Source organism: Notothenia rossii (assembly GCF_949606895.1).
Source record: "Notothenia rossii genome assembly, chromosome: 1".
NCBI classification, from domain to species: Eukaryota; Metazoa; Chordata; class Actinopteri; order Perciformes; family Nototheniidae; genus Notothenia; species Notothenia rossii.
Window position 1 is genome coordinate 61,425,970 of NC_136912.1, and position 72,089 is coordinate 61,498,058.

The 72,089-nt window shown below is 42.2% G+C and overlaps 1 protein-coding gene across 5 annotated transcripts; it reads right to left on the bottom strand.

Annotated features, from left to right (window-relative positions):
- Positions 1 to 18,440: 18,440 nt before the first annotated feature.
- LOC307035220 (uncharacterized protein) lies at positions 18,441 to 47,720 on the bottom strand. 5 transcript variants are annotated; one of them, XR_013807053.1, is made up of 6 exons: positions 26,749 to 26,910; positions 26,300 to 26,360; positions 24,933 to 25,541; positions 24,688 to 24,825; positions 23,810 to 23,933; positions 21,480 to 23,630 (listed from the first exon to the last, which is right to left on the bottom strand). XR_013807053.1 is itself a non-coding variant. In XM_079674298.1 (3 exons), exons 2-3 carry the CDS (start codon positions 24,740 to 24,742, stop codon positions 23,218 to 23,220), a joined length of 468 nt encoding a protein of 155 aa, XP_079530424.1. In that variant the 5' UTR covers positions 24,743 to 24,825; positions 24,933 to 26,270; the 3' UTR covers positions 21,480 to 23,217. The 5 variants fall into 5 exon arrangements, 1 of the variants encoding a protein (XP_079530424.1); XR_013807051.1 differs by lacking the exons at positions 26,300 to 26,360; positions 26,749 to 26,910 and adding an exon at positions 18,441 to 18,742 and having other exon boundaries at positions 22,911 to 23,630; positions 24,933 to 26,271; XR_013807052.1 differs by lacking the exons at positions 26,300 to 26,360; positions 26,749 to 26,910 and adding an exon at positions 47,520 to 47,720 and having other exon boundaries at positions 24,933 to 25,496.
- Positions 47,721 to 72,089: the final 24,369 nt, after the last annotated feature.

Below are 72,089 nucleotides of genomic sequence, written 5' to 3' on the forward strand. Positions count from 1 at the left end.
TAACTGACATTTGGAGAGCAGGGGCTGTTTGGAGTGTAAAGGATCAACAGAGATGTGTTTATGCTCTGCTGCCGCTGGGTGTGTGTGTGTGTGTGTGTGTGTGTGTGTGTGTGTGTGTGTGTGTGTGTGTGTGTGTGTGTGTGTGTGTGTGTGTGTGTGTGTGTGTGTGTGTGTGTGTGTGTGTGTGTGTGTGTGTTTGCCCGACCAAGGGCATACACTACTGCGGGCTGCTCAGCCAAAGGGCCCTGTAGGAATAGCTTGATAAGGGAGGCTTATTTACCATAATAATGCATCTCATCTCTGCACATCAAACACTCCTGCCTGGTCTGATAACCCGCTCTTTCATTTAGCACAACTGTTTGATCTAGCTGTGCTGCTGCTGTCCCAGGGCCATTGTCGCAAGCAGTACAACAGTTGGGTAATTGCTGTGGACTTTAGCAGTGTTTCACAAATAGAACAATTACGTAATGTCGGCGCACCTATTGCACGGAGCTCCACTGAATTGTGGGAAGCAGACGATAGATGTGTGTCAGAGAGACTTCAAATCACATCATTAAGGGGGCCCTACAATACTCATGTTCAGGTTCATATTTATATTGTGTGCCTCTGCTGTGACATGTCTCCATGCTTTAATGTTCAAAAAAGTTTATATTTTTCTCATTCTGCCTGCCCTCTTTTCACCCTCTGTCTGAAACCAGAGCCCAGTCTGCTCTGATTGGTTAGCTGGCCCAATCTGTTTTGATTAGCTAACTGCTTAGAGATTCCCCGCCCCTAAGCCTATCACGTGCAATTAGTTTGAGCGCTAGCCAATAGAAGCGCAAGTGTTACATAGTGATGTCACTATGGGCAGAAGTAAACAAAGGAGTCCAATGGAGGCGTTTCAGGGAGTGAGTGGGAGAGAAACTCCCTCTGGAGGGAACACAGGGATTTTAGTCTTTGCAGACCATTTACATGCACTAAAACCTATAAACACACTACATGAAAGGGAAAACCCAATATAATAGGGCCCCTTTAAAGGGTTGGTAGTCATATTTGTACGTCCATACCTTTTATTTGGAAGTTAGAGAACCTTCCGCAGGAATTGGACAGCGTTAGTTGCTAGTCATGTTACAGATTGTCATCTGATGCCGAAAGTAATTCACCTAGATATATCAACAGACCATTTGAAATGGGTGCTCAGTCTTCTCCAGAACTGTAGGTACCACTCAGAATAGCAAAGTCTCTATTTAGTATTCTTGGCTCAAAATGCTGTCGTTAACTGCTAAAGCTGAAGTTACATGTGAATGGGACTCACATGCAACAACTCAACACAACATTACAAAAGCAAAAGTGTTTACTAAAAAATAATCTCTTCAAGAGGAACATAAATAAATAAAGTTCAACTTTGTTCCATGCATTTTGAAGGATTCATTGAAAACACATATATTTATTAGGGCTGTCAGTCGATTAAAATAATTAATCGCGATTAATCGCAAATTAATCGCACATTTTTTATCTCTTCTAAATCTACCTTAGAGGGATATTTTTCAAATTTGTAATACTCTTATCAACATATGAGTGGACAAATATGCTTTATGCAAATGTTTGTTTATTATCATTCCATCAATGACAAATAGCATATGCTCCTGAATATTAAACATAACAACCTCTTAACATTAAAAATACCCTCCTCAATTCAACCTGTAACCTCTCTCATACAATACCATAGTGTGTGTGTGTGTGTGTGTGTGTGTGTGTGTGTGTGTGTGTGTGTGTGTGTGTGTGTGTGTGTGTGTGTGTGTGTGTTAAGGTGACCAGATTTTCCAAATTAAAACCGGGGACATTTTGAGTTTTGCGGTCAAAATCTCATTCTTCACTGTTAAAGAAAAAAGGGGGACAATTCTGGTTCAATGTAATTTAAACATTTTAACTGTTGGATACAAACAGGACGATAGCTCATATATGAGACTTCAAAGGTCTTTTATTTTGAAACTGTACATCAGATTGTCCAGATTCTCTCTGAGTGACTAGATGGGGTGTCCTGCTATCACCCTGAAGTGAAATAAGTCTTTGATACTGGATAGTTTTTGTTTTATTCTTATCTAAAAATAGAGGGATGATAGCTCGTATATGAGACTACAAAGGTCTTTTATATTGATTCTCTACATCAGATTGTCCTGATTCTCTCTGAGTGACTAGATGGGGTGTTCTGCTATCACCCTGGAGTGAAATAAGTCTTTGATAATTTGACAGTTTTTTATTTATCCTTGTATAAAAAAAGAAGGACGATCGCCCATACATGAGACTTCAAAAGTATTTTATTTTGAAACTCTAAATCAGAATTAGATGGGGTTTCCTGCTATCACCCTGAAGTGAAATAAGTCTTTGATTGACTTCGAATGACTCTTTGATTATGGACAGTTTCCATTAAATAATAATCAAAATATAGATGGACAATAGATCTACATTTGAGATTTTAAACAGCATACATTTTAAATTGTGCTTCAGAAAGTGATGTTATTTTAGGAGTGTTGCGAGATGGTGTCAACATCAATTGAAATTAGTCACCCAGTGGAAATGTTAGATATGTCTTCATAACTGTATCCTACATTTTACATTCAGTCAGTTATAATGTGGTAGTTATACGTAGTTTGTTTTAAATTATTATTGATCACATTATATAGGACATATTTCTTAATTTAAGCTCCAGTATATATGAATATGTTTGGTGTGTTTTTTAGGTATATTTGTTATTGACCGAGTAAACGCTTTTATTTTGAAGGCAGTTTTTACAGGCCTCTACCGTAAAGCATAGGATATTCGCGCACCGCAATACAACGTGGGGGCTGGCTTGACTGTGTTTTCCGAAGTGGGGGCTGGCTTGATCACAGTCTGTAGTGTTTACCCAGTGTTTCCTGACATGAAACGTTTTATTTCACCTTGCTATGTGTTTTTAACGTATATTACAAAACGGGGACATTTCCGGGGACAGTTTCAACCGGGGACAGGCCAATACAAACGGGGACTGTCCCCGGAAAACGGGGACGTCTGGTCACCCTAGTGTGTGTGTGTGTGTGTGTGTATGTGTGTGTGTGTGTGTGTGTGTGTGTGTGTGTGTGTGTGTGTGTGTGTGTGTGTGTGTGTGTGTGTGTGTGTGTGTGTGTGTGTGTGTGTGTGTGTGTGTGTGTGTGTGTGTGTGTGTGTGTGTGTGTGTGTGTGTGTGTGTGTGTGTGTGTGTGTGTGTGTGTGTGTGTGTGTGTGTGTGTGTGTGTGTGTGTGTGGAGAGACTGTGATGGATCGTTGGAGCTATGTGCAACTCAAGGCATATGCTCGAACGTGAGCTGCCTGGACGCTGCGATCATATTTGGCACACTATCCGAGCTGAGTGTGCTGACTTTTCGTACAATGTCCCACTGTCTGGCTACCTGCATAAAGTCAAGTGCTCGGCGCAGTTGTCGGCGAAATGTCGCTCCTCTGTTTTCATTGAAACAGCTAATATCCGTTAGCGCAGCTAGCTAGCACCAGATGCTAACAACAACAATACACGTAAGGTGTGCACGTTCTCTCTCGCTCGCTCGCGCCACACATACATACAGCCTCCCGGTCCTCCCGATGGCCAGTCGGTGCCTGCCGGTGAGCGTGGAAGTGTGGTCTGCCGCAAGCGGGCGGCAGGAGCGTGGCTGTCAGCATCAGCTTGTAGATGGTATTTTAAACTTGATGCGCTCTGAAATTACGGGGCGGCCGAGGACAAACAATACTCATGTGTTAATAGTGTTAAAATAATTAGTGGTGTTAATTTTTTTGCGTTATTAACGCATGTATTATTGGCTACCAATTATTAAATTGGTAGCCAATTTCCGGCCCTGCTGTCACTAAAAGCGCACAAGAGTTTGCAGTGAACTGCAGTACATTACAGCAAATTAAATATGGGGTTATATTTCAGACGGAAAGATACAAAAAAATGAAATTATTAACTTTAATCCCCTAGCCACTTATTAGATATCCAAATGTTGCTCTGCTTTGAGGCAGATGAGTCACACTTTCCCCCTTAACAAGCCATTTTAATTGTTCTGTTCCCGACAACACACTCAGCAAAAGCTTTGTTCATGGTCTGTGTTCAATTTAATTGGGATGTGCTGCGTCTCTACATCGTTTGAGTCGGTCCACTGGATGCTACCCTCAGGTAAGGCAATTATAATCAGCGCACTGTCTCTCTCTTTTGTTCAAGGCCCGGCATCTTCTCAAAGAGCTTCTTGTTCAGAAAAGCACACATCGGACATGATCGGAGCTCTGTTTACAAGTTTAATGATCAAACACTACTGGATTACAAATAACATCTGCTCATCGTGGTTACTTTAAATCTGACAATTGAGTCCCAACTCAACCAACATCATTGATCCTATTTTGGATTCACCCAGCTGCAGCTAAAGACAGAATGTGACTATGCTTTTTCATCCGTCAACAGATGTGTAAGACTTTAGAAAAAAACTTCCGGTGAGTCTTTAGTTGTAGTAAACTTATGCAAATGAAGGCTTTCTGAGAGCTATTATCACGTTGCATTTGATCGCGAAGGTGTATAAACACAGACATGCATTGTCTGAGTTAGAAATGAGTTACTGTCAACACAAGAGAATGAAGCAATTATTTTGTGTTTCGTCCTATGTCTACAGGCGATCAGCCGGCCATGATTGAACCAAACAAATGAAATCTGAGAGGATCTGATGCTGCTCTCTGCAGCCTGTCCGTCTGAATATCTTTGAGCTTAATGAGATCTGGCAGACGTTTTCTCTCTGGAAGCCAAGAAAGTTGGAAATGTCCATAATCGAAGCTAATTTAACAAATCTGACAGTATCTAACAGCAAACTGTTAGAAGCTGCATGTACAGACAGGAAGGATCCTTCATCACCTTGAGTAATGCAGAAAGGCAGCCGTTACTATCTAGGGGTTTCAGAAACATAACTGTAAAGTTAGCTATATATGTTGCAAAAAATGTTTTACATTTTGTTTCTTCAGTCTATTTTCTTAATCCTAAGGTTGTGGGAGCTGTGTGGTGAGTTTCCACAATGACTGGAGTAACGTTCCATGGCGAACTTGGACACATTAAATAAAGCATTTACTGGCCCCTAGTGGCCCTGTGTTCCTTCTGGTCTCTGTCCAGTGTAGAGGAACACTGGCACCATCAAAAAGCCATCACTGCATGTGCACATTGCAGACCACCTACAAGTACTACCTCTCTATGTTAAAACATTTTTTTATTTTTGATCTCAAAAAGTGATTAGTAAAATTAGATTTTACTCGGATTTCAGTTGGAGTTTTCCTCTAGGAGGACACCAAAATCCTCCCAGACGTTGGATTTCGCTCTTGAGGAAGTGTAGGAAAATGCTGTATTCTCCGCTAGAGAGCTTCACCTCAGCCATTCAGAATGTGGCGCGCTCAGAAGCAGATTGATGCGCTGCAGAGGTTATGATTATGCACGGTCCCGCGGGGGAGAGGTCTGAGGATTTAAACATTAAACTAAATTATTATTATTTAAATATATTTATTATGCAACACCCGCGACCCGACCCGCATCATCTTTGTTTTACCCAGAACCGAACCCGGAAAAAAGTGTTTGAAAAAATACCACCCGCGGTCAATCAAGAGGGTTAGATGTGTGTCAGCCATCTTGTTTTTCATTACCATAGGCATTTAACATATTCCTGTTTATGGATTGGACAAACCAAATAGAAAACAAGGGGTAATTAAGATACAAGATACAAGAAGACACTGACAAAAGGCACGCCTTTTGCTGAACCAGGAAGTAACCTCCCCCAATGACCAAGGAGAGACAAAGAACAAAGAAGCTAGAAATCTAATCAAAAAGCATTTTAATGGCTAAACCATCTACATTTTAGGATTTTCCAGAGAGGGTTATTTGTGAATATACGACCCTCCGGAGCATTTGCAGTCAACGGGAGCACTAGAGGTCGAAAACGTAATAATAGGTCATAATAAGCGCTTGAACAATCGACCTATTTGGTCGTATGAGTTGGAGGACTTGTTGCATAAAACACCTGTAATGTCACCATTTCTCTTAAGCATGACAGGGAAAATTAGTTTGGATGTAATCATTTCTGGCAAGATGTTCAGTGTGTTGATATGAACTTCTGTTCTGTTTTTGGAGATTTTTACAGAGCTGAAGTGAATAGTCCTGGCAATCACAAAAATATTGAAGAATGATATTGGAAAAAGAAAAAAACAGCAAAACTAAGCAAATACAACACTTTTGAAGATATAGAGCAGCAATATTATCACATCATTAAAGCTTCAATTTAAATAAAGTGAACGTTTACGCTCATTGGGTATGACATCAACTTTATAAAAGATGGCAAATTATAAGGATAAAGGCAAGCTTTTCGTCATATGGACATTATACTCCCTCTTTAGGTGTTCTATTGCCAGGCATCGCTTAACGTCTTCCACAGTCAACTATACACTCCTATTCTCCCATGAGACCAGATAAGACATGTACAGAATATCTCTATCAGCTCTGGCTCAGAAGTCACCCGAGAGGAAATGTCAAGGAAGACGTGGGGAAAAGATGGTAACGATGAATGAGACGCAGGCAGGCAGACAGAGAAAGAGATAAAGTCCCAGGAGAAGAAGGTAAAGAGAACATGTGTAGCGTGTGAGTGGGGGTTGATGAAAAGTGAAAGACGAGATGCATGATGTTGTCACTCTGGCTGATTTATGGGCTCAATCAGTTACGTCATACTGCAGTTCGACTGAAATGACATGTATGGTTCAGTCGGTCAATGTTACAGTGTTTTTCTATTATAATGTCATTTTGACATCATTTTATAGGCTGACCTGACTTGTAGAAAAAGCCTCTTCAAGCTAGTTTCACCTTTTAAGTGCCTAACCTTTAAGTTACCTTTTTTGGTACCACTTTACAATAAGACTACCCTTATAAAGGGTTTACGAATAGTTTGTAATTCATTTATTAATTAGGTTGTGAACACTTTATAAATCATTAATAAGCTTTTATAAGACATGAGATAAACAAGGCAGCTGTAACCGGTTGCTTGCCAAATAGTGAGCCCACATTTATCTGTACTGTTAAGCCTTATTAGAAATGGTAGTAACTCATTAATAAATGGTGATTTGTTTCATATTTTACAATAAAGCTCCCTTTTGGCAGTTATAAATGTTAGTAACTCATAAATAAATGGTCATAAGAGATGCAAAGAAACATCAAGATGGAAGGGGGGGAATCAACTCAGTGATCAACAGATACCAAGGATGCTTGCTGATGAAGAAGATGAAGTGAGCTTGGTAGCCAATATAAGACTTAGCAGTACAGATAAATGTGGGCTCACTATTTGGCAAGATGACTAAGCCTTACAGGACTGTCTCAGAAAATTAGAATATTGTGATAAAGTTCTTTATTTTCTGTAATGCAATTAAAAAAACAAAAATGTCATACATTCTGGATTCATTACAAATCAACTGAAATATTGCAAGCCTTTTATTATTTTAATATTGCTGATTATGGCATACAGCTTAAGAAAACTCAAATATCCTATCTCTAAATATTAGAATATCATGAAAAAGTATACTAGCAGGGTGTTCAACGAATCACTTGAATCGTCTAATTAACTCGAAACACCTGCAAGGGTTTCCTGAGCCTTGAAAAACACTCAGCTTGGTTCAGTAAACTAAATCACAAGTATGGGGAAGACTGCTGATCTGACTGCTGTCCAGAGGACCGTCATTGACACCCTCCATCAGGAGGGTAAGACACAAAAAGAAATTTCTCAAAGAGCAAGCTGTTCACAGAGTGCAGTTTCAAAGCACATCCACAAAAAGTCTGTTGGAAGGGGGAAATGTGGCAGGAAACGCTGCACAACCAAGAGAGATGACCGCAGCCTTAACAGCATTGTGAAGAAGAGTCGCTTCCAGAATTTGGGGGAGCTTCAAAGACAGTGGACTGAAGCTGGAGTCCAGGTATCAAAAGTCACTGTTCACAGACGTGTCCGGGAAATGGGCTACAATAGCCGTATTCCCATGGTCAAGCCACTTCTGAACTCAAGACAACGGAAGAGGCGTCTGACTTGGGCTAAGGAAAAGAAGCACTGGACAGTTGCACAGTGGTCCAAAGTCCTCTTTTCAGACGAAAGCAAGTTTTGTATTTCATTTGGAAGTCAAGGCGCCAGAGTCTGGAGAAAGGCTGGAGAGGAGCAAAATCCAAGTTGCTTGAAATCCAGTGTGAAGTTCCCACAGTCAGCGATGGTTTGGGGAGCCATGTCAGCTGCTGGTGTTGGTCCACTGTGTTTCATCAAGCCCAGAGTAAATGCAGCTGTGTACCAAGAGATTTTAGAGCACTACATGCTTCCGTCTGCTGAAAAGCTCTATGGAGATGAGGAATTCATTTTCCAGCATGATCTGGCACCTGCCCACAGTGCCAAAACCACCAGTAACTGGTGTACTGACCATGGCATTACTGTCCTCGATTGGCCTGCAAATTCCCCTGACCTGAACCCCATAGAGAATATGTGGGGTATTGTGAAGAAGAAGCTGAAAGACACCAGACCCAACAATGCTAATGAGCTAAAGGCCGCTATTGAAGCATCCTGGGCATCCATAACACCTCAGCAATGCCACAGGCTGATTGTCTCCATGCCACGCCGCATTGATGCAGTAATCCGTGCAAAAGGATTCCCAACCAAGTACTGAGTGCATTAATGGACATTTTCAAATGTTTGATTGTGTTTTGCTGTTATAAATCTTTTTTTTTTACTTGGTCTGAGGAACTATTCTAATTTTTTGAGATAGGATTTTTGAGTTTTCTTAAGCTGTATGCCATAATCAGCAATATTAAAATAATAAAAGGCTTGCAATATTTCAGTTGATTTGTAATGAATCCAGAATGTATGACATTTTTGTTTTTTTAATTGCATTACAGAAAATAAAGAACTTTATCACAATATTCTAATTTTCTGAGACAGTCCTGTATATCGTCTTCTTCATCAGCCAGCATCCTTGGTATCTGTTGTTCACTGAGTTGATTCTCGCTAAGTAGCCAATATAAGGCTTAGTCATCTTGCCAAATAGTGAGCCGGTGTTGACGTATGAAAACTATGTTAGAACTGGTTTATAAATGGTTCTTAATGATGAATAAAGTGTTTACAACCTAATTCATAACCTAATTATAAACCCTTTATGAATCCTTTATAAGGGTAGTCTTATTGTAAAGTAGTACCCCTTTTTTAGTACATCTGTGGTCAGAAATATGTCCAAGATATTCTGTAGAATATCCTACAATTTGAAACATAGTGTCCTTAAACCAACACAGTCTCACTCCCTGAACGTCCAGGAGCGACGCTTGGTCAGGGTCCTTTTAGCGTGCAGTTGTGGCGCTCCTAGGCTCCTTCAGTTTCATAAACAGACGCAAAGAGCTTTCAACCGATTGCAATGTATTCCCATCGGCGGGGGTATTTGATGCTTAGGGAAGCACCGCATCGGTCCATGTCAGCGGCAGTTAAAGACAATGTGAGCGTTCATTCCCATTGGATAACGGAGAATTTTACACCCAGAAGTAAGTATTCTCTTTACTGTCGATTGATTTTACAGTGATATCTGCACTACTCATCGACTCAAAAACACCAGATTATCCTTGTTAATCAAACAACATTGATTGGTTTAAATTGTGTACAATGCTTTTGTATTTTTCCCCTTCGATTCGGAGAAAAAAATATTTTTTGGGAAAAAAACTACCCATAATCCTCAGCTATCGTTCCACTTTGCTCGACAAACCCCGTGATTAGTCCTCAAGCTCTGTGATTCGTTGACCTCCAACTGCATTCCATATGAAAAAAACATTTCGTAAAAGATAGAATTATACTTTATTCAGCAGTGCTTGGTTTTTTCCATCGCTTTTGTGTTACAAATATCAAAACAATATATGTGTGGACACAAAATATATCCATCGTAAACTCAATCGGAAACAGCAGTATAACTTATTGTGTTAACACTGTAAACTTGACAGCTTTTTAACCATGTTTTTAACCCTTGTGTTGTGTTCGAAAGCTGTTAGCGTTCATGGTGTTCGCCGGTCAATTTTGACCCATGATTTATCTCAGTCCAAAACACAAAAAAAAAATTACTATCATCCAATTTTGTTTTAATTACATCATAACTAACTTATAATACATTCATAACTGTACAATCCTGTTGTAATGTAATCTTATGGCCCAAAACACATTACACCACATATTGCACACGTGAAGTTGAAACGTGAGTTCAGGTTCAAGTGTTAGCAGTGGCGGCTGGCCCATAGGGGCGCTAGGGGCGCCGCCCCCCCTCTTCCCACATGTTTGATTGTCATTAAAAATTAAAAATAAATACAAATATATATTTAAAAAATATATTTTATTTTTAATGAACAAGGTAAATATTATATAGTTGGTATCAGTACAATTTATAATCTACAATAAAATCTCGTTTAAAATAGTTTTACGATGTCTAAAGTTACTGGTAAGTCACATTTTTCCTGGCTGGCCGCAGCGTGTATCATTACCCTCTCTCGTCCGGGCGGTAGAAAGGAGCCCTCAGCCAGAGCAGCAGCAGCCAACAAGCTGACTGTTGCTATCTGTAAACTATGCCGACGAAACATAATTTCAGCCAATCAGCGTCGTCAGATCTGATGCTCAAAGGGCGCCCTGTCAGCGCCCTGGCCTGTGTGTCTGTGAGTTGTTTAGACTCGTATCCAAGGTGACGCTACAGTAGTTGTCTGCAGGTGGAGACTCCGGTGCTAGTGGATCGCCGGAGCTGTAGATTAACATTTACATGCTTATTGTAGTTGTAAGGGCAATGCCTGTGGCATATGTGTGGGCTGGACCTGTATTTTACAGGAAAAGGAGTGAGCGGAGGGTGGAGTTGTCGATTCTTGTTCAGTTTTCATCTTCGTAACCCTTTCAGACTTTGAGTTGCGCGCGCTGCTAAAGAGACGCGCTACCATGGAAACCAAACAATGGTGTAGCTGTATTAAAGTCCGAGTGGAAACAGTCGTGAGTAAATGTGATTTTGTCAGAAATCGGGAAAATCGGGAGGGTTGGCAAGTATCACACACACCCACCCACCCACCCACGCACACACACACACACACACACACACACACACACACACACACACACACACACACACACACACACACACACACACACACACACACACACACACACACACACACACACACACACACACACACACACACACACACACACACACACACACACACCCTGGCGATCGGACATATTCTTCATAAAACTAACCTCAATTTAAATAAAACGAGGCATGGAGAAGGTATCTCGTGCGAACGAGAAAGTAAAACCTGGCCACGTTTTATAAATGTTTCTCTCTATGAACCCTCCAGGGCTCCGTAGCATACAACTTGCAGGAATCATGTGTTTTATATTAAATAGCCAGTGGAAAAAACTGTTTTTTACTGGACTGAGGGCAGACTGGACGCTACAGTGACTCACTATTGCCTCTAGAGGAACAAGTGGTATTACAAGAAAGGTCGGGCCTGGGCTAGGGAGTTAGCATAATGTTTGTATTTAGTCTCCTGATTTTAAATGGGAATTAAATAATTTGAGTGTTCCCAAAGCCATAGCCCCACCAAAAATATTTTCCACAAGCCGCCACTGAGTGTTAGTGTACATATTCTTTGAGAAAGGTTGAGTTCCCATGGGGGGAGGGGGGCCAGAGGGAGGGCAGACCAGGTGCATGTTGCGAACAAATATTGTTAAAGTTGATGAAGGGGGTGGGGGATGGGTGTCTAAAGTCAAAGATGAATCTTGATTGGGCCAAATTTGACCTTGAGTCACCCAAAACAATTCTGCTGGGTCTCCCCAGCGCCATATAGATAGAAGAGTTACGACAACGGAACTCCAAAAACGGTTATCGTCACGTGGTTCATGTAGACGAGGATCTTTCCCTGGAAGTTCATGGCGGGCAATGTGAATGCATTGATAACAGGAGATAGAACTACGATTTTTGGTAATTATTAGTGAATAAAGGTTTTGATTTGCAATATGTATTCAACAAATCGATACGTGTATGTATTTACATCAATATGTTTTAAAAAATAAAATAGAATTTGCTAATATTAAGTGATAATATTAGGATTATTGTGAACAACTAGTTTACATGTTAGGCTAACAGTGCCTTGGTTAAAGAGCCTGTTGCTGTTTATTTATAGCTTTGAATGATTTAAAACCCATATTATCTTCTTAAACTTGTATGGTAGTCAGGAGCCTCACTTTCTAATGTTTATTGATATATTTAGAGGGAGGGGATCTAAAGGAATGCTTCAAAATTCAGATTAGATTCATTTCTACCATTTTCGTAAATTTCATGGTAGTTTCAGTAATCCCATGGTAATTGAGGACATAAGTTATCTAAATGACTAATGGCTAATGGCTTTCAGAAAGGACAGGAGACCGACAGGTGACTATCAAATGACTAGCAGCAGCAGCAGCAGCAGCATAATGATGATGATGTTAAATGTGTTGTTATATTTCACACAGGCTCCGCCCTCTACTGGACTCGATGGGTACTACTCTCTATCATGCTGTGCGTGCTTTCACCTACTGAGTTTATGTAAACGTAGCCGGCCAATCGGGGCGAGGCTACCTGAATGCGCGTGCAGGCCCACAGTATATAAGGCGGCTACACCCACCGCCCACTATCCTTTTTCTCTTCAGACGAGCTGACACGAAGAGTTAATACGAAAACGAAGATTGAAAATAAAGAAATGGACTCACCATTGCTAGAAGCTCGGCCATGGTCTGCCCGGGTTTGATCGCGGGCGCGGATCCACACCGGTTCTGCTTCGAGTGTCTGGGGGCCGACCACGCCATGGAAGGTGGTGGACATTCCCCGACCTGCAGTGCCTGTCGGGCGCTCCCGCGGCTCCGACGGCAGCATCGCCTGGACCATTTCCGGCAGGTGTAATATGTCGTTCCTGAGGACGATCTGGACCGAGGCGATGTAGAGGTGGTGGAGATGGACGAGGAGGACGAAGAGGTGCCTTTCGTCTTCGCGCTTCCGGCCAGCCATGCTGCCCCGCTTGTCGAGGAGGAAAAAGATAAGGAGGACTTCTCGCTGTCAGGCGGTTCTGGCAGCGTGGGGCCACCACGCCGATCCGTTCGTCAGGATTTCCCGCTGGTGATGGCCATGGCAGCGGAGCGTGCAGGCTTGACGGTTCCTCCTCCGCTACCACCCAGACCGGTGAGCCGACTCCGTCAGGGGTTTTATGGCCCGGTCCAGCCGGCCCAGCCGGCTTTTGTCTCACCCCTGCTGCCGGACGTATGGCAGTGTGTGGAGGCGACGTGGCGGCAACCTCTCAGGGCGAGAGCTTCGGTTGCCGGCATGACGGGGTTGCTAAGGCTAGAGGGCCAACTGGACTCAGTGTGTCCCGGTGTGCCCCCCTTAGATGAGAGCCTGGCGGCCCATCTACTTCCCCAGGCAGCTGGTTGGGCAGAGGGGAGAAGGCCCCTGCCCCCGCTGCCTCTTGACCGTGAAGCGTTGGAATATTTAGATAGGATATTCCGCCTCGGGGCACAGATGGCCGCGGCGGCCAACAACCTGGGCGTGTTGGGGGTATCACTGATTACCCTTCAACCAGAAACCTCCGCCCCCTCGTCTCAGGGCGACTCTGGCAATTATGCGGACCGCTGCATCGGACAGATTAATAATCTGGTGAATGGTGTGGCGGCTGCAGCTGGCCGTGTGATGTCCCTAGCCACAGTGGGGTCACGTCATGTGTGGTTGGGACTCACGGCATTGTCTAGGTCGGACCGTGACGATCTCCTGGGAGCCCCCATATCCACGGCAGGGCTCTTTGGGTCCGTTACCGCGGTAACACAGCGCTTTCGCCGCTTGGAGGAGGAAAGAGAGCAGCTCAGCCGGATGCTGCCGCTGGCTCTCCCTCAGCGGGGCGAGTGCGGGCCGACAGTGAGAAGGAGAGACAGGCGCAGGGCCTCGGCTCCCATAGCTTCCGTTTCCTCTCCTGCTCACCCGCCCAGCTCTGCACGGCGATTCCAGAGGGCTCCACGGAACCAAGCTGGGCGACCCCGGAGATATCCTGCCCCGGCCCCGCGTCAACAGAGGGCCGCGGGTTGGGGTGCGCCGCCCGCTCGGAGTCGACGGGCGGCGGGAGGTAGAGTCCCGGCGGAGAGGGCTCTCTCCACCCAGGACGCGAGGATGAATCCTGCCTCCGATATTTATGATCCCACTGTGTGCATAAATAAAAATGATTGCATTTATTCCGGTGTGAGAATCATTCCCTTCCACAATCCCGCACTTCACGGTAATACCTGTACAGATTCCCCCTTCGCCACCCCAGTTGTGATTCCAGTACAGGAAGCAACCAGCGGGTGCATGTGATAAACCGCAGGAAGCAATGTCAGAATGCTATGCGGGTACAAGGGCATTATGTGCGGCGTAAGCTTGTTAGAAAACACATCACGCCGAGTGTAAAAGCTCAGTTTAATGCCTCTTTCTCTTTGAGAGAAAACAGCATTACCGTGGAGCATGCCCTCTCGCGAGAGCGGGCTGTGGGGCGTTCAGGGACCTCAGTGGAAAATCGGCCATTTTCTTCTCTGGGTGAAAAATGCATTATTGAAAAACGGCCCTTTCTGTGTCAGCCCCCCATGGGTCAAACTTTCTTTTATGGAGGGTTTGACGGCGGAGTGGGCCACCAGGGAGTATCACAACTTTATAGCTGTAGCTCAACAGCTGATGGCACATTCCCCAACACAATGTTATGGGGAATGGAAAGACAGTTGTGTGTTAACAGAGTGGATGGACAGGACACTGAGGCTGGGTTATTCACTCCAGTTCCGCAGCATCCCTCCTCCATTCAGAGGCATAAGAGAGGCAAATCTGTCATCCCAAGAGGAGATAGCTTTTCTCTCGGCAGAGGTTCAGGCCCTGTTGCAGAAACAGGCGGTATCTGTTGCGCACCCTCAAGACAGAGAGAAGGGGCATTATTCCCTGTATTTTCTGGTTCCCAAGAAAACAGGGGAATTCAGGCCCATTCTGGATCTTCGAGATCTGAACCGGCACATTGCATGCAGAAAATTCCACATGTTAACTATAGAACAGGTGCTGGGGCTGGTGCGGCCGGGCGATTGGTTTACAACCATCGACCTGAAGGACGCTTGCTTTCATGTCGAAATTGCCCCAAAACACAGGAAGTATTTGCGTTCTGCCTTTCAGGGGGTAGCCTACGAGTACAACAGGCTGCCGTTTGGCTACTCCCTATCCCCACGCACGTTCAGCAAATGTGTGGCCACGGCGCTGCAGCCGCTGCGCGACCATGGCATGAGGGTGTTCTTTTATCTGGACGACCTCATAGTCATCGCCAGGTCCAGGGAATGGGCAATGTTTCACACAGCCCAGTTGATCCTTCATCTAACCAAGTTAGGTTTTGCGATCAATTGGAAGAAGAGCTCCCCAATACCTAATCAGCAGGTAGAATATCTGGGGGTGGTCCTCGATGCAGGCAGGCTACGGGCCACCCTGATAGAAAACAGACAGGCGTCCCTGTTGCGGGCGATCTGCAGGCTGCGTCAGGGGGCAACAGTGACAGCTTTGATCATCATGCAGACCTTGGGTTTCATGAAGAATGCTCCTTCCGTAGTGCCACTCGGACTCCTGCATGCACGTCGCATGCAGAGGTGGTTTATCAGTCTTCGTTTAGATCTCAGAAGACACAAACGGCGTCTGGTGACCATGCCCCCCTCAGTAGAGAGCAACCTCCGATTCTGGGGATCCCCAGAGAATCTGCGGAGGGGAACTCCACTGGGGCAGGTGACCTCCTATATCACAGTCTTTACAGACGCTTCAGTGACAGGATGGAGGGGGACGTGCCTAGAGAGAGCTGTGGGTGGTTGCTGTCCTCTGGCAGAGGCGCGGCACAGCAACCTCCTGGAGCTTTAAGCAGTTATGTTGGTCCTACAGCACTTCAAACCCTTAAGACAGGGCAAACATGTGCTAGTAAGGAGCGACAAACGCACCACTGTGGCGTACATCAACAGGCAAGGCGGAGTCCGTTCAATAGCCTTGTTGACCGCAGCAGAGAACCTGTGGCTGTGAGTGTCACAGATTGTATTGTCTCTAAGGGCCCTGCACATCCCGGGACGGGAGAACGGGGGGGCCGACCTCAAGTCAAGAGGCGGACCCCTGCCAGACGAATGGAGGCTTCACCTGGAGATGGTGAAGCAGGTCTGGACTCAGTTCGGGAGAGCAGAGGTGGACCTGTTCGCCAATCGGCGCAACAGCTACTGTGCCCTGTGGTTCTCTCTGGCTCGGTGGGACAACCCACCCTTGGGGGTCGACGCATTTGCACACGAGCCATGGCCAAGGAAGCTGCTTTACGCCTTACCACCGCTGCACCTTATCCCCCCCCTCCTGGAGAGGGTGAGGCGGGAGCAGCTGTAAATCATCCTGGTGGCCCCTGATCGCCGCCTGGCGCCGTGGTACGTGGGGTTAACACAGTTGATGGTGGGCCAGTCCTGGGCGATTCCTCAGGTCTGGGGAGCGCTGTCTCAGGAAGCATGTGCAATAGGGGCGTTACCAACTCTGGGCCAACCTCTCCAGGCTTGGCTCCTGAGAGGGACAGGCTGAGACAGGTGGCGCTATCTGACAACGTTATTCAAACTATCCAGGCAGCAAGAGCAGGATCCACCACAGCCTGTTACAGGCCAAAGTGGGCGGGATTCCGGCGATGGTGTGAAGGAAGGAGTCTAGAGCCTTTGTCGTGCACGCTGGGCTCTATTCTTACCTACTTACAGGTACTGGTGGACAGGGGGCTGGCTCATTCCACAATTAAGGTGTACGCAGCAGCCATTTCGTCCTGCCATGATGGATTTGGAGGCAGGTCAGCCTTCAGTCAGCCGCTTATGACGCGGTTTTTGCAGGGGGTCAGGAGGCAGCGCCCCGGTAGTGCGCGCCTCCGCCCCACAGTGGGACCTGCTGTTGGTGCTCGAGGCTCTGGTCACAGAACCATTTGAGCCTCTGGAGCTTTCCTCCCTGAAAGCACTGTCATGGAAGACAGCATTGCTACTTGCCTTGACTTCGGCCAAAAGAGTGTCTGAGTTGACCACTCTGTCGGTGCACCCAAGCTGTCAGTTGATCCGGGGTGACCGTAGCGGGGCGACACTCAGGCTGAACCCCTCCTTTACTCCTAAAAGTATGAGAAATTCATTCAGATCAAGGGCTATTCAGTTAGGTGACTTTAATCCTCCACCCCATGTTGGGGCCAGGGAGGCTAAATTGCACCTCCTCTGCCCAGTGCAGGCGCTAGCATGCTATGTAGAGCGCACGGCTACCATTAGGCGCACTGAACAACTGTTTGTGTGCTTTGGGGATGGTGTGGCTGGAAAAGCTCTCTCCAAGAAGCGCCTAGCAGGATGGCTCTGCGAGTGCATTACACATGCCTATGGACGGGCGGGGAGAGCCCTCCCTACTGGGGGCCGTGCACATTCTACACGGGCTGTGGCTGTGTCAACAGCCTTATTCAGCGGCTTGAGTGTAAAAGATATATGGACAGCGGCGTCTTGGTCTACGCCAGGCTCCTTCATAAAATATGATCTCCTGGACATGTCTGGCTCCCTCTCGTCGTCTGTGCTTGCAGAGGCAACACATGACTGGTGAGAAGGGGGGTGGCTGTGGGTCAGCAGGTGTCTGACCCCCCCCCCCCCCCCCTGGACTTAAAGCACTTGTGTTTTCCCATGCTCCTGAGGGACTCTGGAGACATGGTGCGCAATCAGACCCATACAGGGCTGGAGGCAGGCTGGGGGAGCTTTCCTCATTATTGCCCATGCCCACTCTACACGGAGCGTGTGTGAGTGGGGGGGACGTGGTGCACTTATGGTTTCCCATGCTCCTGAGGGACCTGGGGAACATGGTGCGCGGTAGGCTCCAGACGGAGTCTCCGCACAGGTCTTTTCCATGCACACTCTACACGAAGTAAGCTGTGTGAGTGTGCCTTATCCAAATTGCGGCCCCGACTTCTCTACGGTTACAACCGGATGGGAGGAAGTGGGGATGCAATGGTTTTTAGCCAAAGCCGGTCAGGGACGGTGTGGTGGGTCGATGTTGTTGGATGACAGGGCGTGTATACATCGGGGCTCCTCCCACTGTACCCATAGAGTCCAGTAGAGGGCGGAGCCTATGTGAAATATAACAGGGGGTTACGTATTGTAACCCTAGTTATATAAGCACAGGCGGAGCCCTCTACCTGGGGGCCCTGTCTTTCCTAGTCCGCTCGCTGAAGAGTGTATAGGATAGTGGGCGGCGGGTGTAGCCGCCTTATATACTGTGGGCCTGCGCGCGCATTCAGGTAGGCTCGCCCCGATTCGCCGGCTACGTTTACGCAAACTCAGTAGGTGAAAGCACGAACAGCATGATAGAGAGTAGTACCCATAGAGTCCAGTAGAGGGCTCCGCCTGTGCTTATATAACTAGGGTTACAATACGTAACCCCCTGTTTTAGGAACATCCATTGCAAATACATGGAATTCAATAAACATTGAATAGCATATCATATAGTTTGTCTGTTTTCTTTTCCTCCGTGTTGTCCTGGTTTGCTCTGCTGCCTCCTAGTCGCCACCGGGGAAAGGCTTGAAAAACACTGAGAGTTGAGACTCAGGGTGCAGGGTGAGGGTTTCAGTGCAGGTATTCAGGCTCCATTGAATCCCCCTCTGGTTATTGTGCTGAAAGAGGGAGTAACAGACAGGAGAAAGGGTTATACACACCTTTATAAAACGGACAAGTAAAATCAAGCAATCTGATTGGTTCTTAGCCGTGATATACTGAGCGTATACCACGGGTAAAATTGTAAGTTACTTTTCACAATAAGTCAGTATCCCTCCGCGCATGAGAAACACAGTATACAGTTGGGCTGAAAAGCAAACTGCCTGCAGTTTGCTTTTCAAACTGGAACAAGAAAGCAGCGGAGAAGTAACGGGGAAGAAAGCCTCCTTTTTACGCAGCGGCCCAGACATACACATCAAACGGCAAAACATATTCAGTGTGCAGTTCCTTTGGCATTAGGGCAGGGATATCTAGATACTCTCCAAGGTTTGACATAATGAATTTTGCTACTTTTAAAGCAAGCAACAATGTTTTCAAATCTGTAATCAAAGAGGTCCGCAAAAACGCTATCGACCAATCAGATTGCTTGATTTGACTTGTCAGTTCTATAAATATATTTAAATTTCTTCCGTTACGAAACAAACTTACAAAGCATAAGATGGAAACATTTAAGATTAACTTCGACCTCCGGGGGGGGTCTTACTATGGAGGAGTGGATTGAGCAGTGCCTATCTCCAGAAAAAAAAGCACCTAAACGATGACATGCAGAGCTACGTGAAGAGCAGGTAGATTAACTGGAAAAGTACCCCCATTCAAAAGCTTTCTGATGCGGGTCTTGAAACAAAGCAGAGAAATTATGACCGTTAGTGGCCACAGGTGCGAAAGCTCTCTCCAGAGCTACTGGAAGCCCAATCTCGGGAACCGGAGAAAGTGGAGCAATATTCTCGCCACGCCAAGCAGCAGCCTAGAAGAACCTCAACCAATACAAGTCACCACGTAAGCCATTCTACTGATGCTGGACAGTTTTTCAGTGGCTGCACAATAAACGGCAACATAGAAAAATGAATGTAAATAAACCACCAAATAATGGATCAACGCTCTCTGTCTAATATGTTCGCTAGCTGTTATTGTTGTTGCATAGCAACCACCACTAGGTTTCGTGTAGAAGGCAACGGAGGGACTGTTTTATTTTGAACATCATTATTTACTAAGGAAAATTATTTAAATTAGAGTGTGTATTTTTCTTTCATATTGCCACACTTGGTAACCGTTTTATAAAAGAAATAGCTCACTTCAGGCCGTGATATATGCTAATTATATCACAGCTAAGGGGCGTGGTTCAGCCCGACGTGAGCTATTGCTTAAACATAGCACACCTATTGGATGTCAAATTGCCTTGGGGAGATAAGGTGTGGTCTTTGTTCCCAACTGAAGTTATGGAACTTTATTATTTGTGAGTTTAACAAAGTATGACAAATGGCATCAGGAACAGATGTGATATGAATTTTCTATAAAGTTGTCTCACATTCTTGGTCATATTTTATATACAGTATGTAATGAGTATAACATGTCCAGTAAGTATAAAGTGTTTCCTAATACTGTGTATTCAACCACTATGGAATATGTATGTTGGCAGACAAAACTGAGTTGTTCTGTGTGTGAAGTAACCTCAAGTCACTCCGCAGGCACATTTTCATGCAGACCAGTTTGTCAAGACAAAAAAGGGCCAGACTAGGCTGAGAGCAGCGACGTGCGGTCAGGGGAGGCAGGGGAGGCAGAGCCTCACCTGTCATACTCCAATGTAACGGAAAAACAACTAAAGAAAAACTAAATAGTAATAATAAAATGTCTCCACTGATCTGTGTTGTAAATGTGCTTTATGTATTATTCCAATCGCTTTTTAAAGTCAAAATCAGCAATTTGGCCGAGCTCTGCTACAACTACGGGTAGCGATGAGAAGTGAGGCAGGGACGAGCTCTGCCTCTCGTAAGCCCATAGTAATTTGCTGGAGCGCGGGCACTAATTTAACGCGGGCACTTATTTTGTGAGCGCGTTCAAGCCAGTTACTGTGGGGTGAGGTGAGGCACAGATGAGCTCTGCCTCACCTCAGAATGTGTCGCCCCACAGAAACTGGCTGGAGCGCGGGCACTAAGCGCATGCCTGTTACCATCTCAATGTATGTCACCAATGTAATGTTTGCAGATCCCTTCATTACATTTGTCCTCGCCATCCATAGTCTCTAAATAACTTTTTTCACGTATATATGATATTTAGGCTCGCTGGTCTCATCATAGAACGGCAATGAAAAAAGCACCAGGGGAGGCAGCCATAACCTCTGCCACACTGAAGGGGGCGCACATGAGCCCACAGGTTCTTGTTGCTACTGTTATTCTACGCAGAGACGGTAGACACGAACAACAAGTTTCAAATTACAGGAAGATAAGGAGGAATTTTTGAAAAAAGTAATAGAGATTGTTGTCCAGAAGGATAGCATGGACTTCATGTTCAAGTCAAGGTAAGACCACAATTGTAATGAAAATGGGATCTTACTAAGAAAGAACAATCCAATATTTAGATGTTGGGTATCCTTTTGTTGAACGGTCTGTTTAAAATGAATCGAAGCATCAGACTAAAAAAGCTTTTGAAAGTAGCCGAATATTTCGATTAAGGTCAAAATATAATATTTGTAAATCTGACTCTGAAAGAGTCAGTGCCTCACCAGCCATGAACCTCACCGCACGTCACTGGCTGAGAGCATAGGCTATACCAGGGCTATTCAACTACACATTCATTTGGGCCAGATTTTATAACTACAAAATTCAGCTGGGCCAGACATTCAGCGGCCTGTAAAAAGCGGGTAGTGACACCTTTTAAACCAACACATATTACTGCGATGAAAAACATGCAATTTTTATTCATTGTTCATCTAACAAAGGTAGGTCAAAAAGTGCATAAAAACACAACAAATTAGCATTAATTTAACAGAATCTGAAAAAAAAGTGCACAGTTGTAGCATTACATTTGTTTGCTTTAGAAGTCAAGTATTCAGGTTATTTTTTTTTAACCAGGCACATCACAAAGTGCATTTACTGAATACAATAATAGCAGTCTTAATAAATGTCCTCACATATAAAAACAAAACAGCTAAAGAGCTCCAATGCAACACAAAGAGGTACTGTAGTACTGTAGCAATACTATTTTTTCACTTTTCAAGTAATAACAAAAAAATCATACGTTTTGGTCACATTTGACCCAGACACATTACAAAGTGCATTTAAATGAATACAGAAAGAACTGTCAAACCCTTCAGTGCACAAACCCATAACAAGGGATACGGGTAACTATATGAATGAATACTACACTACACGTCTACTATAGTAAACTAGGTGCTTACTATCACCTCATTTGTGATTTGTCATCGCTGACTTTCTCAATGGGAGAAGGGACATTTTTTGTTTTGAACAAGAGCAGTGATTTTTGGCTCATAGGATGTCAATGCAATCCTAAGACATTGGTGAAGAGTGCTGTCAGTCAGGGAGCAGCGAGTGATACTTTTGATTGAATTCATGTGTGAAAAGCTTGATTCACATGTGTATGTTGATCCAAACATACTGAGCACACAGATCGCTACTTTCTGAACGTTAGGGAACTGCTGTTTTTTGACATCACTCCAAAACTTTGCTGGCCCGTTAGTGCGCTGCATGTCAATAAGTTCCAGTGTATATTTCCCCTTATCGATGCAGGGGACCACTTCCTTTGCTCTGGTTGATACGTCCCTCTCTATTGCAACAGTGAAGGGGTCTCTGGCAAAGCCCATCATCACCTCTGTGGACAGAGCAAGTCCTAATCGACCGGCAAAGTTCTCTTTCAACCTCGCAATGAAATCTGTCATCACATCCGTGATTTGTGCCGGAGATGTGATGTGTTTGGGGAGCGTCGGAAAATGCAGCATCCGACCCGTGCTCAGGTCGGTCGCGAAAAGGTCCAGCTTGACTTGGATCTGCTCCACAAGATAAATGACCGTTTTGTCTCTGTTTACGCTTCAGAGTTGAGAGAGACATGTTTTAGAGTTGCTATCATAGGACCACCGTTACTAGCACCACTAGATGCACTTTCAAAAAACGTGCTGCGTTGTGGTTTAGTGGTTTCTATACAACCCGGAGTGTTGCGTTCATGGTCTGTACAAGTGTAGGAATTTGGCTACGGGAGGCTGGGCCACTCGGGAGTTGGTTCTGGGCCGCATCTGGCCCGCGGGCCGCCAGTTGAATAGGCCTGGGCTATACCCACCATCTTCGTGCATCGCCCTGTGGTAAAAAAGAGAAGGGCCCCTGCACCACGATTCACCCCGGGACCTGTATCTACAAAGCCCATAGCTCATGATCACAGCTGTAGTGTGAAAGGTGACACAGGTATAATAAGTATGAACTCTTAGTAACAAAAGTAATATTTCTTATTTTTAAGTTGTATAATATTTTAAATGTTCGAAAATGTACAGTGCCATGTCTTCTACTTACATTAGTCTCAAAGATTGAGGGAAGAAGGGATGAGTAGACTGAGAGAAAGGAAAGTGAGGGTGAAGAAAGAGAGGACATGGCTAGTGAGGAGAGACAGGGAGGGCGGACACCACCCACTCAGCCAGCAGCCAGTCAGCATACGAGGGAACCAGCAGCCAGTCAGCATACGAGGGAACCAGCAGCCAGTCAGCATACGAGGGAACCAGCAGCCAGTCAGCATACAAGGGAACCAGCAGCCAGTCAGCATACGAGGGAACCAGGAGCCAGTCAGCACACGAGGGAACCAGGAGCCAGTCAGCACACGAGGGAACCAGCAGCCAGTCAGCATACAAGGGAACCAGCAGCCAGTCAGCATACGAGGGAACGAGCAGCCAGTCAGCATACGAGGGAACCAGCAGCCAGTCAGCATACAAGGGAACCAGCAGCCAGTCAGCATACAAGGGAACCAGCAGCCAGTCAGCATACGAGGGAACCAGCAGCCAGTCAAACAGATCTATTAAAAAAATTAAAGAGAACATTTAAGATCCAAGAAGGAATCACCAAAAAAGCAAAGTCTGCACTAAGAAAAACCAGGAAGGAAAATGCAGCTCTCAAGAAAATAATGAAAATTAGGGACAAGAAATATAAGAAAACGTTTTCAAAAGACCAACTTAAGGCATTAGACAGACTCACCACAAAGGGGATGAAATGGAGCAATGAGACAATTAAGAAGGCTTTAAAAATGTGCTTTGCGTGCGGACCAACGGGTTACAAAACTCTGCAGGAATTGCAGATTCCCCTTCCAGGAATAAGAACACTGCAAAGAAGGATGCAATGTGTTAAGTTTGAGCCTGGTGTGTTGACAGAGGTCTTTGATTTCCTCAAATTGAAGGCAGATAGATTGACAGACCTTGAAATGGAGTGTGTGTTGACCTTGGATGAAATGGCAATCAACCAAGTGTGGAGTTAGACATGATTACAGGCAAACTGTACATGCTTGTGTGTTTATGTTGGCTGGAAACACAACACGGTGGAAGCAAGTAGTGGCATATCATTACACTGGCAATTCTACCAATGGAGCAGAGTACAGGCCAATCATTATTGATATAATACAGAGGGCAGCATCCATAGGGCTACATGTGCTTGATGTCACCACCGACATGGGTAGCCCTAACCGAGCCATGTGGAAATCCTTTGGGGTGGACCAAAATAAAACATCGGTGCCACATCCAGCAAAACCAGACAGGCAGCTTTATTTCATGCCCGATGTCCCACATCTGGTAAAACATTTAAAAAGTGCCCTTGTCCTTGGGCAGGTCTTCATAATTCCTGAGGAGGTTGTTAACAGAGAGAACCTCCCCTCTAACGAGGTTTCTGTGGTCCCCATTAAGGACTTATTGACCTTTCAGGAAGGGATGGCCTTAAAAATAGCTCCCCATCTTTCAGCTGCAGCCATCGAGCCAAGTCACTTTGATAAGATGAAGGTTGGTCTTGCTCTAAATGTGTTCAGTAAGGCTACAGGTGCTGGGCTGAAATACATGGTGCAGCAAGAAAACCGCCCTCTGTCCTACCTGACGACAGCGTGGTTCCTGGAGCAGGTTGATCGTTGGTTTGATCTGATGTCATCTCACCATCCAATTACAGCCCTGAGCAGGCTCAAGATGGAGGAGTACCAAAAGGCCATCACCATCCTCCAGAACATTGTCGATCTGTTTAGTGGGATACAAATAGGTCAAAAAGAAGGTTGGAAGCCTGTTCAAACAGGGATGATGATGGCAACAACATGAATTTTGGCCATACAAGAGGAGATGCTTACACAAGGACACAGGTTTGTGTTAACGTCGAGGTTCACACAAGACTGCCTTGAAAATACATCCAGCTGTGTGAGGTCTAAAAATCCTGTCCCAACTCCAGTTGAATTCCATCATGCACTGAGAATCATATCTGTGGGGCAGTTCCTCACCACCATCAGCTCTGGGAGCTACCAGGAAGACCACATTAGCTTTTTGGCAGACTTCCTGGACACAGGGGAGCCAAAGATCACTCCATCAGTCAGAGTGGAACAGCTGATGGCGGTGAACAGAGCAGCTGCACCTGACCTCACAAAAACTGAGAAATGTATTCTCTTCCATCTTGCAGGCTACATCGTCCACAAAATCATCAAGTTTGCCAGCATCTGAGAAAAATGCAAAATTGCAACAGAGCACCATGATGAGAGTCCTTCTGGTGACAACATCTTGTTAGTGGACTTGAAAGACTTCAAGGCAGGTGCTCTTTGTCATCCCTCCCAAGAAGCCTTTGACTTCATTCACCAAATTGAGGAACTATTTAGGAGCAAGACTGGTTCCTCCCTCATGCAGCTCCCCAACGCAGTGGGTGTCTTGGAGAAAGAAGCTCAGGCCCTCTCCAGCAGGCTTCCGTCATGCTGTGGAGTACAACAAAAACTCGTAAAAAGATTCATACGGCTGAGGCTGAGAATTGAGGCCAAACAAATCAGAAATGACAGGAAAAAAAAAAATTAAAAGATGGCCATTTTGGAAGCAAGAGCCAATCCAAAAAGGTGAAAAGGAACAACAGCAGCCAAGCTACCACATCCAGCAACCCCCAAACAGATCCACAGCTGCAATCATTTCCATTAGTCATTGTAATGGAAATATTTGGACTAAACATTGCTTTTCCACCTGCCAGCACCCAGCTAACATCACTGCCCCTCCACCCATAACATCACTGCCCCTCCACCTGCCAACATCACTGCCCTCCACCTGCCAGCACCCAGCCAGAGGAGCGCAAACAACAAAAACAAGCAAGGTGTCCCGTCATGTACCTGGAAGTTTGGGTTGGCAAAATGGAGTAAGAGAGGGACTTGAAAAACCTTGCTGGCTCTCTACTCATGTTGTTACAGTTGTCTTGGTTACAGCTCTCAGGTTTTTTTTTTTGCCATTTCCACATCTTTAGAAAATATGAAATAAAAAATTGAAGTGAAATCAACCTCTTCTCTGGAGAACAAACTTTGATTTCTCTGTCTTGTGAGTTTGCAGTCTTGCAGTTTTGCTCCTCCACCTGTACCATCACTGCCCCTCCACCTGCCATACAGTAGGTTACTAACAAGATTACTTATATAATACAGTGATAGAATACATGTTTAGTATGCTTACTTATATAAAACAGTAGTATTAAACTTACCTTGTGTTTTCACTCTCACTTAAGTCCCTCTCCCTTTGCCATCAATCCAAAATCAGCTGAGCTGCAACATTATACAGACAGGTAATAATCAACATAATCACAAGGACACAATATGGCTCTGCTAAAAACACTCACTCTTAAACGCACCAAAGTTATATTTATCTAATATTTAACTGCCTCTACCCCCGCATACAATCCCGTTTAGAAGCCCCTCTTCTCTAATTCAACAACGTTGGAGGAAATGACATTAAGAGAACGGAATTTACAATTAAAAGGCTGTTCAACGTGTGTTGCTAACTTGATCCGGTATCCTAGCTTAATCTATTATCTGTAAACGTTCCCTAAATCTACTAATTTAGGGATAATCCACTGATATCCTTTAATACATGTTAATTTGACTCAGATGTACTGATAATATCCGCAATATACATCTTTAAACTTCTTCTTACCTTTAAAAGTCCGTCACAAACGGTCTATTATGCTGCAACTCTACAGCTCTGCTAGCCTTGGCGCTAACTTCCGGGGAACGATTGAGAGGCTCCACGATCCGCCATTGCTGTAAAAAAGTGGTCCATTGGAGTGAACGGAGATGACGTAACTCTCAGTCTATATGGCGCTGGGTCTCCCCAGACCCGAACACTACATGATACCCTTTTGTTTTTAGAGACCTTCAGACTTGGCTAAAATTGTCAAAATCAGTGTTGTAGTGTTATATAGCTGTTGTGGAGGATATCATGAAGCCTCGTTCTGATAAAAAAAACTAAAGCGTAGTTATTATATAATTTTATCTTGAAACGGGTCACAGGAGGCCCGAACACAACATAAGGGTTAACCCTCATCATCTACCGGTTAATCCACGTTATTACACATTTAGAGTAATTGCAATGCAGGTAGATTGTGTTTTTTAATGACTGTTTTTAAATGCCTTTTTCTTAATGTCTTTCATTTTTGTAAAGCACTTTGAATTGCCTTGTGTTGAAAGGTGTTGTATAAATAAACTTGCATTGCCTTGCCTAATGTCTGCTGCATGTTTTGTTGAATATGTTATATTTGATGAAAACATTTAAATATTAAGAGTACATACAAAATAGGAGGAAAGTAGAAGGTCAATGATAGAAATATAGAATAGAAAAATATCAAGAATATACTGCAAAGGATATCTAGAATAAAACAGTTTAGTGCCGGATGTACACAGATATTAATAGGAGGATGTGCAAAACAGACAAACTAATTAGGCTTTATTAAAACATAAAATAATACTTTAGGTTATGGTCTTCTTTTAAATACATGTAAACAAAAAGATTTGGGGGTATCTACAGATAACTATTAAGCCTGAGAAAGTACTTAAAGGAGACCTATCATGCTATATTTAAATGATATAGTGTATGACCATACCTATATAAGGTATATTTATACATTTTATTTTTCAAAATACCAAACAGATCATTTTTTAGCCATGCCTCGTTTCGCTCATTTTCGCTCTATTCCAAGCCTGTCTTTGAAAATTCTGAGCAGCAGCTGACCATGCCCCCCTGCAGAAGAGGGGGGGCATGCGCCGGCGAGAGTCGCGTTACCATGCTTGCTGTGATTACGAGTGTGGAATAAATAAATAAATAATGTCATCTCAGAGCAATGCATGTGTTCAAGCATATTATCAATTTGATCCAGAAACTGACCCTGAAGTAACGGAGGTTTTGGTGGAGGTGCAAACATCTCGGTTGCAGCAGGACGTTTCTGAATGTTTAGTTAACAAGCTGTTGTCCCTATTTATTTTACTCTGTTTGTTACGATGCTTGCTACTTATTCCGTTCATTTTTTGGCTAATTAGCAAGAATGCAATGTGTACAGTTTGTAACTTAGAGTTTGACCCAGCAATAAGTCTCTGAAAGGCGGGGGAAAAGTTGTGTGGATAGAGGCAGAGCGCAGTGGCAGGCAGTGAGGAGCAGGCTGCGATACCCCGCCCACAGAGCGCACCCAGAGGACAGGCTGCGTCACCTCACTTTGTAACCCAGGAAAGGAGCAGGAATCCTGGGTACGTGAGTGTTAAAAGTGCATTAAACTGTTTTAATCGGACAGCCGCTGATGTGCACGGAAGTCTGTCCGTTTCGTTAACATTTGAAGAGCCAAATGGACGGAAATCCGTCCTATATGCGAATGAGAGGTTTGGCAATGCACGTGGCCGTGGCTCATTCCCCTAATAGTTGTAGAGTTGACAAATAAGCGGAGCACCTCTTTGTGACGTAGAAAAGTGTTGAAATCTGGATCCGTTTTTTTCAGATCCGTTGCAGCCCCTTTTTTAGAGATTTGGCTAAGGAGGAAAATAGAGAGGGTTGTGTTTTCTGACACTTGGTGAGTTCCCTGGAACACCGGGGACACATATTCATGTATAAAAGACGTACAAAGGTGCATTTTGCATGATAGGTCCCCTTTAAAGTCTAATATATTGCATGGTTTGATTTGGGACTTGACAATCAACTTTCCTGCAATGTTAACTATGTTGAAGCACTTATTTTAACCGATATTATACATATTTATTATACTCTTATAAGATGTATGTAGATAGAATAATATATTTGCAGAATACGACAGTTTAATGGTGGAGGTACACAAATATTGATAGATGCCTTGATCACTGTTGAGGAACCTGCGACCCAAGTTTTTTATTCATTTCATAACTACACTTTTGTGTATAATGATATGTCAATGAACCTTAGAACATCTTGAAATCTTGAAAGGGATGTGCAAAATAGCCATTATATACAGTTTCTAATGAACGATTAGAGAATAACGAGTAATGAACATGCTTTATAGGGATATGCAGATACATTTGTTTAGTCTTCTCAAGCACCCACTACCAAATATCTCTCCTGATTGTTGGCACTTGACAATCATCTTGACTGAATTTTACTCAGGTGTAACTAAAGTCTGATTTAAGGGTTGTTTATATTTTACATCATTAATCAAAATCTGTAAAGTAACTAAAATAAATGTAGTGTAGTAAAAATACCAGGTTAACCTTAAAGAAAGCCCTCAGGATTATAAAAGACCCCCATCACCCCAACCACAAACTGTTCTGTCTGCTGCCGTCTGGCAGGCGGTACCCCAGCATCTGGACTAAAACCACCAGACTCAGGGACAGTTTCATCCCATAAGGCTATTAAACACCTGAACTTTGAAACAACATCCATAACATTCATCTGGCTGCTACTTAGAAATTATTTATCTAATATATCATATTCCAATCACTTGTATATAGACTCTTATTGCACTATTTCACTATTTTTATTTTTTTATTTACTTGCACTATTTTTTCTGTGTATCTGTTTTATTGTGTTGCACTGTTGGAGGAGCCTGTGACCTAAGATTTTCATCGTCATATCTACACTGTAGCTATATACGCATGACCAATAAAAGCCTTGAACCTTGGGGTGAGGGGGTGGACACGTTCGAGCCCTGTTTTGGATAGTGTGCCGTCGATGGGTTTCATTCCATTTCAAAGTGCTATTTGACACTCAGCGTAAACTTTGCACACTGCCACTCCAACATCCAATCACAGAGCTTGAGGACTAATCACAGGGTTTGTCAAGCACATGGCATAGTCCTAAACGATAGCTGAGGATTATGTGTAGTGTAGTGTCTTCTGCCATCCTAAACCCTAAAAAAATATTTGTTTTTCCGAATCGAAGGGGAAAAATACAAAAGCATTGTGCACAATTTAAACCAATCGATGTTGATTAACAAGGATAATCTGGAGTTTTTGAGTTGATGAGTAGTGCAGATATCACTGTCAAATCAATCGACAGTAAGGAGAATACTTACTTACGGGTGTAAAATTATCCGTTATCCAATGGGAATGGACGCTCACATTGCCTTTAACTGCCGCCGACATGGACCGATGTGGTTCTTCCCTGAGCGTCAAATACCGCCGCCGATGGGAATACATTGCAATCAGTTGAAAGCTCTTTACGTCCATTTATGAAGCTGAAGGAGACTCGGCGCGTCACAACTGCACGCCAAAGGACCCTGACCAAGCGTCGCTATTGGACTATCAGGGAGTGAGACTGTGTTGCTTAAACTTAATCTAGTGTTTTAGTTTAACCTTAACAATGACTGAAACATAGTTTTCTCTTTCACTTACCATAGCCAAATCATAGTTGCCCTCCAGATTGATAACACAAGGTGTATATTGGCAATAAATGTTTCATTCATCATGTGTTTGCAAGATGGCGCCAGTGTTTGTGGCCTGCCGCCTGCCGATGCTTACGCTGTGTGTTTTTGTACTGTTTTTGTCATGCTTTATGCAAAATGTCAACTCTACTGGTGTACGATCGCCAAACACTGCTGGACCTTCGGTCTTCTGCCATTAATCCAGCAAAGTCTACGCGTGGTGGAGATAAAATGCTGCCTCCGTTTTTATCAGGGGGACCAGTTTACCTGTGCTCCATCTTCCCCGCTGTAAACGCCACCGCCGCCGGGGAAAACGCAGTGGTCGACTGGTGAGAATGAAGGCTTTTTCAGCTCATCTTTTCTCTCATACTGAGTATGAGCCTCGTCTCTCTTTTTCGAGGCGCTTCCTGGACCCTGTCGACGCCTGGCTGGTACCTGTCGTCGACCCGAATGAGGCATTCCTGCACCGCGGGACCTGCTCCCCTCGTCCCCGCTGCCACGGGGTTAATCCGCGTGACCTGAGGTCTCTGTGTCGGGCTCCCCGGACCTCTAACGCCGCCAATCTGCCTGCCCCTGCCAGGTTTGGCCTGGTCAATGCAAGATCGCTAACAAACAAGACTTCCAAGGGCTTGGATTTCCTCTTCGTGACTGAGACATGGCTCAGTATTGGTGAGTCCAGCGCGTTTACCAAACTCGTACCGCAGCATTGCTGTTATTTTAACTCTCCACGGACGTCAGGCCGAGGTGGAGGTAGAGCAACTGTTTTTAAGAGTGACTATAAATGCCAGCAGCTTTCTCTGACATTTTCACCCGGCAGCTTTGAACTGAGCGTGTTCGAGCTTGGTCGCTCTCATACAGTGCTGTGTGCTGTGTTCTATAGACCTCCCAAATACAATAAGGGATTTTTAAACGATTTCTCTGATTTCTTGGCTGAAATTATGCCAAAATATGATCGTGTTCTTATTGTTGGGGATTTTAATATTCACGTGTGTTGCCCCGACAAAGCTATGGCAAAGGACTTTCAAGACCGTGTTGATTCCTTTAATCTTGTGCAGTCTGTGTCTGGCCCAACGCAGGAACGCGGACACACACGCGGACACACACTTGATCTTGTTCTATCTTATGGTTTGCCATAAAATCTTCATAAGCCACATGTTCTGTTCCAGACTATTGATTTGGTCCTTAATGCCCCCCAGAATACCGTTATGGAGACCCCTACCGCCGTCTGTGAAGATTTTCTTCACTTTTTTATTAATAAGGTAAACTCCACTAGAGCTCAAATCTCTGCTCCTGCAATTGACACCTCAGTTCCTGCACTGTGTTCTGCTGTCTTTAATCAGTTTGAGCCTGTAGCTCTGTCTTTTGTACAGGAGACTGTCTCCAAGTGAAAGCCCTCTGGTTCTCCAAATGACCCTGTCACGCCTCAACTTTTTAAAGAGGTTTTCCCCACTGTTGGACCATCTATGCTGGCAGTTTTAAACAGCAGCCTGCTCTCAGGGAAGGTCCCCGAAAACCTGAAGCATGCAGTAGTGCAACCTCGTATTAAAAAACCCAGCCTGGATCCCACAGTTCTGGCTAATTTTAGGCCCATTTCCAAAATTCCTTTTATGTCAAAGATCCTGGAGAAGATTGTCTACAGTCAAATTATTTTTTTTCTGGAAGAGAACAACATACTGGAGGTTTTCCAATCCGGTTTTAAAACTATGCACAGCACTGAAACAGCGCTTTTAAGAGTCTTTAATGACATCCTTTTATCTACTGACTCTGGGGACTGCGTTGTGCCCCTACTTATTGACTTAACTGCTGCTTTCGATACAGTCGACCATGACATTCTGATCTCCCGCTTGGAGAAGTGGGTGGGCATTGAGGGGAAAGCCCTGGAATGGTTCAGGTCATATTTGAAGGACAGAACTTTCTCTGTCAGCCTTGGCTCCGAGTCATCCTCTGCTCCACTCCTGTATGGGGTCCCACAGGGCTCAGTATTAGGCCCCCTGCTATTCTCCCTCTATTTGCTCCCTCTTGGGTCCATTTTTAGAAAGCACGGCATCGCTTTCCACTGCTATGCTGACGATAGCCAGATTTATGTCCCTCTAACAAAGAAGGAGGGTTACTCAATTAGCCCACTACTAAAGTGCCTAGATGACATAAAGGCCTGGATGGCGAGCAATTTCCTTAAACTCAATGAAGGAAATGGTAGCACCACTGACACCACTTCTGTAGACCTGGGTTCCTTGCATCAGTACACCAAGCCCACCATTATGAACCTTGGTATTAAAATGGACCGTGAACTCAAACTTGAGAGTCAGATTAAGTCGGTGGTAAAAACGAGCTTTTATCACCTGAGGCAGCTAGCCAAAGTAAAACCTTTTCTCTCCAGACAGCAGTTTGAGACAGTAATCCATGCCTTTGTCACCACCCGGCTAGACTACTGTAACTCTCTCTACATGGGGGTCAGTGGGTCCTCCCTCGCACGACTGCAGCGGGTGCAAAATGCCGCAGCAAGGCTCTTAACTGGCACACGGAAGTATGACCACATTTCCCCTGTCTTAGCTTCTCTCCACTGGCTGCCAATTTATTTTAGGATCCATTTTTTAATTATTTTATTTACTTTTAAATCCCTAAATGGCATGACCCCACCATACCTTGCTGAGCTGCTACAGCATTACACGCCGAACCGCCCTCTCAGGTCAGCGGACCAACTGCTCCTGAATGTGCCTAAAACCAGGTCAAAGCTCAGAGGGGACCGTTGCTTCTCTTTAGCGGCTCCCAAACTGTGGAACGCTCTGCCCCTGGAGATCAGACAGGCCTCCACACTGCCTGCTTTTAAATCGCTTCTTAAAACCCACCTCTTCTCCTTAGCGTTTTAACATTTGTCGTTTCAACATCTTTAGAGTGTTGCTTTTTTGCATTTAAATTGTTTTTTTTTGTTTTTACTTGTACTTGTTTTATGGTGTGTGAGCTGAGCTGTGTTACTTTTTTGTATGCTTTGTTTTATTTATTTGCCTGTACAGCACTTTGGTCTGGAGGTTTAAAGTGCTTTATAAATAAAGTTGTATTGTATTGTATTGTATTTAACATCATTAAACAATGTACATGATAATTGCCATGATTTGTAACAGACACTTTCCAATATTTACCTCCAATTACAATTGAATACAATGTATTGTAAAGCATTACATTTATTGTGACAAAGTGACAATGTTCAAAATCAATCCTAACATTTTAATAATTGTAAAGGGACATGTCATGCTTAAACCAAAAATACACTACTTGTCAAACCACATTGTTTTTGTTTGTGTTGCAAATATATAATGGATATATTGGAGGAGATTTTTGTCTAATACTTTGGAATTAGATCGCACTCGGCTTGTGGTCTTCAGATTACATACATACGTTTGAAGAACACAATAGCATTTTCTCTTTTTAGAAATCATAAACATCCACCATAATCCACAGGAACTATTTTCTATACAGCCACCAACCTTCACATTTTGAAGAAGGAAGCTTGTATCTCGGCTACTCAGCTAGCTAACGTTCTAGTTAACATTTCGGCAGGCTAACGTTGCTAGCTTGCTCATAATTACGCGCCTCTTGTCCATGAGTAGATAAATTATTTCTTCTGCGTTGTGATAGGGATGTAGTAAGAAAATACTTATTTCATGAAGGTGCGACAACAGAGTCTGTTGAGGAGGGTGACTGTCATTTTAAAGTGGTTGCACTCATTTGACAGTTTATAAGGCAAACTAAAACAAATGCAGTCTAAAATCAGACCTGCAGTTAATCCTCCCTTCATGATGGTGATACTTTTTGGCTTTGGTCGAAACAGTGTGAGAGTTGTCCATTCAACTTTTCCATCGCTTTTTAAGCTGCTTTGAAGTTTGTGTTACTGTTGAGTTGTATTGCATTATACACAACGGCTGAAAAGTGTTTATTTTGTTGACCACATTTCTACAAGGAAGTTCACCAGAAATAATATTGTGTCAAGTTAAATACAGTTTAATAGTATAAGCTACATCCGCACCTTATTCAACAACTATTTTAAATAATATGGGTCAACAAGATCATAACAAAATGTATAACCTGTTATAAAGTCTCTGTTATAAATATCAAACTGTATGTTTGAACCACATCATTAATGCAAATGAATGATGATAAATGATAATTGTTAGTTTTATTTGAATAAAAAAAATACATTTGGTTCTTTTAAACCCCTTAAAAAACAGCAATAGTTTGTCTGGTATTATGCAGCCGAGATCCAAGTAATACTTTAAAGAGCCTTTGACACGGGTTTCCCCCATCATCCAAACCCATCAATTTTTGTAAATATTGTCCCCTTGAAACCGTTACTGAACTGATTTGGGATATTTGTACTTTGATAACCATTAATCTGCCCTTCAATGTTGACCATTTTCTGGATCTTCTTGCGGATTCTTCAAATCCCGCCAAATTATGTGTGACGTCATTGCGGGCCAAGCGCTCCAGCTGCACCTTTCAGGATCCCAGCATCTGCATACAAACGCACAATGGCGCACACAGCAGCAAGCTCAGACAGCGATGACAGTTTAATTGTGAACGTGTCTGAGAGCTCATATGAGGCTGAAGGATCGGTTTATGTTTGATCTGTAAGAAGTTTAGGAATTAGGTGCGTTAATATGGGCGATCATACGGTCATGTAGCCAGTGGTGGACTGGGACTAAAAATCATCCCGGGACTCTCGACCGGCCCACTTCAGTACCGCTAGTAAATTGTCAACGGGGGAAGTGGGGGATGTGCTAGTGACTTATCCGACCGGCCCACTTCAGTACCGGCCCATCGGGATTTGTCCCGATGGCCAGTCCGCCACTGCACCCAGCCCAGCCCACGTAAACTGTCAACGGGGGACCCTCGCTGCGGGGAAACAGTGGACCTAGTGTCCCGATCGGAGTGGGAATAATAATAATACTAATCATAATCCTTGCATTTTATCCATTAATTTCCCCAGCATTGTGGTAAAAAAAAAAACACGTTTAATCCATGTTGGTGTACTACAACTACAAAAAGCATCGGTTTGTTTTTTTCATCAGGAAATGCAGACCGGCTCAAACAAACGATTTTTAAATCATCATCCTCACGATCATTTAATGTATCATATGTTTGCCGAATTGACATGAAAGCACTAATAAATGTAGTTTAATCCACTTGAGTTTACAACTACAAAAATAATCAATTTGTTTTTATATCACATCCGACGGAAATTCAGCAGCTCTCACTACCGATTTTGAATCCTAATTTAATCATCATCTTCACCACGATCATTTATGTTTATGTTCACCGAATTGACATGAAAGCACTGACAAATATGAATATACTGTAGTCAACTTCATTAAAACGTTATTAACGTGCCTAAACTCAGTAATTCACCATTTCTACTCATGACAACACACTTTGTCCGTGTTTGGCTCTCTCGCAGTGAAGCATTCCCGCATTGACGTCACTTCCGGCTTCCCCCAAAACTTCAAAATGAGTCGAAGGAATTTCCCCGCGATGTTCGAAATTATTGATATTTATCGGAACGGTATCGCACCTTCATTTTTAAGCTGACGGTTTGAGATTACTGGTAGCCCAATATTTCATTGCACAACAGTTGTTGGGATGCTGTCACAGGCTCTTTAAGGCACTCAAAAGCAATTGGTGGGATTTTGAAAATGTGCACAAATGATGCTTCCAGAGAATTCCTTTCTCACGACGAACGGCCACAGGATGCCATGGCTTCTGAAAAGTTTCCATAACAGGCTCCCGAGCTGTCAGTAAGTGGCGGCTGGGGGGGCTTCAGCAGCGGGTCTCTGATGCCTTTGCAGCAAACCTGAAGGAGGCCAGAGAATAAAGAGAAAACAACAATTATATATTTATTTTCCAATTCAGCCAGATTTTTATTGCGTGCACTCCTTTAGTTCCAAGGGCTATGGGGTAGAGAGCGTTCCCTGGGGAGGTTATTGAAAGCCATACATGTAAGCTAGAAAGACAAAGAGCATCAAAGGGAAAATAAGAGAAGACAGAGAAAGAGACGAAACATGATAGAGGCAGAGGAGTCATCGCGAGGTGTCTCAGAGCTGTCAATCACGGCAGAAAAAGTGGATTGTTTACTCTGAAGCGACCTGTAGAGAGAGGGGTGGAATGGAAATAAGGATGTATTGCTTCCTGCGGCAAACAAATGATCTCTAAATCTTTCAAATTAAGTTAGTCGATTGAAAGAGACTTATGACAGATGCAATGTTAATGCAAGTCAGACAAAATGGATCATTATTAGAAAGCTTTTAATATTGGAGACTGAAACATGAGATCTCTGGAGAGTGCCGACGACAATACAGAGTTTATGTAGAGACTACATTAGTTCTACTATAAATAATCACCTCCAATGTTGATATAGTTATGTTTAATCTGCATGTTTGATTCTTCGCATAGATTTTAAAGCTGCAGCAAATGGAATCACTCGTGGTGACAAACTCGCACAAATATATATAACTCTGCAGTCATTCTTTGCTAAACAGAACGTTTTTAAATCTCATTTGCATGGTTTCTTATTTTTATGACCAAAAATTACAGTTTGTTGGTAAATGATGGTTCTCAACTATTTGCCAAATAACTCAATGTGCTCTTTCTGCTCAGCATTAAATAGCAGATGGACAATCTTTGCATCATGATTTTTTGCAAACAAGAGTTGGAGGAGACCAACATGGAATTAAAAGTAAACTGAATGTTGGACTTGGATACATCAGTTGGATACAAAACTCCAAATGAATGCAAATGTTGTTGACGAATGTTCACAATCAGAACTTAAAGATCTCCGATCAATTTTTAGCTAAACGAAGCAAATGGGTAATAACAAAGGCTCTGAATTAGCCCTGAGCGAAAAAATGCTAATGCACTTAGCACAGAACTCAAAGTAAAATAGCCTTATTACTTATTGAATCTGCACAAACAAGATATCAATTAGCAAGCTGAGATTCCACAGATCCCATACATATAAGTATCATCACTTAGCGATCGGAACTCGCAGCGAAACGACAACAAACAACAACACAATTAGCTTTACGGAGACAAAACGTCTAAAAACGTCTTACCTTGGTTGTTTTCTGATCAGAATTTGTGCTCAATGGCATTAAAAAGATAAAAACGCTGCTGAAGGTTAATCCATAGGTTAATCCAATGTGTCTGTCACTTTGAAATGATTACTGATAATCCATCATTCCATTTTTATGTCAATAACGGAGATTTCATATTCGCTGCTATGATAGCTACCAGAGTGTATGACAGCTTCCGGTATTGGGCCTTCTGGCTACGCATCACTCATTCACCAATGGGTAATGTTTGGATGGACTTTAGGAACTTCCCCTCGATTATATTGGCTCTAACAGTTAAAAAGAGATGTCAATCATCAAAATCGACCGAGGGGGGCCAGAGATATGGAAAATGCAGCCAAATGCCCCCCCCCTCATATTGGTATGATTGAAAAGACCCCCCATCCCCGCCCCGCCGTTATAATGTCCGTCTTTTCACTGAATTGTCTTCTTGAAAAGGGTACTCAACAATTCCGCAACAACATCATCTTCACCTTTTGCACTTGCCATGTCAACATTGAAAACAATAAAATGGCATATGAATTGCTTCGTCGCATTCATCTAGAACAGGGTCCACCAACCTGTTTTAGGATGAGAGCTACTTTCACAAAATAAAACAAGTCGGGGGCTACTTTTACTCTTCTTTTTTTTGTTTTTTGCAGTGTATATATATTTAGCAAATGTTAACATTATTATATGCTTACCTTTAACCTTTGTGTGCTGCTTGGGTCTGTGGGACCCGTTTTCAGTGTCTCAACATTAAGATGAAAGAGAGCTGTATAATTTTCAATAATCCAAACATCTTTAGAATATGATCACAACCAATAACAAATCATTTAAACGTGTTTATTATTATCTTATGTTACCTAGTTAGCATTCTTTCTTTTTATTTATGCATATTTTACTAATCACTCCCCTTTTAAACTTTTTTTTTTTTTACTGTCCTATAGTACACATTGGAATGATGTATTACTTTATATATTAAATAGATAAAGGTGTGCTCTCCCTAGCTCTCTCTCGCTCTCTCTCGCTCTCTCTCTCTCTCTCTCTGTCTCTCTCTCACAGAGGCTGTGTGCTCCTCCGTGGCGATGACGGCTTGTGTTAAAAAACAATAATAAACATATTTGTAAAGTGGGGGGACAAAAACGGGATTTCGAAAAGTGGGGGGACATGTTCCCCCTGTCCCCAGTGGAAATTACGCCATGCGTGTGTGTGCGTCAAGTGCAATAAATAAATACACTAGTTGCAACACACACAGGGTAAAGCTCTGCCCCTCATGTGCTGTATAGGCTGGCACGACTAGGCTGTTCAATGGGGCTGATGTGTTGTGTAGATTCTGCCAGATGGAAAGGTCAAACTCCTCATGAAGTGTGCGGTGAGCTGCCGCTCCACATTGCTTTTCTTCCCGACTGCAACGCTGTTCCCGCAAATCAACCAAGAACGTGATTGGTCGATATTCATTGTGGGGGGTGGGGGTAGGAGGGGTGTTAGATAGATATAGAGTTAGTAAGTAGATAGAGTTCGCTATGATTGAGGTTTCGTTTATGCATACGGTAGATTCTATTGCATTTCCTTATCTTGGCGAGCTACTTATTGAGGGCTTGCAAGCTACCGGTAGCTTGCGATCGACGTGTTGGAGACACCTGGTCTACACCAACCTGAATGGGTAACAGTTGTAGACACATTTCAAGCTGAGTGACAAATGTCATGGCCGTGCTAGAGAAAATGTCAAGGGATCACCAGGTATTACAGCTCTCATGTCATTCAAGAGGTTCTGAACACTCAACATGTTTCTTAAGCTGTGAACGTACATCTATGAAGTACTGAAGTAAGCTATTGGGTAAACATTAAACAAAAATGACATTCCTTGGGTTTCGACACACCATCTACTGTTTTAAATCAGCCTTGGGCATTGCAGATGTTATGTATTTTATGAAATGTATATTTAGAAGAAATCTATTAAAGCTCTGAAATTGGAGTCAGGTGACCCACTGACTCAATAGACTCGATAGAGTTCGCTATGATTGAGGTTTCGTTTATCATAGGGTAGATTATTTTAATTACATTTCCTTTTTTGTTTTGTGTATTTTTTACATTTTAGATTTGCTTGACGAGCTATTTTTAGAACATGCCCCGCGGGCGACTAAGTTTCCGCGGGCACCGTGTTGGCTACCCCTGATCTAGAATCTTGATCCTGTCTCGAGCCAGTGAACTACCGGGCGTTCTAGAGTACCCTGGAACCGAGGGAAACTCTGAAAGAATACGCTCATTGGCTACAAATCAATGATTGGTTGATCAAACAAACAGTCAGTCCAAACGTACTCTCTCATTCAGTGCAACGGCCAGGGTATTCTATCAAGGATATATAATACCTTGGTTGAAGGATATTCTACCCAGAGACCCAGAACAAGATCTGATTGGTTGCTTTCTTTTCAAACACAAAACCACTGAAATGCGTAGTGCATGGTCCGAGAAGGACAAACAAATCAACGTAACACTGTAATATTACAGATTAACAACACAGATACGATTCTCATTTATTTATTTTATATACATTTTATTTATATAATTAAATCTATTTTTTGTTTGTTTTATCTGAGTGTTCCAGGGTATTCTCTGAACACCTTGAAGGCCCTGACGGTTCGCCACTGGATTACTGGTAATAAAACCTGTTCTACATGCAAGATTTACATTATAGTCCGAAGTAATTAGGTGAAACATTTATATGTGTGGTGTCCAACAGATGCAAACGCGCTCCAATGGCAAAAAACACTTCCAATAGGAGAAACGTGTTTCTTCACACTTATCTGCCAAAACACATGCAACTTCACAGCATTTAGAAACATTAACAAACTTTGCGAAACATGCGCGAAATGCTGCAAATTACAATGGAATTCAATGCTTATTAACTCATAAATAGACACTATTAAACCAGCATAATCTACTTATTCAATGTCCATATATGTATACAAACTGCTATATACAAACACACAAACATATACAAACTTCTGTCCCTCTTGCAAAGCCCTTTAAAGATCATTGCTTCATACATGAGTTAGCTTTTGCACATAAGGAGAACACCGCTTTTGCTTGAACTTAAATCCTAAATCCGACATTACTGCAGCCAAAATAAGAGAAGGACAATTGAAAAGAGGCACAAAAACATAAGAGAGGCAGCATTACAAAGCTGGTCAAATGCCCAGGGCAAGGGCAGAGGGTTGGTTTCCCCAGTGAAAATTACACCCTTGGCCCCAATACCCATTAGCACTGTGCAATTTGGTTCCTGGTAATATCCACCTCTAAGGCACAATATACAGTACATTGAAATGAAAAGGGCCTTAATGAAATTGCTGAACTTTCTACAGGATACTGAGGCTAGATCTAGTAGAGGGCCTTAATAATTGACCAATCTCAAACTTATAGTGCATATTTCAAGATTTGAATTGCAAAATAAAATCTGCCTGTGGGTAAAAATGGATAACCCTAACCTGAAGTTGAACATTTAGTGCATTCAACCGTGAAGAAACAACCTAAAACGGCAAGAATCCTGCAAGTACATGAGCGAGTAATAAGTCAAACCATTGTGCTACAGCAATGCAGAACTAAGTGCACATACTAGAGTGTAAGGTTTAACCATGTCCTGGTTGAAGGAAAGACCTGATCCATTCACAGCACGGTAAGCCAGTGTCCTGAAGCAGATTGCGATAGCCATTGAAGTTGTGTAGGTTGAAAATATCACCCAACACCTAAAGTCAACAGGATACATTAACAGGAAGTGGGAGGGATGGGAGACAGGTGGCACCTTAGCGGCCTTATTTGAAACCTTTCTTTTGCTTGATGATCACTGCTTCATAGCTAGTAGTTTTTCTCTAATGAAAACTAAATAACAAGCGTCAGTATGTTCTCTACTCTCATTAAAGTAGATTCTCCCTCAGTTGTGGTCATTAATGTTTTACTGCAGATCGTTCAATTGTTTTGCCATTTAAGCACTACAGAGTCTGTATTGATGTCCATTAGTGTAAAAATAAAGTAAATGGCAATTGTTACATCCTGACCTTTATCCTTTTAATGGGCCAATGTACTCTATCAATAGCACACAGAGAATAGTGGGCAGTAATTATTGGCTTATCTGCGGTAGTACACACATACAGCTTCTCAGTTTTTTGTTTGCTGTTTGTAAAGGTTTGAGGGAGCATGGTCACATCCAAGCTACTGCTGTCTTCTGCAATTTAGGAATGAATGGATTCTGCTCTTCTGTTAATCAGTAGTGACATTAATATGCAATAGATAGACTCATTCATTACAAATGTTTTGGTGTTATTCAATGCATACAACAGCCACCCACCAGTGTCATGAAAATACCAAGTTAACCGTGGATTTTGAAGCCATTATCTCATTAAATGATTAGATTTGCGTTTGGGAAAGTTCAGTTATCTTATAGCCCTTAAATAATAATTTAACTGTATTTATGTTTACTGCACTTTATTTCTCGAAGACATCATAGGTGAAATAAACTATTTTACTTATGTCTTTACTTGTATAGTCAAAACACTTCTTGTTGATGCTGCTGTCTTTGAGTGCAGTCAGGGAAATAAAGACACCGTTTTGTTGTGTCCTGTTGTGTTATTTATGATAAGGCTACATTTTTGTATTTACTTTTGAAATGATAGTTTCCAGGAAATTCTAAATATATAAATGGAAAGAAATTCGACCAGCTGTTTAGTTCCAGGGCCTGCGATGTGTAACAGTGAAGCAGTAATGGTCTGACCTTGCTCCGAGGAGGCCAGTTAAAGCCAAGACATTGTCAGTTGCTACAGTTGAAGAGATGCTCATCCAAAGAGACAAGCAGATGATTCAAACCTTCTGCTTCATTTAATGCTGGGCTGACCAGCGACACGCTCCCTTACTTTGACCCTCCTCCCTCTGCAATGAGGAAGAGCAGGTCACTGTCACTAACACTCCCAATGTCCAGCAAATTAAACTAATCTGAGTCACTATTACTGATTGACGGATTTGCAGGCTTAAATTAAAGCTCTGTTTCCCATTGACAACAGTTGTGCATGGCAGTTAACACGGGCAAATCTGAAATGGCCTTTGCACATGAAAAATGTAGACGTATTGACCAAATGAGTGACAAAATTGACACTGACAGGAACATTAGAAAATGAATGTTAAACCCAAGATTCTCAATCTGGCCATTAGTCAAAGGGGATTTCCATTGGCGTGTAGATTGACATTGACTAGAGGAAGTGTTCACTCGATGGCTTACAGTAATACATGTAGGCCCACTGAACCACCATTTTACTCAGCTCCACCGCCCAGTTGTTTTATAAAGGCATCTGTTTTTATTTATGCTCAGACATTATAGAGATTTAAAAGTGAGTGGAGCGGGTGCTTAAAAATCCAAACCGTCACATCTCCATAATCTCCAGCTCAGTAGGCTCCGCTGGAGTGAGAGAATGAAAATTACAGCCCGTCAGGCATCAATGACATAGAGACATGGTAAAATGGTCGACTTTTAACAGCCAGCCTTTCCTCTATGACACCCACAAAAAACATTCTTGCTGGTCCATTTAATACTGTGTTCAAGCAAGGTCACTCCCCCTTGGTTAAGTCTGCTGGGAAATTGAACCTACTGTATATTTTCTTAACTGCAGATAAAACAGTATGACAATTGGGGGGAAAGCTTAATGAGCTGATATTCTATAATGTAAGCATAGTATAGAGAATGACATTCTTTGTAATTCTGATAACGTTTATTGCTGTTGCAATGTAATTATTCCAGAGAAGTGAGGGGACACTATGAACATTGTACAGGTTTTAATTATAATGCTTAATACAGGCACTACAGATGCAAAGTGAGATATATTAGATGTTCTAAATATGTGTAGTTATTTACAACCCAATATTAGTTTTATATTACTTCTGCACTACAGAAGTTAGAGCACATGCATGCAGGTTGCACAGTCTACAAAATGTTTAATATTTTACAATAAATGAGTCACGTGGAGGGAATAAAGTAATGATCATAAGTAGGACTAAGCTGCATAAAATGTAACAAAAAAATAACATAACCAACTTTTTTTTCCGCATTGACCTATCCATACAAAGTTATATCAGTTAAACAACAATATCAAGTTTATCACAATGAGCATAAAGATATAGCAAACAGTTTTACTGTAATTTAATGGTTCAGTTGTCCAGGACCGGTCCGTTCTTTTCAGAACTGTACATCGCATATCTTATCAGTCAGTGGCGGCTGGTGGAAAATATCTTTGGTGGGGCTGTTGATATAGTGAGTAAAACAATTTTTTGGGGGAGAAATTACCCCTTAAATTGGGACTTCTGGTGATGTAATGGCCCCTTAAAATCGTGGTTCTAGGGCCAGGAACAACCAGGCTGAGTCGGGCTGAGTATGCTAAACTAACTGCGGTCAAGCCAGCCTCGGGAAAACCTAGTCAAGTTAGCCCTCACGTGATATTGCGGTGCGCGAATATCCTATGCATTACGGTAGAGTAAAAATAAAATCATCCCTCTGTGTTTAGATGAGAATAAAACAAAAACTGTCCAGTATCAAAGACTAATTTCACTTCAGGGTGATAGCAGGACATCCCATCTAGTCACTCAGAAAAAATCCGGAGATTCTGATGTAGAGTTTCAAAATAAAAGACCTTTGAAATCTCTATTGTATGAGCTATCATCCCTGTTTTTAGATGAGAATAAAACAAAAACTGTCCAGTATCATAGATCCATCTCACTCCAGGGTGATAGCAGGGCACCCCATCTAGTCACTCAGAAAAAATCAGGACATTCTGATTTAGAGTTTCAAAATAAAAGACCTTTGAAGTCTCATATATGAGCTATCATCCCTGTTTTTGGATGAGAATAAAACAAAGACTGTCCTGTATCATAGATCCATCTCACTCCAGGGTGATAGCAGGACACCCCATATCGTCACTCAAAAAAAATCAGGACATTCTGATGTACGGTTTCAAAATAAAATACCTTTGAAGTCTCAAATATGAGCTATCATCCCTGTCCCCAAAGGTTTTTTATTTTGAAACTGTAAATCAGAATGTCCTGATTTTTGACTAGATGGGATGTCCTGCTATCACCCTGAAGTGAAATGAGTCTTTGATAATCGACAGTTTTTGTTTTATTCTCATCTAAACACAGAGGGAGGATTCTTTTTTTACTCCACCGTAATCGCATAGGATATTTGCGCACCGCAATATCACGTGAGGCTGGCTGGCTTGACCGCAGTCTAAACTAGAGAGAATCGCTGTCAAGGGGGCTACAACTACAACAAGATGAACATATTTGACCGTGATTTAATTGTAATACACGTTTCAAAATGATGCCGAAGTAACAAAATACTGATACCGGATAGTAAAAACCATGAATTAAGGCTCTGACAAGTCTGCAGACAGACGGCAGGCGAAACACCTTTTAAAATGTGTGTTTTCTAATGGAGATTTGGCTAAGCTAACGTTGTAAATGCTCCGACCGTCCACACTCACAACAACGGCCTATACAGACATAACTAAACCAGCGACTGTATTCGCCATGACACAGACAGTATGTGGTTTGTACTTGTTTAACTTTTGTCTAGTTTCCGAACAGATATGAAGAGCTGTGAGCTCTGAGTGCTAAGAGCTAACGGCTGTGTTGTTTTTCTGGGGAGCTCACTGAAGATGAAGTCACGGCTCCGCCTACACTGCGTTACTATAGATACTACCCCAGTTCCTCACGAGTCTAAAAAACAACTCACGTCAACGCACGTAAGCAACGTGGGCGCCAACGTGAGCGCTCTCGTGACGAAAATATTTGACGGCGCTGATTGGCTGAAATTATGTTTCGGCGGCACAGTTTACTATTGAGACTTTTGCAACGTGCTGGTTGCTGCTGTTTGGCTCGGGGGCAGCGCCCCCGTAATGATGAACTGCAAGGCCAAGCAGGAAACATGTGACTTATCTGTAACTTTAGACATCGTAACACAATTTTAAACAAGATTGTATTGTAGATTATACATTTGACTGATACCAATTGTATGATATTTACCTTGTTCATTAAAAATAAAAAATATAAAATATATATATTTTTGAAATATATATATATTTAAAAAAAAAATTCTAATTTAATTTTTTTATTTTTTTTATTTTTTGTATGTGTGAAGAGGTGGGGCGGCGCCCCTAGCGCATGGGCCGGCCGCCACTATTATCAGTTTTCCTCATCCATGGGCTTCTATTTTGGTATTTTTTCATGTTTGCACGTATCACTGAAAAACAAGATAATCCTCCATGTTATAAACAGTTTGGGCCAAACTTGACCCACTCTACCATGCTGCACTGCAATATATCAATGTATAAAGCCATTTTAGGAAAGCTTCCACTGTACATATGTGCCAGATTTGCTCCAGTGTGTGACTCTTACAACCTCAGATCCATGGCCTGGATACGGTTCCAGGTTCCTGCCGTGCGGACTGAGGCTGGAAAAAGGAGTCTTTTTTATTATGGTCCTTGGTCTTGGAATGACCTTCAATCACGCCTCAAACTGACGGCACTTGTCTCAATAGCATGTTTTAAATTGAGTTGTCTGAAGTCCTTACCACTAGCTGCTCTTGCAGTAATAAGTAGTGCACCTTTCTTACTGTCCCAAATATGCACAATGTAGTGACTGTTTTTCATCTTTTGTTTACTTAGTTATGTTCTCTGTATTTTACATGTCTGTGTTATGTGTAATGTTGCTGCCTTCTTGGCCAGGTCAGCATTGAAAATTTGATTTTATCTCAATACTTTTATCTGGTTAAATTAAAATTAAAATTAAAAAAGGTCAAGGAAGCTGAAGGATTTCACTGACGAAATTAGAATTTTTACATAAATAATTATTCAAATAGTTTGAGAAGTATTTCAATTAAAAAGCAACATTATATTTAACAATGCAACAATAACTGTAGTAACTGCTGTTATTTTGTGTACGACAATTAAAGCTCAAGTTATCGGCTGCATTTGAAACTAAAGCTGCTCGTAGCTAGCCTTTTAGCTGCTGCTAACGTTGTAAGCTAACTTCACAGACAGCCTGGACACGCTGCTGCTCAGCTCTAAAGTGCTCCGGAGATCCTGATTAAGGTGATGAGAATGAACTATCAATTTCATGTGATATGTGTGAGAGTATATGTGAGGGTTTTCCATGTTTTTAAGAGCTGCTAGCAATAGCTTTCTCGTCGGCTACCAAGCAAGACCATGTGGGGCTGAGCTTGACTATGACGCATGCTTTTAGCTCAAATTTGATAATTTCTCGACAGACAGACTCACTACTCTGTTGGGAAACTCCACTAGCTATCATTTTACAGTTCCATCTCTAACAACTCAACTGTAGCCACATGTGCATTGTTAGAAATTAAAATCAATGTTTTGATGGTTTAATGTAGCTTAAACATACCGTCAGTTTAAACGCTCTTTTATACTGAAAAACCAGAAATTCTTGTGCACAAGCAGTTAAGCTTTTATTTTGAAAATCCTTCATCTATTCCATTCCATTTTATTTGACTTTATTATTTTATACTATTCTAATATGGTAGATTTCATGTTGTATAAATCATTGCTATTCTAAAATGGTTTGTTTCTTTTCACTTTGTAAAAACAAGTGCCTTAACACTGAGCGTGGTATGAGAACGGTTTCTGTGAAAGGAGGGAGGAAGAAATGTTCTGATACCAAGCCATTGCTGCTATTTTGAAGAATGATATTGAATGCAAACACTAGAAGTTATACACAAGGAACAACTTTTATGTTTGAACCAGGCAAATAATTTATTTTGTATTTTTGTAAAAATTAAGCCTATTGAACCATTCCATTTAGATTGTATGTTTGTAATATGAGATATACTATGCGAAGTTCAGATGAAGAACTCATTGATTTCAGTATTATACACACCTTTTAGGTGTGTAAGGAGGGACTGTTAGAAATTAAAATCAATGTTTTGATGGTTTAATGTAGCTTAAACATACCGTCAGTTTAAACGCTCTTTTATACTGAAAAACCAGAAATTCTTGTGCACAAGCAGTTAAGCTTTTATTCTGAAAATCCTTCATCTACGGTTAGCATTTAGCATGTGGCTAATATACGATTTCCTAAAGAGGTGAATTGAGTAGCGAAATGACATGGAGTGGTGCAAACAGAAACCTACTGATTTAACACTACAACTATAGATGTCGAGATACTACCATGCTGAATATTAAATGAAAGTACAGTTTATTTGAATACATTATTGTTTACATACGAGAGTAGCATGTGACAACATCCGGAAACCAAACCAGCCGTGAAGTATTTTCTGTATGTTTTAGAGTATTGATTACAGCGTTTAGAATGTGTTACATGAAAAGTGATGAAAGAGAATATGAGGAGAAAAGGCGTGTTAAGCATATGTTGAAGGTGAAAAGTACCAATCCTCTGTTTAAATGCAACAACGGACATTAGAGGCGAGGCGAGCCGGCTGGCGGGGAGGAGCCAGCAGAGGATATATAATGGCACCGAACGGGGGATGGGCTTTCTCTTCTTGCTCAGGAGAGCCAGATCACAGCTGTTTTCTGCCGGAACAATATTCTGTCTGTAAATTCTCTCCTGGACGTGAGAATAAAGACCATATTTAACAGCATACACACTAGTTTTATATATTTAAAACAGCAAACAGTTGAATTTCATAGTTTTGCCAACATGATATGAAGCTAAGATGACAGCTGCTGAAAACAAAAAAGTTATAAACCTGCCAGCAGCTAATGTGTGGGCGCGATTGGATAAAAACTGTGTTTGATAATATTATCACCCCAGTAAAGGAATATATCCCAAATAGTACAGAGTGCCTATGGGTGAAATACAGTATTAAGCTGTCCTTGGGTATTATGAGTTAGGACTGAATCAAAGTTCAATGCACTCGAGTGAATAATGTGACCAAGCCAAGGGCAGTATTTTGGAGAGTACCTTTTCCTAATGGACTTAATTACTTCATAATGTCAAGCTCCTCTAATGCCCGAGTTACAAATATAACTTACGAATATGTATTTAATTTGTAACGGGAATGGGCCATTGTCGGCATGTCTTCCCTGCCTTCATTTTCTGAATCCGTCAAAGCATTAATTTAAAGCATTAAATAAAAGTCAGGATGTCAAAATGCTTGTAAGAATAACCACTTAGTATCCCTGAATGCAAGGAACTTAATGCTTTGGTATGAGCTATTTTAATGCTATTTGTATTCAATTGCTGTGACTTCTGTGAGTGTCTATTGTAATCATCACATCCGACAGGTTTGTCCTCATATACCGCCCCCCCCAAAGCCTCCGCCATCTTCATGTCTGAGTTCGCTGAGCTGCTCACCTCTGTCTGCTCCAGATCTCCATCCACATTACTGCTTGGTGACTTCAACATCCATGTCGACTCCAGTACATGCACCTTTGCCTCTGAATTTCTTTCACTACTGGACTGCTTCAACATCACACAGCACGTCCAAGGTCCCACCCACACCAAAGGTCACACGCTAGACCTAGTGTGCTCTATTGGCACCCCACCCTCCCATCTCCAGTGCCTGGACCTAACTGTTGCGGACCACCATACCATACTATTTTCTGTTCCTGTCCTCCTGCCCATGCAGCATGCAAAACGCACCATCAAATTCAGGAACACCAAAACACTGAGTGCACGACAGCATCCCACCTAGCCTCCATTACCCTTACCACCACAGTGGATGGCCTGGTTGCTCGCTACAACACAGCTCTTGCCCTCAGCCTTGACTCTCTAGCCCCCCTCAAAACCCGGACTGTCTCCTTTACCCTTTCGGCCCCTTGGTTTCACAATTGAACTCCGCACTCTGAAGGCTTCTGGTCGTCGGCTAGAGAGACTCAAAAAAAGAACTGGCGCCACCTTCCACCGTGAAGCATACCAGGACCATGTAAAGTTCTACAAAGAAGCCCTCTCCCGGGCTAGCTCTTTGTACTACTCCACCCTCATTGGCAACCAACAATGCCAACCCAGAATGCTGTTCTCCACCATAAACCGGCTTCTCCGCCCCCTCGACCCCCCCCCCATCCTCCAGGTGCTCTCGACCTCTGCTCGAAGTTCCTGGACTTCTTCCAGGCCAAAGTCGATTCCATCCACCAGCAGCTTCTGGTGCCTGCCTCCCTATTCCAACCTCACCCAGGCTGCAAGGTACTATTCGCCCATCTAGGTGCAGCCTCTCTAGAATTGAAAAATATATTTACAAAACAAAAATCAGAATAACACAAACATTCAAGATAAGAAAAGTGCAGTATCTTCTTTCATTTTTTATTCCCTCTCTTTTTTCGTGGTGGAATCCCAGGCAAAACACGAGGCCAAGGTTAAAAACAATACCATGCTGACTCTTATTGAATGACATAATATGCCATTTGAACAAGTATTTCCCTGTTGTTAAAAACCCACTCTAACTTCCTGTTAGACAACAATAACACTCAGTGTATCTTAAATGGATCACTTATAACTTTTTACAGTTCAGTGAGGGCTCTTATAATACAAATATAAATGCAGTATCTTGGAGACATGGAATTAGCCGATGATGAATCCAATTACAGCAGATGAAATATTATGGAATTAGCTAAATAAGAAAAGATGATCATTTAGTTGCTGCTGAAAACCTGCAGTTTTTTATCCTCCTAATAAGGGGAGATGTCTGAACCCCTTGTACAGCTTGGCCAAATAGCTCTACCTACAGTTATGATGAACTGTGGCATTGTGGTCCAGAGAGCTAAATATAGCTGATGGGTGCTAGGATGGATTGAAGGCGACGTTATATCTGGGAGGGAAATTAATAAGGCCTAATGAAGTACATAACTCATTGCTCACCTGCTGCCTACTATATAGCACACTCAATCTGTGAGGACAGTTTGGAGGGCACTACACACTTGTAGAGGGTAATAGTTCATTTTTCTTTTCAAGCTCCTCCACCGAGACCTAGTTCTAGCTTGACCCAGTTTGTGGGGGGAAATTATGACTGGTTGTTCAATCACTTTAAGTATAATAGTTTTTGTATTTCCTGCGTGTCAGATGTTAGGGCCTCGCTTGGTATGGCTAAAGTAACTTTTTATCGTTAAATAATCAAAATTGTGTTTGTATGACAAAATATATAATTCAGCAGCGGAAGAGGAACTAAGTTCCTGTACTAAGGTATTGATAACGGAATGTAAAATTGTGGAATTACAAGCAAAACCAGTGTATTCATGAGTAAAAGTCCCAAAAAAAATTCAAAAAAATCTAAAAGATATGTTCAAATTAAACCAAATCAGCTATTTAGAGGAGGGTCAATCTTTGGTAGAACGATTTATTAACCAAAAAATGTTGGAAACCACTTATTCCATTCCATAAACTTATCGTCTCCTCATATAAAAAATAACCATCAGGAGTAAAATCTCTGGATTGTATGGTATAACATGGAAATCCTCAACGTACCGAAACTAAAATACATGAGTTAAAGTACTTGGTTACTTTCTATCCTTGCAAATCCAGACAATGTTCCCAACCGTCCCCAGGCTCAAAACCAGATATTTAGAGGGGTATCAGTCTTTAGTGGAAGAATTCAAAAGCCAATATTGTAAATAATATTCCATTCTGTAAACTTGTCATATGTTTCTTTATTTAAAAGCTTCAAAAAGTAACAATCAACTACAGGAGTAAAAATCTCCCTCTGAATATTACAGCATTACATAGAAATACTCAACGTACCTCAACTAAAATACATACTTGAGTAAAAGTACTTTCCATCCTTGAACATCATTGGTTTACAGCCAGGCTGCAAATGCTCTAAAATCCTTCTGACAAAGGCGTTTGTAGCATCAAAGGCACCTCGGAAAAAAAAAAAACCACAAAGAGGGTTTTATCAGGGCACCAAAGAGGGTTTGTGTAGTTTTTCACAGGGTTAACCGTTCCCAAATTGTTGGGGTAGTAGATTGGAAGTGAAGGGCGTGCTCCTGGGCGAGGGGAGAGGGGAGAGTGGATGAGAGAGCGGCCCTAATGCGGCATCTCATTACAACCTCTGTCAGGATCCCTCTATTCCACCATCAGCTCCCCTTAACTTGGTAAGAGCCCAACTGTCGTTTCGAGTGAGTGTGCCGCCAAGGAGGCATTTACAAATAAATGAAAAATGTCACATTTGATTTCACTCCTCTCGGACTGCGGCGCCTCAGCTTTGTCACAAACTGTCTTTGTTGTTGTGGTCTCTTGCAGGTCCCGCTCCCGGTCGCCGCGGATAGGTTCTGGCAGATTCAGGCCCTGTGCATCTCTTCCTGGGTAAGCCGGCAGACAATGACCTTCCCTTAATGTTGTTGAAACCGATTCCGCCTTTCCCCCCCCCTCCTGTTCGGCTTGTCCTTGAATGGCATGTGAGCGGGCAGGAAGTTGGAGCTGGTCTGCGATGACGGGGAAATAAAGAGCTGGTAAAATGGCGTGGCATGTCGCTTAGTGAGAGTCAGCATGGTACCGTCTTTAACCCTTGGCTTTGCGGTTCGCCTGGGATGCCCTCGCTACTGCCGCCGCCGCCACAAAGGCAGGGAATTAAAGACACACTGCACCTTTTTGATCTCCAGTATTTCCTGAGATCCTTCATTCCGTATTTTTGGAAAGATATTTCGCTTTGCATTTATATATTTTGGGACTAAAATCTTCGGATTTTTCGTTATATTTGTCGTTTCGCTGAATGGCGGCTTTTCCAGTAAAACATTGCAAGATATTGTTACTATGCGTGAGGATTTCTGTTATTGTCTGCATGTTATGGCAATATTATGGTTTACAACAATAACCACTGGGAAAGCATTAATCAAATTAAAGCGTTAAGGTTTATTTTTGATCCATGAAATGCGAAAACGCTCCGCTATACTACAAAAAAATTCCAAACATTTTGTTTAAATAAATGCGGAAGACTTTGTCGTCCAATATTTAACGGATAAATGGTTTCGATTTTCGAATATATGTACAAAATTCACATTCTGTAGGACTTTCTGAATAACCTTATATTCTTTCATCCCAGACATACGTATTATAATCCATTGTTGTGATATGTGAAGCCATTTTAGGTTCTGCTTCACCTTATTTATCGTTTTGTACCTACCAAACAGTGTTTTAATCGCTTTAGGCATGTTTAATCTCGAATTTCGAGGATTTCCCTTCAGCTCCATGACATCAGTAACATAATTTTGGAAGCATGCCAGCGAGATACAATTGCATTGTTTCCACTATACACACAAAGCTATGTATATCCCCTAATACCTGCTACAGCCTTCAGTCCCTAGCATCACGACACATCCACAACATGTTGCTGCTCAATGCACCAGCATCATACTGACATCAAACACTGGCACTTCTTTAAAGCTCTATTGTTGTATGTAAGGTGCTCTATATGTTGCTGTGTGAGGTTTTTAATGGCATGTTACGCGGATCCATTATCCCGTGAACCTTCTGAACCAGCCGAGTCCTTGTTTTGATGTTGAAAAAAATCAGGCGTCTTTTTCATTAAGGATTACCTTCCATCAGCGTTTTAATGCTTGAAAGACCTGCACACAACCACTTTGGATTTCATGTCACGCGACGTAAACAAACCCTAAACAATCTTCTAAACACTTTAAAGTGCTTTTATAAATACTTTAACCTCTAACAATTATCACACCTCTTTGAACAAATTATTGGGAGTGTGTTGGAGAGAAAACGCTTGTACTCACCTTTAACCATCCCAGCATATCAACTGGTGCATGCTCCTCAAGGGCACTCTTTAAAGAACCATTTGTAGCTTGCAGCGTCCTTTTTTAGAGTACAAATGCCCCATGCAGGGTTTTTGGAACGGGCTGTTAAGCCTCTTTAGTAACTGTGTGTGTGTGTGTGTGTGTGTGTGTGTGTGTGTGTGTGTGTGTGTGTGTGTGTGTGTGTGTGTGTGTGTGTGTGTGTGTGTGTGTGTGTGTGTGTGTGTGTGTGTGTGTGTGTGTGTGTGTGTGTGTGTGTGTGTGTATGTGTGTGTGTGTGTGTGAGATGTTGTAAGGAGGGGGAGATTGTCAGCCTTTAAGAAGATCCTAAAGGCAGGACGCCCCTGCAGTTTAAAAGCTGTTAATGATGCATGTCGCTCACTGACCAAAGCCAGCAGGTTTCTGAGATAAAGTGTGTGTGTGTGTGTGTGTGTGTGTGTGTGTGTGTGTGTGTGTGTGTGTGTGTGTGTGTGTGTGTGTGTGTGTGTGTGTGTGTGTGTGTGTGTGTGTGTGTGTGTGTGTGTGTGTGTGTGTGTGTGTGTGTGTGTGCGTGTGTGTGTGTGTGTGTGGACACCTGTAGTGCTGAGTGTAGCCGACCTTGCATTGAGGATAAAATCCTTGTGTGGAGTAGAGGCAGCACCAGTGCCTGTCATCGCTTAAGAGATGTTGATGGGAAATTGCATTGGGTATTGAGGGATCTTGGAAATAAGCAAATGTGTAGCAAGCTAGGCTAGGTTTGTGATTTTCTTTGGCACTTTTTGAATTTTCTTTGGCCTCAAAAGCATGACTGCAACACCTATAAATATAGGTGCTGTTTGACTTTGTTGTTCTAATAAACCAGAGATTAACTCCATGGACATTACAGCAAGACCCTGAGAGAAGTGTTTATTAATTGTAATTTATTTTATATTATTCGTCTTACTTGACAGGGAAAGTGCACATTAATAGTCATTTCCGTAAATGTGCCACAGTAAGCAATGAGGCTATTTTTTTTATCTGTAGTCACTGAACACATGTTGTCAAATAACAAGTTAATAGAATCAGCAAACATATGCAACATAAAGGCTTACAATACTGGAAATGCTAACAAAAGCAATTGAAAAAACATACATATTGAATAGCAAGAAGAAAGCCATGGGAATGGCAGCAGTACATAAAGACAGAGGGATGTGTAGTGCATTCGATTTTTCATTGTTAGCGTTTATTTCATTCACACTTGAGAATAGAGTTGTGACGATATTTCAACATTTTCATTTGATACGATAAGTCCCTAAATATCCGAATATAACGGAACCAGGCTGATTACTATGGGCTCAGAACAGTCTCATAATACACACGGCACAGAGAAGGATTCACACTTGTATTTCATGATCCACACTTGTGTTTTTCAATGCACACACAAATGTGTTCCGTTTCATATAGTACATGTAAAAAAAATCCAAATACAGAAAAAAGTTTTACATATGTAGTTTGTTTTCCATTTAAAACCGCTGGACCTGCAAACACAAACCGCTTTCTGTACACGGATCGCTGTACATTTGTGTGTGGGTTTTTTGAGACTCCCCTGACGGTCAGCCGATTCGTACTTGTAATTTTTTCGATCTATAGCCAATCAGATGTCTCCTCAATTCTAAGCCAATCACATGAGGGTAGATTTCTTGCGTTCATGACGTAGCGCTTCATGTACGCATTTTGCGCAGTCCGGAGCTGACAGGTCCAGCCTGCCTGCAGGCGCTAATGTCAGGACACCTCCACTCTCAGTACATTGCAACTTTCCGAACAGGAAATGCACGCAAATACAAGCCTTTACATTATTAAGGTACAGCGCCACTTTCCGAACCATTGATGAATGCTTGTGTGTACACAAAAACGGCAGGCAAAACCGTTTTAAATGTGTGTTTCCTGTATGGCGAATACAGCTGCTTTATTTATGTCTGTATGAAGTTGTTGTGAGTGTGGAGGGAGCAGCTACAGGTTAGCTTAGCCTAATCAATCAGTGCACTACGAAGCCAGTGCTAGACAGTGAACTGTCAACGGGGGGGAACCCCGCCGGTCATTATCGGCCGATATTCACTCTAAATAGTTTGATCGGTGCTCTCTATAAAGGCCGATCAGGAGAGCTGGATCTGATCGATATGGACATAAACGCGAGTGAAGTGTAACCGGACGCGAGAGAGAGATCAGATCAGCTGCTGAGTCTGACAGAGACACGCAGCTCTGCATGATCACCTGAAGCTCCGCCCTCTGTTTAGCGAGCTGACCGGACAGCGCAAAATGCGTACATGAAGCGCTATGTCATGAACGCAAGAAATCATACCCCCGTGGGGGCGCGCTCATGTGATTGGCTTAGAAAGAAGGAGATATCTGATTGGCTATAGATAGAAAAAATTACAAGTACGAATCGGGTGAGCGTCAGGGGAGTCTCAAAAAACCCACACACGAATGCACAGCGCTCCGTGCACAGAAAGCGGTTTGTGTTTGCAGGTTCAGGGGATTTAAACAGAAAACAAATATGTGAGGATCAAAAATACATATTTAAAACTTTTTTTTGTATTTGGATTGTATTTACATGTATATGAAACGGAACACATTTGTGTGTGCATTGAAAAACACAAGTGTGAATCCTTTTGCGGATCATGAAATACAAGTGTGAATCCTTTTGCGGATCATGAAATACAAGTTTGAATCCTTCTGTGTGCATGTGTGTATTATGAGACTCTTCTGAGCCCATAGATTACCCTGACCGGAGAAAGTTTCCGTTCTGTTTTAAAAAAGCTGCACATGTGTTGTCTAGTTGGTGAAGATGATTTTTCATTTGTATTTGACTTTGTGCGTCAGCTTGTCCATGATTGAATATGAAATTACAGAGAAACTGCCCACTATGACTGCAGTGAGTGAATGCAGAGCGCTACGATCACACACACTGTTCACCGTCACAAAGAAAGATATTGTGAAATTATATGGCAGGGTATTGAGAGCTGCCCAGACAAATCCAGACGTTCACTAGAGCGTGATGATTAACTATCAGAGCACTCAGGGGTTAAATCTCGGCCTTGAAAGCAATGCCTCAGTTGGGGATCAGGTTGTTCTTGCATAAGCTTATGGTCAATGTTCATATAACAGGTTCAAAGGTGAAGCCTGAAAAGCATTAATAACACAATTACTTGTAGCTTATTGATTTCCAGAAAGAAAACATCATGTTAAGGCCCTGAAACACCTACCCGATTTTGGGAGTCAGAGGCCGTCAGAGGCAGTCGGGCATTCGCGGCGCCCTACTCAGGTTGGTGTGTCCCGCACCGTCGTTGCTTTACGGCACATTTTCACACCTCCCGCGGGAGGCCAAAGAAAGTCGGGACAAAGAAATCACTCTTATTGGCTGTTCAGCTTAGCAGTCAGTGCATGAGAAGCGAAGCGGAAGTGAGGGACCAAAACAAACGATTAAGAAGGCACACACACTTTACGCACATTCGTTTCACTGAAATAAGTAAACACCTCTCAATGACAAACTTAATGGAGTTGTTTATTGCCGTTTCTGTAGTTTAAGAGGAAAAACACGGCATGTCTCTGGCTCAAACAGCTGAGAAGCTATGATGCTTTGAACACAACGTGATATTTGGGATCGTATACGGCCCCGTCGGTCTCAGAGGGTTATGGATGCCAATTATTGTCAGTTGCTCTGTCCTTCCAACACTTCCAGAGCTGACGATTTTTCCATTAAATGACTGTGTGTTGTTTTTTCTATCATGTTTTTAAGAGATAACAGTAACTGACAGAATAAGTGAAATAATTGAATACTGTTTTTTTATTGAGAAATTGACGATAGTACACTGACATGTCGTACACTGAACAAATGCGCAGTGTGTGAATTTCGACCGTGTAGCGCTGCCTCAAATAGCACATGGCTGCTGTTAGCCGCTGTTAGCTAGCTAGCCAGCAACGTTATCAGTCGCCTCAGCAAATAAATACACGGCGCTCAATCAACCCAATTAAATTAACAGTGACTCCTTTTAAACACCAGTGATGTGGAATGTTTACCAAATAGTGAAAATAACAACATGTATACATTTTATTTGTATTAAGCTGTTATCACCGAGGATGCTGGTTGTACAACTGGAACTATTTAGCCAAGATAGTGATGGTACAGTTTAAGAAGTGTCTACATTGAACTTTTTGATAGTTATGAGTACCATCTGGGTACTCACAGTGCACTTTTCCATACTTGGCATTTTGATGCACTTAAGCGCTCAAAAAAAGCACATGTAAGTGGTACGCAAATTGAGATACAGCAGATAATCTTCATACTTTTAACCGAGATACATTGGTGTCATTTCTCAGAAGGTGGATCTGTTCTTACACTAAATCCCTAACCACTCACTTTGCCGGTTCTGAATGCTTGTGGTAATCGGTGAGCGTTTGCATGTGTTTTTCTGATTCATTTGTACATAGTAAAAATGCTATATAAGTGCAGTCCATTTACCATTCACTGCCTTTCCAGTAGAGTTGCTCCCACCAGTGTTTTTGTATTCAAGCAATCCACATGCTGCACTCTACACGACCAAAAATAAACTAAAATATCAGCCGTAAATACATCTACAATGTGGCTATGGCTCGGGCCAAAGACAGAACACTTTGAATTGTCCTTCTTTCATGTCAGAAATGTACATTTCATTTGAAAAGAAGGGTGTGCATGAAATCACAGCTCTTACAGACTTCTATTTGTGCAAGGGATTTGATTTTATGCCACATGGGCTTTATAATAATAACAATAATATGAACATAATACAATACCATACTTCCTATCCTAGGAAATAATGTGAACTCTGCATTTCCAAGGTGTCTTTCTTCCTTTTAATGAATAATAAACGACGAAACAAACAGGTCCCGGGGGAGTGCAGCAGAACAGGGATTCTTTGATGTTTGGAGGAAGTCCTATCTTCCGCACTTAACTGGGGCACATTCCACGTTTACTTTGTTGAGTAAAACCTAGAACAACCTCAAACCCGCAACATGGATTTTATATAAAAGATCTGTTTACGGTTTTACTCCTTCGCGTAGTCACCTGACTTTTTTCCACCACAGTAAAGGTTATATTTGTACATGCTTTTTTTAATAACCCAAATGTAATGGCTACATTTTCTGAGAACATTTCTTACGTTTGGTATGCGTACCAGCTCTACCTGGATCTGTCAGTAGTCATTTATCATAGTCCGTACTGTAGTAATAAAGTACTTTCTTGCATTAGCAGTTGTTGATCAAAATTGAACCACAATCTGAAAGTGATTTAAACTGTTGAATGTAATCATTGGTTTTCTTAGGTTGAGCAGAAGTTGATCCTATTATTTCACCATGCATTGTTAGAGAGCACCATCGGATAGGTGAGCTCAAATCACAGATACCTCGCCCTGACCAGTCTGCTTTGGAACTTATGATAATTTCTCCAAAGCATCGATGAGGAGTCCACCATTAGAAAGGCACAACAAAATATGACTGATCCCACCAATATTCTCCACCCAGAGTTCCAGATTGTACTTTCTAGTAGGAGATTCAGGGTTCCCAAGAGCAGGTTGAAGTGTTAAAAACACTCATTCCTGCCTATAACCATTAAGCTTCTCAATACTCACATGTAATATAATCTGAATTTAAATGTTGGCAATAAAGGTTGTGCACTAGGTTGTCAGCAGCTGTGTGCACAAGTCATGTGTTATTTGAATGTATGTTATTGTGTATTATGTATATGATGTTCATCTTTTGTGGAACTGCACAATAGAGTACAACAGTATTTCATGCTCAGTGAATTTATGTTAATGTCATGCTTCTTAGGAGTCATGGCGGAATTCTCTATTTCAATTCCACCCACTATATGTTTGACGATATGAGAAAGAACCATATCCTTAAACACATTTGATTATATTTTAGTGATGTGCAACCTTGAAAGTGCCATACCCATTGAAGCCTTGGAAAGTGCTACAGCCATCAATGTAGTCTATGCAAACACAAAAGTGATGTATAGCTCCGAACCCCTAATGTGTCTGAAAAAGTAAGATGGATGGATATTTAAATTAAACATAGAGCTTATGTGGACTTGTATAACTGTAGTGCAAGTATTGTAGTTGTTATAGTAATTTCAGAACATTGGTTATTTTTGGTCTGTAACATATTCAACAAAAACCACTTCCCTGAAGAATCCTTTCTTTTGCCTGAATTGTGTTGTAGTCATCTCCGGGTTGCCCAGGCAAAGCAATTCCCCTCACCAGAATTACTGAGAATTGTCAAGAAACCATTCTTTGTCCCCATGTATGACAAGCTACAACCTATCGACGCAGTAATCTCCCTAACAAAAGGTTAGCTTTGCATTATAATTGCCGCTGACATTTCCCACTTAAATTGAACACGGGCGAGTCATGCTGGTGGAATCAGCTGTGCAGACTGAGTCCCTTTCTTTCAGTCCTCTGTTTCCTTTGACTTGTTTGGTTCTGTCAGTCCAAAAAAGAAAAATGCAAAATATTGAACTCCACTCAAATATTGATTCCATATTTTCAAATATTGGTTGATTAATTTCAACAGCTGTATATGATATCATCGTGCTACAGTTTTTTGACTGGTTGTTAAGATTTGTCCACCCTTCGCATAAACAGAGAAATGTGTGCTATGTAGGGCTGCAAAATTATAATTGTATTTATGTTCATTTGATTAAAATCACAATATGCAGTGCATAGTGCAAACTGCAGGAAGTGCAATATGTTTTACAGCCCAAAATATGTACAAATATCATCCTACAATAGTATTTTTGGGGTTTCATTTCCTGTAGAGTGTTATTTAGGTTGTTGTGCATGTAAATGGTCTGCAAATGCTAAAATCTCAAAGTTCCCTCATGAGAGAATGAGAAAAATAAAGGGCTTTTTGAGCATTAAAACATGGAAACCAGGGTAGGAATTGCACAACGGCCATGACGGCCACTCATCAACTCAAAAACAGCAGATTATCCTTGTTAATTAAACATCATTGATTGGTTTAAATTGTGTACAATGCTTTTGTTATTTTCCCCTTCGATTCGGAGAAACAAATATTTTTCCGGAGTTTAGGATGGCAGAAGACACTACACTACCCATAATCCTCAGCTATTGTTTGGGACTACACCATGTGCTTTGCTTGACAAACCCCGTGATTAGTCCTCAAGCTCTGTGATTGGATGTTGGAGTGGTGCTCGAAGTTTAGGCAGAACGTCAAACAGCACTTTGAAATGGAATGAAACCCATCTACGGCACACTATTCAAAACAGGAATCGAACGTGTCCTAATCTTAGGTCACAGGCTCCTCCAACAGTGCAACACAATAAAACAGATACACAGAAAAGATAGTGCAAGTAAATACAAAAAGAAAAATTGTGAAATAGTGCAATAAGAGTCTACAAGTGATTGGAATATGATATATTAGATACATAATTTCTAAGTAGCAGCCAGATTAATGGATTATGGATGTTGTTTCAAAATTCAGGGGCCTCATTTTTCAACGGTGCATACGCTCAAAAGATGGCGTACGCCAGTTTCTACGCACTGTTTGCGATCTATAAAAAACGAACTTGACGTGAAAATGTGCGTTCCTCCACGCAAACTCTGACTCATGCGTACGCACTAAGCATAAAAACGGGAGAGACGAGTAACTGTGACACCTTTGGCATAAGGAAGAATTGAGAGAAATATGTGCAAGCAATAACATAAATAGAATGTTACCTCTCATTTATCATATATGAAGAATTCATTTTCAAACATTGATTAAAGCCAATCTTAAAATGATTTAACAAACGCCTGTTTGAGACTCCTCAGTGCACACAAAAACATAACTTGGAGATATAAATAAATGCGGATATGTTATTTAAAACCACCTCGAATATGTTGTGTTAATGTTATGACATGTGTTCTCATAAATGATGCGGTAAACAAAAGGACATAATTACTTTAAACTGACGCCGTTTTGCATTTCTATAGGTTGTATAGATACGAGCATGGTTTTATATACTATCATGTTTAATCACGTTTTATGCCGTCAATAGCCTACTTCAGGGGTTACTGGTTACGGTGCCGCGTGCCAATGGTGGCATGCGGCACCGTAACCAGTGACACACCAGGAATAAGTGGAATAAGTGTGCAAAATATGTAAATGTTATTTTTGGATCCTGAACGAGACCGCTGCCATGGCGCGTCTCCTGTTACCTGCAGAAGGAAGCCATGCACGCAACGCAGCCCCGCACTCTTTATCTCCAGGCGACTTTCTGCCGCTTTCCTCCGTGGTGCAGTGCTGATCGTTTCACAGAGGAAAGCACTTCACAAATTGCAGTACCCATAAGGAGCTGTACAAATACCGCAGTTTTCGAGTTGCTGTGTCTTTAGTTGAAATCCCAGTGGGGATCTGCTCATCGCTCATCGAAAAAATATGCTACACAGGGGGGGACTGGCCATCTGTGTGTTCTGGAGAATCACAGAACGGACGATCGTCCTTATTATTATGCCGTTCAAACCACTTATTTAAATTTGTTTGTTAAATTCGGCATGATGTAACTTGCGCTGACAGGTCCACACACTGCTTCCCCGCAGCGAGGCTCCCCCCGCCCTCCTGTTGACAGTTCACCAGCGTCAAGGTCCTCCCCCCCCCCCCCCCCCCCGCCGTTGATAATTCACGATCGTTGGCACGCTGATAATTCTTTTTTTTGTAATGGCACTTCATATCAAAAAGGTTGCCGACCCCTGGCCTACTTGATAAGACGCTAGTAAAACACAGGAGGTATGGAAACTAAGAACACCAGATATGGTAAATTTTATAGCTAATATAACACCACACATTAGTTGTATATCCTTTAACTGGTGGATTATGGATATATAGTTGCTGATCAAAAGCTGGAACACGAACCACTCAATACAAAAAAATAATTCAGATCCTGTCGTCATGACTCCGCTCCGGAGGGATTCCACGATCATTTCTTAGAGTTTCTCATCAAGGGGGTGTCTCCTGTCCCCGGTACAAACACACTGCCTGAGGAAGGTTAGGCTATGTGTATTTTTTTAGTCATTAACCTTTTTCGGACCACTTATTTATTTATTTTGGTGACGATCCGACCTCCATGCTGTTACTCTGGTTCAAACTGCATCCACCAAACAATATGATTTATCTCCAACTCCCCAAAATAACCAAAATCTGACACGGTGTGAGATGTCTTTTTTAGCTGTTCTGTCGTCATTTCATGCAGTCAGTCAAAATTAATTAATGAATGAATGGGCGTTTCTTTGACTATTTATAGGCAAATATGGGCGTTACGTTAAGTCCGCAAAAGCTGCGACGCATTTCGAGTTGATTGTGATTTATAAAGGGAAACCGGCGTAGACGCAAGTCCTGTGCCGGTACGCAGTATTTTATGAATCGGAAAGTGTCTGTGCGCATTTATTTGCTTTGTCCTACGTAAGCAACCTTCCCACGCCAATCCTACGCAAGGCTTTATACATGAGGCCCCAGGTGTTTAGTCTTCTGGCCTGTGGGATGAAACTGTCCCTGAGTCTGGTGGTTTTAGTCCGGATGCTGCGGTACCGCCTGCCAGACGGCAGCAGACAGAACAGTTTGTGGCTGGGGTGATGGGGGTTTTTTATAATCCTGAGGGATTTCTTTAAGGTTAACCTGATATTTTTACTCCACTACATTGATGTTAGTTACATTAAAGATTTGGATTAATGATGTGAAATATAAACAACCCTTAACCAGTTAAACCCGGGGGCAAAACCATAGACTATATAGGCCTATATGATTATAATGTTTAACTATTGAAAAAGAGATTTGTTTTCCATGTCATTCGTGTGTGTTTCTTATCAGAAAGTGAAGTTATTTATTTGTAAGCTCCAAATCCAAATATTTCCCTCAATGGCCTTTGTGCCCTGGCATGTGGCCTTTGTGCCCGAAAAAAATGTGTAACACCAAAGGCCACATGGCCTTGCCCCTAAAATGACGAAATTCCAAGCCTGATGGAAACATGTCACAGTAGTGGCAGAAAATAAAAATAAGAACCTGAAAATGAGCAGAATATGTCCTCCTTAACGGCCCCTACACACGGCGGCATGCGTTGAAGCTTGCCGGTGGGCATGTATGACGCTCGACCAACAACCAATCACATGAATCTCCCGCCCCGGACAAACAAGCAGCGGTTTGATTAGCTAGAGCTTGTACTGGGATATGCGCTTTTGCTCCCACAATGCAGTTTGGCGAAGACTGACGTCACCCCTGTAGCATCTCTGTATAGTATGTGTATTCACTCTCTGTCCTAAACGGCTTGTTGGAGCTCCTGCACCCCCCCCCACCCTCCCTATGAGCCCACTGTGCTCTGATTGATCAGCTCGCCCAGTCTGTTCTGATGGGTCCACCACCGTTACAGCGGAACATCAGTGATTATGTGTAACAATGGCGTTTGTTAGCAACCAAGAAAATGACACCAGTAATGACAAACAGATGAGAATGCTGCGTGGGGTCTGGGTGCCGTGTTGGCGGGACGTTGGGGGGCTCGCTGCTCTGCCCTTTGAGGATCGAGGAGTGGACAGTGTGAGCTGGATTACTGGTGTCGTTTCCTGGTTGCTGCGTGGGGTCTGCGAGACAGCGAGACACCTCGTAACTCAGCCTGAGCACACACACAATCAGGAAGAAAAAAATAGAAAAAGAAAAATCTCCAACGAGATGTTCTGGGGCATTAAAGACAGGTATTTTCTGTGTTAGAGTTTTACTCGCTACAGGGTGTACTTTGAGGGTTTGTGACTCTCCAGACCGTTTACATGCAGAAAAACCTACATAACACACAAGGGGACGGGTAATAACCGGAAAAGCATGTCATTGGACCTTTAAGGATTGTGGTTCTGCAAACATGTCTTGGCCCACAAGTTGTATTCTACAGACATAACAAAATGGATGAATATTTCCCTATGATGTTTTGAAACGTTCTTATACGATAAGAATAATGACAGATTTGTGTAATCCCTAAAATATCATAAATCGTATCAAAATAGATACCTCAGTCAAAAATAATGACAATTATTAATTTTTTTAAAGAGTACAGCTATTCCTCTCTCTACCTTATTTTCTCTGTTTCCCTCTATCTTTTTCCATCAATTCCTCAGTCTCCTATCCAGTCTCTTCCCAACCTTATCTCATCTTACAATGACACATAACTCAACAGCACACCTGCGATCCGTGACAGCTGAGCCCCTGGCCTGCTGCGGTGCTGTCACTCAGCTAGCTAACTGCCATTAAACAGCATGACCCTGTCGCCCCATTAGGCCTGAGTCAGATGGGAGTGTCAAACCATTCCCCCCCCATGCACCTCACTGTTGCTGCTGCTGGGAAGAGTTGGTCTAGGTAGAATCAAACCGTAAAACCAAGAGGCTTTTCAGGAAACATTGATATTAGAGAGGCCTTTGTAAAGTCAAAAATGTTGTGTTAATATTGCACCTTAAAATTACTTAAAATGCAGGAACCAAAAGAAAAAATGGCAAAAGAACAGAAAAAAAGTGCTGCTGTGCGAGTTCTGCTCATTGCTGTCTAATAGCAGGGCATCTCTTTCAAAACATAACATTTTCATATTTCTAACGCTTGAATCCAAATCAACATGCAATACCTGCATTTAACTATTATGAAACAAGCTCAAAATAGCAAGAATCCTGCAGCTAAATTAGCTTTCATATGCCAAACCATTGTCGAGCTGAACTGGCTTTAAATAAGCAAAACTTTCTAAAAGCCCTGACACACCAAACTGACACCCAAGAACACGTCCCGACAGACCCGATTGTTGTGTCGCCTCACGTCTCCTGCGTTTGGCCAAAAAGTCGCACTGGAACACACCACAAAGACTTCAGCCGACGGCCAAGTAGCACGTACGCACTGCACATGCATGAGTGGCAATAACTCTCCTTACCAGCAAGCAGCGGTATGTGTATTCTTAATTCAAAAGAGGCAACCGGAAGACAGACTGCATGATATAATATACAAACAACAAATAGCGTGCGTTTTCACTCTCGTCCATCACAGACTGTTTCACAGACTATTTCACATAACGACTTATAATCGAAAACATGTTCAGTGCGGTACTGGAAAATGAAAAATAATAGCCGTCTGTGTGTGCCTTCTTCACTTCCGTTTAGCTTCTCATGCACTGATTCGCTAAGCTGAACAGCCAATCAGAGTGATTTCTTTGGCCGACGGCCTTTTGCCGACAGCCACGGCCGAAAAGACACGACGGTGCTGGACACACCAATCTGAGTAGGGCAACAGGACGCTCATTGACGGCCAGACATCTATCGACGGCCAAAATCGGCCCGGTGTGTCCGGGCCTTTAGTGCTGCTCACAGCAGAGACACATTTATTTATTTATTGGCACATCATCTGGCATAACATTTAGTGTATAATTTGGTTGGTCTTTAAAATGCTTATTCATCATTGCAGACTCTTTAAACATTTATTCTGCTAAGAAAACTGCACAGGTGTTCAAAAACAATTAGAATAATCCCCCCCCTGGATATAATGCACTTATGTTTTCCCATGCTCCTTAGGGACCCGGGAAACATAATGCGCAGTAAGCCCCATACAGGGCTGGGCAGGCGGGGAGAGCCTCCCCCACTCGGGTCCATGCACACTGTTCACGAGGTAAGCGTGTGTGAGTGTGGGGGACATAGTACACTTACGTTTTCCCCATGCTCCTTAGGGACCTGGGAAACGTAGTGTGCAGTGTATAGTCACTTGCCGTGGCTGTTAACCAAAGGCCGGTCAGAGGCAGTGTGGTGGGTCGATGTTGTAGGACGACAGGGTGTTTATCCATCGGGGCTCCACCCACTGTACCCATAGAGTCCAGTAGAGTGCGGAGCCTGTGTGAGATAGAACGGTGGGTTATTTATTGTAACCCTAGTTCTATAAGCACGATGGAGCCCTCTACCTAGGGGCCCTGTCTTTCCTATGCTTCTCGCTGAAGAGGGTGTAGGATGACAGTCAGGAGGCGCCTTATATACTGTGAGCCTGCACGCGCATTTAGGTAGGCTCTACCTGATTGACCGGCTACGTTTATACAACTTCAGTGTGTGAACGCTCGTGTATCATTGATGAGAGTAGTAACCATAGAGTCCAGTGGAGGGCTCCGTCTATGCTTATAAAACCAGGGTTACAATACGTAACCCACATGTGAGTTTTTGCTCACATGCACAAAAAAGTAAAGTGTTGGTCCTTTAAGACGCGTACTGTAGGCTAGGGAAGGCTAAGCCTTCCCAAATATTTTTGCATGCAAGGTGAATACAGAACAGCTGGTTAAAAATAAATAAACTACCGAGTGTTTGAATGCGTAGGCTTACATTAACAGGTTTATGATATCACAGCAAGGCCAACAGCATTGCGTAAAGACGCACACTTATCGCAAATACATACACAAATAAAGGGCAACATAGAAACCACTTTTGAAACATTGTGTGCGTGGCCAACACATCCTCACTACCAGGTCGGCCTATGTTGACGTTATGTCAAGTCCCCTGAGTGTGCTTTTTCCAACGCGAGGGGGGGCGACCCTTAGCGTACATTTTCAACTTTCCGGGATGTCCATAGTCTTCTATATAGCTCCCTAAACATATGTTATAGATGACTTGAGATCGTGAGCGAATGCTACCCGCAGATCCATTCTCACAGCGTTTATCAACCTTTTTCTTACTCAATATCAAGCCACACTTATTGTTTTTACTTCTTTATTTTAATTGAATAATGTAGGACTTTTGTTGCCGTCAGTTATGGGGAGAGTAGGGGCTCAGAATACTGAAATCTGTATCTGTATTAATGGACGTGCCGTTGCCAGGCAACGCAATAATTTACAAACTCTTCAACTACAACCCTAATTATATTTAAAAACATTTTAGAAGGCCTCACGAAATACTTTAATGTAAATTTAAATGTAAATGTGAAGGGATGTGTGTAATGTGGTGATTACATTATTCACCCACGGATCTATGGGTTGGGGTATTGTTCCGCACGGACATTTTAGTTAACCAGACTTCCTGTGTTCGCTTGATTTTCTCTTTGGAGGTCATCACATAACGGCATTTTAATACACGGTTCGGCTGCATTAAATATTACATATCTGCCGTAGTTCGCTATTTATAGAGCCCTGATGAGAAGACTTCTAGACAAACATGAACAACTGCCGCCGAAACTGAATATGTGACGTGGATCATAAATATATCATTAATTAAACAAAATCTTCAATTTCTCTTCACAATATAAGTCTCCTTTCAGTATCAATACTAATTCGGCTGACTTTTATATTTGATCCAATCAGTATATTGGTATATTTACACCATAACGGTGCACAGCTGATAGAAAGGGACACCTGGTGGTTAAAGCACGTTATTGAAATGTATTATTTTTATTATTAGATATTAATAGGAGACACAGACAGACAAACTAATAAGGCTTTATTTAAACATTAAAGAATACTTTAGGTTAAGGTCTTATTTTGAATAAGAAAAAAGCTTTGCAGGTATAAATATTAAGCCTGACAAAGTACTAATATATTGCTTTCCTAAGCACTTATTTTAACTGATATTATACATATGTAGTATAAGATGTTTGTAGATAGTATAAGAAATGTGCAGAATACGACAGTTTAACGGTGGAGGTATAAACACATATTGATAGATGTCTTGTAATGCACTGTTGAGGAACCTGCGACCAAAGTTTTTCATCTCCGTCCTTGTCAGGTATTGAACAATCAATAAATAAAGAACACAGAATTATTAAATAAAACACAGAATTTGTGTGATTATACTAAATGATTTACAAATAAACACCACTGCATATTTACATCTGTTACACATGCTGATGTAACGCAAATGTTTCCAGCTTGGGATCAATAAAGTGTATCTTATCTTAAGATGATCGATGGCTACTGCCAGATTTGCCTCTGAACCTTGACAAGTGCATGTTTCTGGCTTATCAATTAACAACAGGAGGGGTCACAGACATAAGACCAGCTGTTAAATAAAGCACTTCTGACCTTAGCTGGCATGTGGGTATATATATTAATGCTGCCCATTATGGGCACAAGCAATTTTCACCCATGTACTAATTATATGTTTTAAATGTGAGTGTTCCTATCCCCTAAACCTCCAGGGATGTACACAGTTTAATACTGGCAACTTCTTATTATGGGAAATATAAAAACGTCTTTTAAAACTACAACTCCCAGTAGAGACGTGCCATAGAAGTTAAACATGTTGCGAAACACACTTAATAGCAAGCATGTGTAGTTCTGGGGACGGGACGGGGCGCGGACCCGTTCAAATCCAGTTTTGGACAGTCTGCCATGGTTCCATCCCATTTCAAAGTGTTGTTCGACGCTCGGCATAACCCTCGGCGCACACTCAAACATCCAATCACAGAGCTTGAGGACTATCACGGGGTTTGTCAAGCAAAGCGGAGAGAATACTTACTTCCGGGGTTAAAATTCTCAAAAGCAACTAGGCTACTATGAGCTGCTCCGACCCTCGGTCCTGACGGACTCCAACTTGTGTTTATTAATCAAACAAATAAATAAACACAAGGATAATTATGTGTTATTGTTGAGTAAATAACTGTGTGGTTTAGAAAAGAATACAAAATTAGAAGGAAAAAACGATGAAACAATACATATTTCAGTATTCTGAACCCCTACTCTCCCCATAACCGACGGCAACAAAAGTCCTACATTATTCAATTAAAATAAAGAAGTAAAAATAATAAGTGTGGCTTGATATTGAGTTAGAAAAAGGTTGATAAACGCTGTGTTTTCCATTAATTAGCACTTCTTTATTAAATATTATGAATATGTCTTTATTATCAGGCTATGTTCCACAATCATTCAAAGTAGCAGTGATAAAACCGCTTCTTAAAAAGCACAACCTCGATCCAGAGGTTTTAGCCAACTATAGACCTATTTCTAATCTTCCGTTCCTCTCAAAGATTCTTGAGAAAGCAGTCGCAAAACAGCTGTGTGATTACTTAAAAAACTATGATTTATTTGAAGATTTTCAGTCTGGCTTTAGAACACAACATAGCACAGAGACAGCTCTGGTTAAAGTCACAAATGACATTCTAATAGCCTCTGACAAGGGACTTGTCTCTATTCTTGTCTTGCTCGATCTTAGTGCTGCATTTGATAATATCGACCATGATATCCTATTGCAAAGACTAGAGCACTTAGTTGGCATACAGGGAACTGCTTTAGGCTGGTTTAGGTCCTATCTATCTGAACGCTCTCAGTTTGTACGTGTCAACGATGAATCTTCCATGCAAACCAAAGTTAGCCATGGAGTGCCACAGGGCTCAGTGCTTGGACCTATTTTGTTCACCCTATATATGCTTCCGTTAGGCAATATTATAAGGAATCATTCTGTAAACTTTCATTGTTATGCGGATGATACTCAACTATATTTATCAATCAAGCCTGATGAAATTAATCATCTAAATAAAATTCAAGACTGCCTCAAGGGCTTAAAAACGTGGATGACCTTAAATTTTTTGATGTTAAACACGACCAAAACTGAAGTTATTGTACTTGGCCCGAAGAATCTACGAAACAAATTATCTAAAGATATATTAACTATGGATGGCATTAATTTGGCCTCCAGTGAGACTGTAAGGAATCTTGGTGTTATATTTGATCAGGATTTATCCTTTAACGCCCACATAAAATCAATTTCAAGGACCGCCTACTTCCATCTACGTAACATTGCAAAAATCAGGCATATCTTGCCTCAAAACGATGCAGAGAAACTAGTCCATGCATTTGTTACTTCAAGGCTGGATTATTGTAACTCCTTATTATCAGGGTGTACCAAGAAGTCAGTCAAGTCGCTTCAGCTGATTCAAAATGATGCAGCTCGTGTACTAACCAGAGTTAGGAAAAAGGACCACATTACTCCTGTTCTGGCTGCCTTACACTGGCTCCCTATAGAACACAGGATAGAATTTAAAATTCTTCTTCTCGCCTACAAAGCCCTTAATGGCCAGGCGCCATCTTACCTTAAAGAACTCATTATACCCTATTGTCCTACTAGGGCATTGCGTTCCAAGAATGCAGGGTTGTTGGTTGTTCCTAGAGTCTCTAAAAGTACAATGGGAGCCAGAGCCTTTTCTTATCAAGCTCCACTTTTGTGGAATCAGCTTCCAGTTTGTGTTCGGACGGCAGACACCCTATCCGTTTTTAAGAGTGCGCTTAAGACCTTCCTTTTTGATAAAGCTTATAGTTAGGGCTGATTAGATTCAGCTCCTAGTTTTGCTGATATAGGCTTAGTTTGTCGGGGGACATCTTACTTCTTCCTTCTCTCTGTCTATACCTGTGTACTCTCATGTTCCGATTAACCCAGCTTCCCCAAATGTCTTTCTTTTTGGTGTCTATATACGCCGGGATCCGGAGTCATGGATGATCCTGCGGTCCTGTGTCATGGATTGCGAGTCCTGGATCTTGAGTCGTGGCTGTGGTCCTGGATCATAAGTCCTGGATGGATATACTCATGGATTCATCTTCCTATTATACACACATGCATTTCCAAACATTTGGACTACCTATGTTGCAAATGTATTATCTTTTCAATTTACACACGGCATCTATTGCACGTCTGTCCGTCCTGGGAGAGGGATCCCTCCTCTGTTGCTCTCCCTGAGGTTTCTCCCATTTTTCCCTTTAAACTGGGTTTTCTCTGGAAGTTTTTCCTTGTACGATGTGAGGGTCTAAGGACAGAGGGTGTCGTATTGTCATACTGATATTCTGTACAAACTGTGAAGTCCACTGAGACAAATGTAACATTTGTGATATTGGGCTATATAAATAAACATTGATTGATTGATTGATTGTGAGAATGGATCTGTGGGTAGCATTCGCTCGCGATCTCAAGTCGTCTACAACATACGTTTAGGGAGCTATATAGAAGCCTATGGACATCCCGGAAAGTTGAAAATGTACGCTAAGGGCCGCCCCCCTTGCGTTGGAAAAAGCCGACACCGGGGACTTGACATAACGTCAACATAGGCCGATCTGGGAGTGAGGATGTGTTGGCTTGGCAGCACAAACACTGGTAAATCACGAGCAAGGCACACTGGTTAAGGATGGCAGCTTCCTCATCGTTGCACTCGGAAATAAATAGTAGAGACGGAGACGATTAACTGTTTAGCCCACCTTGGGCATGGTTTATTTTCCTATGCACTGCCTGACTCGGACATGTGGAGTGAATCGTGGTCACCTCTGAGAGGGAGTTGGTTGACAGCTAAAAAAGCTATAATATCAACGACAGCTGACACGTAATAACGGTTCCGTGCCAGCTGATTTGTACTAATTTCCTTATTTGTTTCCTCGCATATCTGTCTCTCTCTCCACAAACTCACACATGAAATGTGTTCTTTTGATGCGGCATGCCTTAGCAGTCCTTTATCAGTATGTAATGCGTGTTTCCAGTCGCAAAAACCTAAAAAAAAGAAATAGCTAAATATACAACCTCCAGAAACAAATGTACATTTGAAAATATATTTGACTATTCAGTATTGTCACGTTAAAAATGTGTAGTGAAGTAACTAGCTACTATTTATGGAGCCCCTTAAGGTTAGACACGGCAGGCAAAAACATCGTTTTTCATGCACTGGTCAATTTGAAGATTTTGTGCTATTTTGATTTCATAACATGTTTTTTTTCAGGCTTTCGGAAGGAAAACGTAAAAAATACACATTTAGATGTTTACTTTTTACTAT

Coding starts and splice junctions, on each gene's coding strand:
- LOC307035220 (XM_079674298.1), bottom strand. CDS start 24,742: ATGACATCAGATCAAACCAACGATCAACCTGCTCCAGGAACCACGCTG. Junction 23,631..24,687: donor AGGAACCACGCTGTCGTCAG/GTAGGACAGAGG, acceptor TTTTTTTAATAG/ATCTGTTTGACTGGCTGCTG.